The 69,221-nt window shown below is 47.2% G+C and overlaps 4 protein-coding genes across 7 annotated transcripts in view; all 4 read right to left on the reverse strand.

Moving 5' to 3' along the window:
- MCM5 (minichromosome maintenance complex component 5) overlaps positions 1 to 3,931 on the reverse strand; it is a 9,558-nt gene extending 5,627 nt beyond the window's left edge. Inside the window, exons 1-6 of one of the 2 annotated variants that reach the window (XM_050324123.1) lie at positions 3,737 to 3,931; positions 2,712 to 2,838; positions 2,481 to 2,609; positions 1,882 to 2,054; positions 536 to 691; positions 273 to 439 (exon numbers count right to left, since the gene is read on the reverse strand). In XM_050324123.1, coding sequence (XP_050180080.1) covers positions 273 to 439; positions 536 to 691; positions 1,882 to 2,054; positions 2,481 to 2,609; positions 2,712 to 2,838; positions 3,737 to 3,903 — 919 coding nt within the window. In that variant the 5' untranslated portion in view covers positions 3,904 to 3,931. The remainder of the gene's footprint in view (positions 1 to 272; positions 440 to 535; positions 692 to 1,881; positions 2,055 to 2,480; positions 2,610 to 2,711; positions 2,839 to 3,736) is intronic. The other variant, XM_050324122.1, reaches the window with a different exon arrangement.
- A 2,052-nt stretch (positions 3,932 to 5,983) lies between these two features.
- On the reverse strand, positions 5,984 to 12,051 carry HMOX1 (heme oxygenase 1). Its single transcript, XM_050324924.1, has 5 exons — positions 11,935 to 12,051; positions 11,490 to 11,610; positions 8,641 to 9,132; positions 7,922 to 8,033; positions 5,984 to 6,716 (listed from the first exon to the last, which is right to left on the reverse strand). Exons 1-5 carry the CDS (start codon positions 11,964 to 11,966, stop codon positions 6,580 to 6,582), a joined length of 894 nt encoding a protein of 297 aa, XP_050180881.1. The 5' UTR covers positions 11,967 to 12,051; the 3' UTR covers positions 5,984 to 6,579.
- Positions 12,052 to 23,191: 11,140 nt separating this feature from the next.
- Positions 23,192 to 44,026, reverse strand: TOM1 (target of myb1 membrane trafficking protein). 2 transcript variants are annotated; one of them, XM_050324767.1, is made up of 16 exons: positions 43,920 to 44,026; positions 36,456 to 36,540; positions 34,638 to 34,716; positions 34,329 to 34,478; positions 34,082 to 34,216; positions 33,711 to 33,857; positions 32,573 to 32,689; positions 31,997 to 32,130; positions 31,524 to 31,557; positions 30,846 to 30,954; positions 29,713 to 29,833; positions 27,274 to 27,349; positions 26,783 to 26,845; positions 25,051 to 25,110; positions 24,698 to 24,734; positions 23,192 to 24,601 (listed from the first exon to the last, which is right to left on the reverse strand). In XM_050324767.1, exons 1-16 carry the CDS (start codon positions 43,969 to 43,971, stop codon positions 24,453 to 24,455), a joined length of 1,548 nt encoding a protein of 515 aa, XP_050180724.1. In that variant the 5' UTR covers positions 43,972 to 44,026; the 3' UTR covers positions 23,192 to 24,452. The 2 variants fall into 2 exon arrangements, with proteins under 2 accessions (XP_050180724.1, XP_050180725.1); XM_050324768.1 differs by lacking the exon at positions 26,783 to 26,845.
- Positions 44,027 to 45,031: 1,005 nt separating this feature from the next.
- On the reverse strand, positions 45,032 to 58,987 carry HMGXB4 (HMG-box containing 4). 2 transcript variants are annotated; one of them, XM_050324752.1, is made up of 11 exons: positions 58,822 to 58,987; positions 56,722 to 56,827; positions 56,000 to 56,115; positions 55,254 to 55,329; positions 53,152 to 54,347; positions 51,568 to 51,649; positions 51,237 to 51,301; positions 50,835 to 50,940; positions 50,123 to 50,292; positions 49,058 to 49,180; positions 45,032 to 47,327 (listed from the first exon to the last, which is right to left on the reverse strand). In XM_050324752.1, exons 2-11 carry the CDS (start codon positions 56,750 to 56,752, stop codon positions 47,283 to 47,285), a joined length of 2,010 nt encoding a protein of 669 aa, XP_050180709.1. In that variant the 5' UTR covers positions 56,753 to 56,827; positions 58,822 to 58,987; the 3' UTR covers positions 45,032 to 47,282. The 2 variants fall into 2 exon arrangements, with proteins under 2 accessions (XP_050180709.1, XP_050180708.1); XM_050324751.1 differs by lacking the exon at positions 58,822 to 58,987 and adding an exon at positions 58,355 to 58,686.
- Positions 58,988 to 69,221: the final 10,234 nt, after the last annotated feature.

Raw genomic sequence — 69,221 nt, forward strand, 5'->3', positions numbered from 1 at the left:
GACAAAAGCACTTAAATACCCTGGAGGACTCAGGCTGAAACCTCCTCAGTTAATATTACTGAGAGAAAGTCCTACAGGACACAACTAAAACATCCAGGGCAAGTCAGAGCCCTGCAATGGCCTGAACATTCTGCTATATAAGCAGTAGAGAAGGACCAAGGCTGTGATTTCATACAGTCCTTGCAGAGGGATCACCTTATTCAGGAAGGGGGCGTGTCTCCCAATACCAGGCTACCCAAACAGAAAAAACGTGCACCAAAAGCAGCCCTCACCTGATCCCTCTACGTCCACCTGGATGCCCACCACACGGATGTAAGCGCTTCGAATGCCCACCCCAACGTTGTCACGTCTCTTATCCTTGCTCTGGGCAGATTTCTTGATGGAGTAGATCCCCATGATAGTGACTCTGTTCCCTGGGACAACTTTGTCACATAGGTACCTAAGAGGAGAAAGGAGAAAGCAGAGGATGGTAGCAGGGGAAAGGATGGCACCAGCAACATCCAGCAGGATCAGGGTGGGGAGGCTGTGCCAGTACCTGTCACAGTACAGCTGCAAGTGCCGGGGCATCTCCCCGTGCGGCACAGCGTCCGGGGACTCCTGTAGCTTCAGGACCTGGAAGTCCACACACTTGCACTTATCTGGCATGATGAAATAGGGGTCCAGCGGACACCTTGGGCGGCCAGCTTGTTCCCTGTGCAGAGAGATCAATCAGGGAAGGCTGTTAGCACTCAAGAGCCACCCCTTAGAGCCCATCTGTGGAGGGGACAGCAGTGACAGTGCCCCATCAACAGGTAAGGGCAGACACACAGGGTCAGACCAAAGGCTCACCAAGCCCTCTGCCTTGTCTTTAACAGCTGCCAAAAGTGTGCATGAGAACAAGCCAGAGGCAGAGTGATACTTGTTTGAGCACTCTCCCTGCCTCCCTCCTCTCCCTTGCCAGATTAGAAGCAGGGAGGAAGGTAATTCATTAATTACACAGAAGGTAACAGTACAGGCTCAGTGACATGGCAGGGCATTTCTCTTTATAACCTCATACATGAAGCAAATGTTAAGTGGTTTCTGGTGAGAAAGCAATTAGCAACGTGACAAGGCTGACATCCACCTCCCAGTCTCTCGAGACATATCTGCCTTGCTAGACTACAAGCTCTCCAAGACACAGAGCACCTCCACATCCTGCTGCCGTCTCAGAACGGCACTACAGATGCCTGACTCCGTGCAGGGCTTCTGGGAAGGGTAACATGAGGGTGAGATGCACTCATGCAGTCAGGGATCAGGAGTGAGGTGCTGCACAGATTACATGCAGGAGCAATCCCAAACACCTCTCAAGCTGCAGTAGAGTTAAGATGCAGAAAATAAATACTGGCAGGTATGAGCCTGAAGACCCAACCCACCAGGACTGGTTGGCTCAAGAGCTGCAGCACAGTGGCAGCCTAATGCTCGTGGTTTGCACAGGCACCAAGAGCTGTAAAGCAGGATAAAAAGGTTAGCAGCAAAGGACCCTTAAGGAGGTAAGACAAAACAGGCCCCTCAGGAGGGGGAATATGGAAGCGAGAAGTTTGTTCGGGAAAGAACTTAATAGGAGATCAGGACAGCAGCTTCACACAGCATCATGGCACAGCTGGAGACAGGAACGAATCTTTAGGTACAAAAGCAAAACACCCTAGGGATAAAAAGAACTCCCTGGATACGGTCACTCAACACTACATGCAGACACAGGGGGAGCACGAAGGGTGGATGCAGAGAGCAGTGAAGATGCTTCTGCCTTGTGCAACAGAGAGCTGACTCTGCAGCATGTGAGATGGAGGGCGATTAGGAGGAGGGAACGCAGCCCTTCTACCCCCACCAGCCTGCCAAATGCACCACCCCTTTGTCAGTCCTTACGTGTTGCACTTCCTGGGGAGAGCATAGCCCTCCAGGCCCGGGCGCACCGCAATGTTGGTGATGGTGTTGCGGCAGCTGCGGCACTGGATGGTGATCCTGGTAGCTTTGGCCCTCACGGGGGTTGCTGCAATTACAATCCCAGGGATCTTCACGAGGTGGGACATCTGGTCAGACTGAAAGGGAAAAGGTGAAGGGAAGGTTAGAAAGCCATTGATGGAGGACGGATGAGAAACTAAAGTAAAGAAACACAGTTCTTTCTTAGCTTCACTTCTCACTTTCACAGGACTAAGGAACCACAATAAAAAAGCCTGCACAACGTCACTCCTTCACTCTTCCATAGTAACGTAACATGACTTAAGCCATGCTGATTTAAAAGCATGAGAGGAGAGGACAGAACACTCCATGCAGAACATCACTAACAGCAATAATGCCCCAGCAGCAGAAACCAGCAATAACAGTCCTTTGCAATCAGATTTCAGTTGCAGAGTACTGCTGCTTTAAATTAGTAAATTAATGTGCAATCCATGTCCTGAGCTGTGTGATGAAGTACCAAAGGCTCCCCTACAATCACCCACACAAATGCAAATCCTGCCACTCACCTTCAGGCTGCGGATGGTGGCTGCATTGGCATCCGATCTCAGCATCACCTGGATGTCTTGCAGAGCTTCCTCCCCTGAAGGACGAGGGCGAGTGACCTCATCTGCGACTTCTTTTGCTGCTTCTTCCAACTAGAAAGGTAACAACGAGGTTATTAATGGGTACATTACAGGATCATGTCAGGGCTGCTCTCAAGGTGTGGCGGTGTCAGTGCCGACCTCCTCCATCCTTACCAGCTGCAGGTGCTCCGCTGGTTGCTTGTACAGATAGTCAGCGAGATCTTCATCAAAGCTGGCCAAGTCTTCCATCTCCACCTCCACCCAGTACTGACTCAGGTTATAGTGCCGCTTGAGCTCATCCCTGGAAGGCAGGAAGTGGTAAAGCTTTGCAGGGCAGAAAGCACCAGTCTCCCACAGTAACCTTATAAAAAGCAGGGATCAGAGAAGGCAGGTTCTGCAGGGGGTCCTTGGTTTGGAAAGCAAACAGGAAAAATTAGGAGTGCCAAAAGAGAAGAGCAGAGGGACCTGAGCAAATCTTGCACCCAAATCCACTTTGAAATGTGACATAAGGCCAGGTGACACCAGTGCTTGCAGTGACAATGCACTTATGAGTTACATAACCAGATAAGCAATTAGAAAACTTCTACATAGGATAATAACTATTTTACCTAAGATGTGGTTTAAAACAAAGGAAGTAATAGCAGAGCAAGCACCGTTCTTATTAAAAAAGACAGTGTCTGTGAAATTTAGAGGTAAGAGACAGTTCTAGTCCTTGATTATGATACATTTCCATGTTCTCTCACAGTTGTGTCTCCAAGCTGTATAGGAAAAAGGATGTCCAAGAGAACTTCATAGACTTGGAAGGCACATGTGAACAGTGCTGTACTGATTTTAGTGGGTGCAGACAAAACTCCAGACCAGAAAGTGTCAGAACTCGAAGACAGATCTTGAATTCCAGAAGTGCAAGCCAGGCAGTGCAGATCCCTCTATTGCTACCTCTGCCACGGGGTGGCTGCCTAAAACTTTGTGAGAACATCAGACCTACATTTTTCTATCAGGTTCTGTAGGAACAACAACATCTCTTACACTGACAATGAGCAGGGTTTATGGCTTGGCTTTCTGGCCTACCAGAAGAGAGAAGCTGGGACGTGCTACCATGTATCTGGGGTGTGCACTGCAGGAGGGAGATTAAGAGCAGACTAGACATGCAAAGAGCGGTGGGTAAAGCTCAGAAGGAGAAAAAGGGGCCACAGCAGCACCTGTATTTGAAGGTGAAGCCCGTCCGGTCCGTGCCCACCCGGTACTGCCGCAGGAACTCCTTGAACCGCTTCTGCAGCTGCGACTTCCGAACCTGCCCCTCGTCCACGGACGCATCTCCCCCAAAGCTGTCGCTGTAGTAAATGCCGGGGTCGTCGAAGCCGGACATCGCGACGGCTGGTGCGCTGCGGGGGCGAGAGCACTCGGTCAGCCCCGACCGCCCTCCGCGCCTCCCGCGCCAAGGGGCCCGCGGGATTTCCCCTCCCGGGCTGCAACACACGCACGCAGTACCCCGTTCCTGTTCCCCACCGTTCGTTCCCGTTCCCCCCCGTTCCGTTCCCGTTCCCCACCCTGTTCCCGTCCCTGTTCCTCCACCCCGTTCCCGTTCCTGTCCCCGTTCCGTTCCCCACTCCCACGTTCCTGTTCCCCCCCGTTCCCGTTCCGTTCCCCACCCCGTTCCGTCCCGTTCCGTTCCGTTCCCGTCCCGCACCTCGCCGCCCTCACGAACCCGACAACAACTTTTTCGCGGCAAAACCGGCGCGCGGCGGAAACCGAACGGCTGCAAGGCGCGCGCCGCCGCCGCGCGCTCCGATTGGCCCGCCCGCCGCGCGCCGCCGCCGATTGGCCCCGGCCTCCCTCCCGCCCCGCCCCACGAGGGGGCGCGCGGCCCCGCCGCCGCCGCTGATTGGCTGGGACGCTCCGCCCCGAGCGGTTTGGCGCGAAATCGGTGAGCGAGGGGCGGGGAGAGGTGAAATGGCGGGGGGGCGGGACTATTGTGGCGGAGGGGGAGCAGGCGAAACCATTGCGGGCGAGAGGAGCGCGCCGGGGGCCCCGGGAATAAAGTGAATTAATTGTGGCTGTAGGCTCCTGGGGCAGCTCGGGCCTGTCCCTGCAGGGCACCTCCGGAGTGCCTTTCTCCTGACTAGTAGTGAGTTTGTGGAGAAGGCCGGCAGGGCAGTGGTGCGCATTTTGGCCCTTCAAACACCTGGTGGTGCACATCCTAAATGATGAGGAAGCTGAGAATCGTGGGGCATTGCAAGGGAGGTTTCAAATAAAGACCGTCTCGTTGTTACAGGGAAACCAGATGTATTCATAAAGATCATAGACGAGTACAAGAAAAGCTTCATTCTTCACCTCTGAGGGTCTTAGGCTCAGTCTGGAGTCCTTCAATGTGTGATCATACAGTGGCTGTGAGATACCCAAAGGACCGTCTTTTCTCCTGCCATGAGCAGGCAGGGGATAGCGTCAGTAGGAATCCATATTTCCTAACTTTGGGGTCACAGTCACGACCTCTGGGCAGCGGAGAAGGGCTGAGTGTGGTTTAGTGTGTCTCTGAGCTCATGGGCATTTGTTTGCCTGTTTGGGATCTTAGTTACCTCAGCATGGTTGAGTGAACATAATGATCTGGGCTGGCTGTTTGGGGTGGCTTACAGGGACTGAATAGGCAGCATCGTGGAGACATGCTGATCACAGAGGCTTTCTGGTGGAAAGAGAGGAAGGGACTCTGAGGTGGTACTCAGGTGGTACTGTTGTTCAGTACCTGGCCACCACTGAACTGCAGCCTCTCCTGCGTAGGAAGGCCTTCCAAAGCAGATAGGGCCTACGGCTGGCAACAAAGCTGTCCCTTCAGATCTGCCTCGGCAACAGGCAGGGAAAGCAAGGTGTGTGCATAGTCTGCTCTGGCAGTGCTGTGGTTTGGAGTGTCTTTAGCAATGTTCTATGTGTGCCATGTCCTGAGAGTAAGCTGGATTGGTTTGTTACTCAGGTGAGGGTATCCTCATGTCTCCCATTTAGCTGCCTTAATGAAAACCTAGGATGCATCTAGTTTTTGGGTGGTGAAAATGTACTTGCTGTTCTGATTCATGCTGAAGCTCTCATAAAGGCAGTCTGGTAACGGAGCTGTCCTGGTTTTGACCAGCTGAGGGTCCCATCACCTTTTGTTTGTAATAGAATAGCAGCTCTTATGTACTGCTTCCACCCCTTAAAAATACTTTGTAGACTCCCAGAATTTTGTGCCATTTCTAGAAATAGAGAGCAGTCTGTAGGAGCTGAAGAAACCTGCCCCAGCTTATAACAGGTTATTGTTAGCACTGAGTGGGAGCAGAGTCTGGCTCTGATGATAGCTCCCACTTCCGTCTATTGTCATGTCTGTGGAGACAGCAGCTCCAAAAGACAGAAAACCGGGTGGAAGAAAGACACCTCCTTTCTCCCTGGGTAAGGCTTTAATAAAAGGAAACACCAGGCCTGAAGACTTTACTTTGAAGTTTATTGTGTGTATAAATTATATAACCAGACAACAATGACACTGTATCTTCAACAACCATCTTCTGCTTTTCAAAAACCAAGAATGATTGGAAAAAGAATTAACAAAGACCTACTAGTGTCATATAAAACAGTCTGTAACCCACGGGAGACATGTGGCTCCACAGAAAGTGATCACAGTATTACCTACTAGTATAAAAAGACTGAGCAAACAGAGCTCCAAGGACCTTTGTATTTCTGAGGAAAGACGGATGTCGAAGCTGTGTTTCTGATCCTGTAGGATTTTTGTAGGCGCTCCATAAAGCAATGACAATTCTTGGCTGTCATTTTTAGCCTTTTCTACTCTAGTTTTTGGTGATAAAGTTAGTCTCTGAGAAGAGCTCACACCAAGCACAGGAGAGACTTTGCCTGAACCCCCTTAACAGCACTCTCTTTTATTTCTGGGGAGAAAAGTCTCCTAGTATTAGTGGCAGAGCCAAGATCACAGTACCCAGTCAGGGGGAATTTCTCGAAAAAGGACTGGGGAAGGTGGATTAGTTCAGGGCGAGGGAAGGCACAGAGACAAGGCGAAGATCCCGCTCTTTCACATCGCAAATAAGCCCACGGCCACTGTCATGGCTAGGAAGCTGAGCGCCAGGACCCACCGCACCAGGGAAGTGGTGGGCGTCACGTTTGTGTTTTTCCTGTTTGTCCTCTCACTTTCTTTCCCGTGTGCTGGACCTAGATCAAATAGAGATAAAAAGAAAATAAAGGCAAGTGAGAAGAGGTTGAGGCAAGAAGTTGTGCTGGCATGGCACACTTGCTCTCCACTGTGCCAGAGCAGACCTTGCTGGGATCATCAAGTCACTTGACAAGGGCTCACAACCTCTCTGCCTGAATGTGAGTACCAGCCTCTTCCTTTGACTCCTTACAGGCTTATAAATGCACTGCCCAGATCCATTAAACTCCTGATGTGTGCAGAAAACAGCCAAATACTTGAGCCAAAATTTTAAAAGGCATTTTGTCTCCTACTTCTCATTAATTAATTAGGTGTCTAATAACCTTAAATAGTCCTCAGCACTCCAGACAATTTTCCCAGTACAATTTCAAGATGAGATTCCTCATTCAATACCAAACTTTTCTTGAAATTCTACTTTTATGACTGTGCTGGGAAAAGAACAGAGAACTTTCAGTGCCATTCTCAAAAAAGTTGCTCTAAGGTTCATTATCTGGAGATGCACAAGATGAGGTTTGCTTTTCATTCTTTGCCATGGGAAAACTGTGGTTCAATCCAGTGTGCACTGAAAAAATCTCCCTCTTAGTTTCAGAATGGGTAGATAATAAGGGTTTTTTTATTTGACTCATATGTCATCAGGGAAACCACTCTGCTCTGTAAACACCTGAGCTCGCTCCTCACTCAGTTATAAGCCTCACAAGCTGATTACATTTCACCATCCAGAACAATGCTCACTAGAAACCCAGCGCACTCTCTGGAGTGTTTTCAGCAAATACTTCTGGAAGGCAGGAAAATTACCAGATGGAGATTTAATCCAAAGGGACAGGCCGTTGGATAGGACTGTGTGTCTGGAAGAACCTTCTGTGAGCATCACAGAACCACAGCTGATCTGCTGGGCCTTTGCTTCTGTGAACTTAAGGACAGCTTTCCCTGTGGTGAATGAACCTTACATTCATTCAAGTCTAAGAGGCGGAGAGGGGAGTCTCTTTTTCTCTTTCTGGAGAGCCCACACGTGCCACCCTCTGTTATGTCTAGAAGAAGCTTTGCACACACCAGTGCCTCTCCTTCCACTACCTGCTGATGGCTGGAGAAGGCATGGGACAAGCACCTCATGCTCATTTCTCAGTGGCTTTTACAAACAAGAACAGAGGAAGGGAGCTGAAGGAAATGAAGGAGCAATGTTAAGCACCTGCCCTTAGAAGTGTCTTACCGTGCTCATGTGATTTGTTGACATTCCTTGTGCGAAGCAGTTCTGCCTTTGGCTGCACAGGATGACCATTCTCCTGGCCCCTAGACACCAGCTCCTGCAGTGCCTCAAACACCTGAGAAGAAACACTGTCTCATTATGTGGCCTCCTCTTCTTCTTTCATTGGACCCCTTGCCCCTTCCCCAGGCATTTTATGAACTAGAGGAAGACACAAGCCTTCGGTCCCAGTCTCCTGACACATTTTGCATAGAAAATAAACTGTTTGTGGGGTCAAATCATGTCTTTCAAGCTCCTTGTTTGCTTTACAGGTTCTCTCTGAAGCTTTCAGCTAAGGATAAGGTGATTGCCTATCTTCTGATGGGAAGGAAAGCAAGGTACCTGTATGCCTGGTCAGTGTCCACAAAGGACCTGTGTAACTTCACTACATTGGTGGGACAGATAGGTGGTGATCCCTACTCCCAGTATCAGCCCTAATTCATATCTGGATACTGGCACATGGAAGAGGCTGGATTCAAACACTAAGGGAGGGAGAAGAGCTTTTCAGAGACCATACTTTTACTCAGCTCCCAGTAAAGCATGGCCATCGAGCTCTGATTAGCTTGCCCTAATTTACAACTTCTCATAAGCTCCCAGAAGAAATACTGGCTATGCATTTCCCCTCTAGCTATTTTATTGTTTGAGAGAGGGTGTGGGCTGGCAGGGCTGGATGGTTGTGTACTCACCTGTATATTTAGCAGGAATGCTTTCTTGGCCTCCTCCAGGACTCTTTTCTTAGTGGCAAAGTCCATCTCGAGAGCATTCATGCGGGAGCGATAGAGCTGCTTGAACTTGGTGGCATTGGAGACTCCATCAAAGGTGAAAAAAGCCAGCCCTTCTCCGGTGCTGGGCAGCTGGAGGGCCTTTTGGGCAATTTTTTTCAGCACCTGCCCCCCAGAGAGGTCTCCCAAATACCGGGTGTAGGCATGGGCCACCAGGAGCTCTGGGTGGTTCTTGCCTACGTAGTGGAGCCTCTCAACGTATTTCCGAGTAGCCTCGGGACATGGGATCTCTTCCCTCCAGTTGCTGCCATAGAAGTACTTCAGGTCTTCCTCCAGGGCAGCTTTCCGGTGCAGCTCCGCCGGAAAATACACAGGGGCATAAACTGGATTGTTCTTGTTACGTTCAATCTCTTCCTCCAGAGCAGAGTAGATGAAGTACAAGGATGCTGTAACCAGCTGAAAGAGAAGAAAGAGGATTAGCTCCAAGTGCATCTGTCTGTCTCCTTCAAGTTTGTGGGACAAATCCGACTAACAAAAAAGGTACTCATGGGCACACCCAATGTGAGTCATGCACATATGTGGTGCTGCAGATTTCCCATTTGGAAAACAGAGTTGCAAGGTGCAGGGGGCCACTGTTTAGCTCTTTCCCTTCTGCTTGAGGCAGCAACCAGGTAAGCCCTTTCTAGCAGATATTGGTCTTACTTGCTCTCAAAGTCACTGCCTTTGCCTTCACGTTAAAGACCTTGCAGCTTGATGTAATGTAAACTGAGCCCTGTTTAATCATTCCTGGTCTACTCTCATTCCCTTAGTCAATAGAGAGAGTATTCCCAAAGGTACATTTTCTGGTGCATTGTTCAAATTTGAATGCTTCAAAATGTGGCTTCCCTTCATGGGGCCTTGTGAGATGATGACACACACTGTTTATTTTTCACCATATTCATCCTGTTGGCATCCCACCATCCTGGGAAGAACCAAGGCACCACCACTCTGCTCATTCAGGCATGCAAGTGGGGTTGCCTCCTGGGTTGTCCCAGGGAGACAAGATAAAAGGGAGCTGGAAACACAGCCTGCCTCTGAAAGATGCCTTTGTGAAGGAGCGCTGTGAGCCTGTGTTCTCCCCTCTATTTTGAAACCATTGTTATTGTTGTTTTTCCCAGCTTATGTGATACTTTCTTCTATCTGCCAGCTTTTCCACGTGGTCTAAGACAATCTAGCTGTGTTCTTTCCTTCCCCAGGCATTCTGTTTTCAGAGGCTGTTACACCTACACCACCCCTTCCTTACACTGGGATCCCTTGCCAGCAGCAAAGGGTAAAAGATGAAGGTATTGCAGTACAAGTGAGTCAGGTTTGGGTAGGGGGGATTACGCTGCTCACAGGAGGGAAAGCAGTTTATTCTCTCAGAAAGCGGTCAGCTCTGCAGGGATAGAGTTGCCATTTCAACTTTTCCCCACTGTGCCAGCAAATAGGACCTTGATAAGCACATGGGCAGTGACTTAGTTGTGGAAACAAATATTCGCCATCTGGAGAGTCAGGTAGCAGGGCAGACATAGAGGTTTGCCAAGAGAGTAAACAAAAATAGAGGTTTTTAAACAATAACCTGCTACCCAGCTTACTGGAAAAGAAACAAAATATGGGAACGTTGCCTAACAAAGTAGGCAAAAATATAGGTCAACTGGTTGTTTTCAGAGGCAGGTAGTGGTTTAATGAAAAACGTGGCTTTTGAAAACAGTCGTTAATTTTTAAAACCCATGTTCTATCTCACTTCCCCAACAACATATAAAACTGTTCTGAGAAACTAAGCTGTATTCCTGAAGGCCTGACTTTTTACACTGTTGCCAGCCTGTCTCAAAGTTCACTGCCTAACCAGTGCCATATTTCTAACAGCAGGGAGTCAGCACCTGAGATTAAATTTATGCTTGACTAAGTATTCTGAATGTCAGCTGTCAGAAATAAGTAGTCTTTTTCCTACTCTTGTGGATTTATTTGCCAAGAAACAATTCAACAACAACGTAATTAAGCCGAGGTTGGATCACTAGCTGTTATTTGCAAGCCCATGCGTCACATCCTATAGCCTCTCAGGAATTTCTTGCCCAGGTGTTTGCTTTGGTTTTGCTCATAGCTTTGTTACATGGCTCAGATCCCAGGAATCGTATCTAGCCAGGTTAGGCTAATATGTGGAAATGTTTCTCTTTTATCTTGAAAGAAGCAACAGGCTCCTGCCTGTTAGCAGACTTGGATTGCTCAAACTCAGTCTGCTTTTGAGTTATTGTTCATGATTTCAGCGCTGGTATAACTCAAATCACAATGCAAAGTTCAGTGCCAGAGCTGATCCCACATCTTCACTTTCTCACCATTCCCTCATTATTTCTAGCTCTGCCTACAGTGTTGCAAATATAATATTCTCTCTCTTTTTGTCATTTTGTCATTTTGGCTGCTCAGGTATCTGCACAGTTATATCTCTATTAAACACCATTGCCAATAATTAACATGCAGGCATTTATGAAGAAAGAGAAAAGCAGTTGCACTAATCCCATCAACCTCTTTGTCTTTTTTCTCCTGTTTCAGTTTGGCTGCCCATCCTGATATGCACAGTCCTGCCCTGCCTTCTGTAAGAAGAGCCAGTAAGATCTTAGGGTGCTGGAGTTTGATGAAAAGCATGTTTTGCACAGGAGATGCTGATACCAAACAGTCTGTACTGTTCCTGTTCTCCTTAGCTGTACTGTTTCCATCCTCCCCCCTTTAGTCCCCATTCAGCCTGTCTGATCTAACTGGTGAGGAAATCCCATCCCCAGGCAAATGCTTCTGTGAAGTACCTTAAACTCATGGAGTGACACCTGCCCCTTCTGGAAATTCTTCATGAATGGTGTGTTCTCTGCCTGCTCATGCACCTCCTTGGTAGCTTCCTTCAACAGTTCTGACAGGTCCTTGGCCATGCTGGGAAAGAACACCAAAACAGATATTAATGCTGTCTCTCTCCTCTGGCAAAATGGATCTCAGCTCGCTAGGAAAAAAGGGGGAGCCTGGGATGACAAAAAACGGAGCAGAGCATTCCTGAGAGCTGCGTATGGGAACCAGGGAGCACCAGCTTCCCAAACGCTGTCCCGGTCGAGGAAGACTAACAAACTCCATCCAGAGGTGAAAGCAGCAGCATGCCATTCCCTGCAGAGCAGGAACAGGAACAGCATGCCTAAAAGCAACGGGAGAAACACAATATTCTTCTGGCAAAACATTTGTCTCTCGTTCCCGTCCCGCTCTCACCTTTCGGAGCCGTGCGTCTGGGAAGTTTCCATGTTTCTCCACGTCGTTTCACTCCTCCCCTTCCCTGCTGTTGCTCGTGCTTCCCTCCTTCCCTTCTGCTCCCGGGACACTGAAGCTCTGAGCTGGGCAGCCCGGCTCCCGCATCCAGCTTTATACTGCCTGGCCACGTGAGCAGCTGAACGCTGACCTCAGTGTGAGTACAAACGTCTTGCAACACAACAGCACTTCCCTTCCCAGCCGGGCTGTCACCCTCTCCTGGCCTGCAGCCCCCAAGGGACCAGGAGGAAGTCACCTGATGCATCTTGATAACTAAGCACAAAACAAGAGGATGTCCAGCAACTTCTCCTTCAAGGGTGCCTGGCTCTGTAACCCTTTCAGTGCGCTGCCCATGGCAGGCAGAGCCCGGGTGCCTGGGGCAGTGGGGTTGGACAAGGAGGGTGGATTTACAAGGCTGGGGCTGGGAGGGCAGCCTCCTCACCCTACACCCCAGTCTATGTGCTGGCTGCACCCTGCCTGGAGAGCTAATCCAGCACCCACCCTCATTTGCTCTAGCATAACTCAGGTATAAGCATCTTATTTCCTGTGGCTATGCCAATCTTCAGAGAGTCTTTCAGGTAGCACTGGTTGTGGGCCATGGGATGGGGAGCTCAGCACTAGGGGTTGGGGAGCACAGCAGGGACCCTGGGTGATGTACCAGGCATGGACACCTGGGGTAGTCTGGGTGCTGTGGCACCAGCTCAGGTCTGCAGGTGCCAGAAGTGCCCTTGTGCAGTGCTGGGCACTAAGGAATAAACCCTGTCACTTTGCATGGGGCCAGCACAGGTGTGCCAGCACTGATGCACAGCAAAATTGGTTCCATGCTCTCTTGCTCATGGAAACAATACCATCTGTTTTGTTTGACAACTGGGTCCTGTTGTCACCACAGCAGTGTGCAGGGCAATTTAGGAAAACAGCACTCCATCTCCTAGATACCCAGAAGGCTGAGGTAGCTGGTGGGCTGAAAAGATATCATACAAGGCTTGGGGGAAACTGAGGAAGTCTGGTCTGCAGAGACTTTCAAAGGCAAATAATTTTCTCTGATCTGAAAAAAGAGAGATGGACAAGGTGCTTCTGCCAGTAGCTGTCTGCTCTGATGTTTTTTGCTGATGGTCAGTGGAGCAGCCAACAGACAAAGCTGGGCTCTTCTTTTCCACCTGTAGCTATGCTGGAAACAGGGCTAGGTGGGACAGGGTTAGCTATACTTTGGAAAAGCACACATTTTGTGCTCAACCCAAAGAGCGAGGCACTTAGAGCCACCATTCCCCTGCTGCTGTGGGTGTGAGACAGTCCTTGCTACAGTTGTGCAGGAGGTGGTGGGGAGGCAGAGCCTGGACTGGAGGGAGAAGGACTGTGACATCTGCTGTCCATCTGCCCTCTCCAGCCAGTCCTCTCTGTGGCTTTGCTGGTGGATGCTGCTGTTCAAGCCACTCACCTCACTTGTCTCCCTGTCACTGCACCTACACCAGGTCACAGCAGGATTGGGTGCTGCAGGTTAGAAAGCTGTCCTGGGGAAAATATGCTTCCATGCTTTTTTTTTTTGACTCTGGCAGACATCTGGCATGCAGTATTCAGGAAGGCATTACTCAGCGTTTCCATCCTGACTCAGCCAGACTTTTCCTGTCTTGCTTTTGTCTTTTAAAGGAACAGTGCATACTAGCAAATGCTGTCCTGTCACGTTCCACTCTCACCCCTATGCCGTTGCAAACAACTTGCTGCTGGCTTGCTTCTTTCCTCTAAGGTAAAATAAATGTATCAGGATGTCTAAATCTTTGAAGCAATAGTGACAAAGCTCCAGAGAGAGGGCTCTTTTGTGGAGTCGATGTGCAGAGCATAGAGCGGCATGGCCAGTCCCTCCTGAAAATGTTGATGCCATTTTGCCACAGGGACGGCCCCAAAATGAATTTTCCCCTCTGGCATAACTTCTTAAAGCCACATTTTCTGTCCTTTTCAGTTAGTCCTATTCTGACATGGGAAGCAGAAGCACAAATTCAACCTGTAATTCTAGTGCAGGAAAGTAGGAAATACATGAGAATTATATGTGAATAAGAATTATATTATGAGAATATATTACTCATGTTATGAAATATATGAAAAAAAATCCAACCCTCAAGCCCTGCCCCTCCTTTCACCTCTGTTCTGCAGCTCTGGCAATGCACCTAGTTCTTTCCCAAGAACTTTCTGGGTGCTTTCAGGCCAGTGTTTTTGTCCCCTGCCTGCCTTCTTCCAAGAGGCTGCATGCTTGGAGGCCTTATGAAGGGTGTAGCCAAAAAGTCCTTCTCCCTTTCATCCAGGATTGGGGTAGATGTGAATGAGAGTGGGGGGAAGAAAGAGAGGGTGTCTAATCATGTTGTTACCACTCCAGGTACGTTTCCTTTCTTGTAACCATACTGCCCCAGGACATGGAGGCAGTGTACCTCCTCTGGATCTTGGGGCTTTACCTTTCCCTGGGCTGGTCACAAGAGATGCAGCTCACCTCTGCCATAAGCTTTTGCAAAGGTGCAGGCAAGGAAGCCATGCTACATAACTGATTTATGCTGTCTGATCTCTCACTGATCTGGGTTTCTTGGGATGGAGCAGTTGTGAGACTGGGCCTAGCGCTCTGGAAAGGCCCAAATATCCTGCAGTAAGATGGAAGGAGAACTGAAAGTGGGGTGTCATCATCTTTGCAAGTTGCTGCCCTGAGGCATTTCTGGCCCCATCCAGTGCTCTGTGGCGAGGACTTGTGTTGCTTCTGCTCTGCTGTTGTTTTGTGCTGGGGGAAAGGTCAGTGACATGGAGTGGGCCAGTGCACTGGCAGGGATTTGTGAGGGACTGTCTCTTTCTCAAAGAGAACTTTGGAAGTCAACACAGAAGCGATGAACGGGGAAGGAGGTGCATGCTTTTAGTGGAAGGAGCAGACTGGCTCCCAGGTCACAGTGTGCACTGGGAAAGCAGAGGCCAGTCCACCTCCAGATCACGAGGAGATTTTGCTTGAATATCACTGAAGTGTCAGGGCTGTGGTCTCCATCATGCCTGGCATTAGTCCTGTCATCTATTCTTCCAGTGAGCTGTGGCTGGGTGGTGCCAGGGCTACTCCTTTTGAGGGCACTACTGAAACAGCTTAGGAGACTTCCAACAAAGATGAATAAAGTAGCCTCAGGCAAAATATTTGTAATAGTTCCTACTGGGCTAAAAAGCCTCTGTCTTCACATCCCAGGCCCTGAGGAAATGCTTAATCAAGAGATGGTAGCTGAATGGTTAACAGCAGCAGGAAGTTGTTGAGGGATCAGTGTTTCCATCTGGGGTAGGGAACTGGGGAATTTTCTCTTCTTTGTATATTAACAGCCTGTTCTGCCTGTAGAGTTATGGTCAGAAATGCCTAGTTACACAGGCAGTCACGAGGTACAAAGTCATCCCTCCTCAGTCCCTTGTGGGTAGCCAACTTGGAAGGGCTAATGGGCTTTTTCAAACCATGACACAGCAAAATGCAGCTGCCTCGCTTGCACTTGGAAAGCTGACTCAGTCACCAGGATTTGCTGTGTCATGGCAGGAAAAAAAAAGTTGCGATGACCGCTGAAAATGACTTGTTGGAGAAGGGAGTCAGTGCTGGAGTATTCAGGCATAATCTGCGGGTTAATTTGTGTTTACCAAAAGGAGATTGCCTTTCCCAACCCTGCCCTGGCAGAACTGACTGTGCTTGCTGCTGTCGGCATCTGAAAGTCCCACCTAGATCAAAGATACAGGTGGAAAAAAGGAGGTCAGGAGTCCAACGCACTGGAAATGCCCATGGAGAGCTCAGGTACTGCATCTGTCCATGGGGCTGGCACTGCTAGTACCTTTGGAGGGTCCTATAGACAGGCATGGCTGTGCTGAGCAAAACCCATGCACTGGAACCCCGGAGACCAACGTGGTGGGAGATGGAGGTGCAGGCAGATTTTTTGGGATAAATGAACCAGTATGATAAAAATAGGAAATATTAGATTACAGTACATATTTTTATAGACTTATGGATATATGTGTGCTGCATCACATGGGTGTCTCCAGCACATGGCTTTGAACAAGGAGAGAGCTCTAGGCTGTCAGGAAACAGAGTGGGCAGGAGGAGGGAGAAAAGAGCAAGTCCTCTGCAAGGCATGTCCCTGACCAGAGTCAGGCAGTGCCTTAAAGCGTGCAGCCGCTCTCCAGGTTATGGGTACACTGGGCTAAAATTCTGGGGGAGGGTGCATCGAGACCACCATGCTTCTTAAAGTATTGTGCCCTTCTTCACTGACCCTGTGCCCTGCTGAATGTGTGCTTTGGGAGCCAAAAGGAGGTGTGGAAGGGAGCGGGGCAGAGTTAGCAAATAAAAATCCCATTTGTGCAAATGTTTCAGTCACTTGCTGCCTCCTTTGTTTCAGTGCTACAACCGTGTAAAACAAAGTGTGCCCTGACTGTGAGATGGAATGAACTGTGAAACTTTGGATTTGAAAAATCACACGTAGGCAACAAGGAGGACCTTGTACCGCACTGCTCACACCCCTTTCTCAGGAGAGGGAGGAACTAGAGCTGGGAGCCAAGTTTTGCACAGAAAGTGAGACCCAAATACCTCCCCCCCTTTAAGATTTCCAAACCACCCCTCTGTGGTTCCCTGCCCCTGAATAAAGGAGACATGTTGGGCCACAGAAAGCTGAGGCTGTTTCTGGAGAATTCTCCACTTGTCCCGAGAAGCAGGCTCAAAGCCAAGAGCAGCAGCTGCAATCTCAGGGCGGCGCACAGGAACCGCCTGTAATAAACAGCCTCACGTGGACCTTGTTCCACTGTGACTCAGCAAAAGAGAGCCCCTCCGCCACAGCCCAAAACCTTTACTCAGCAGTATGTGGTGTCCCAGCCTGACCTTGACTCAGCAGGATGCCCACACTGGGGAAAGGGCAAGTCAGCATTAGCAGGAGAAAGGCTGCAGATTTTGGGGCTCACGCAAGAGTGAGGAGTCCTGACGGAACGTGGGGTGTCACTGGCAGCTGCAAAATGTTTCCCCTTCAGCTGTGCTTCCCAGAGCTGCTCCGGGTGGGCTGGGAAAGGTTGGAAAAGCAGATGTCCCAGACTGGGAAAGCTGCACACCTCTCTGACCTGTGGACATGGAGGATGTTGTGGCCATCTGCTCTGGGAACGGGACAGTTCCTGCTCTATACAGGTGGGAATCAAGGCACAGGAACACTGTTCTCTGGGGTGCTGGATGGGCACCCAGCTTTCACCTGTGCTGGTGGAAAACAGCAAACCCAGGAACAGTGTGTGGGAATGAGTTTATTTTAGAGGCTGGCATGTGGGATGTGCCAAATTTAAGGGACATATTCAAGGCCACATAGGGTGTCTGTGGCATAGCCTGTGTCCCCTCCTTCCCCCTTCCTTTACCTTCACTCATTACCCAAGATCGCTCCAGGGCAGGCAGGCAAGACTGTATTTACCCCACTGAGCTGCTGTCTGTTTTGGGAGGGTTACAGCTACATGCTGACAAAGAAAAACAAACAAAAGAAGGATTAGAAAGGGGAGATATTTCTTCAAAGCTCTTGGTTTAGGGGAAGAGTGGGCTCAGCATTGGAGAGTGCTGTGCACCACGGACTGCAGCTGCTACTGCAAAAGAGCAAGAACATCCCCCTTTTTTGGGAAGGCCTTCCCTAGCATCCCAGGCACCAAGGAGTCAGGGCTTTGGCTCTGTTAGGCAGAGATCCCCTTCTCCTGAGCAGTGTTTGGCAAAGCAGGACCTCAGGGCCATGGATGCAGCTCTTTAGCTAAATAAACATTAACAAGAGCACCGAGGCAATGTAGAGTTTGAATTCAAATGTTCAGCTGCCGAGTGCGATCTGGCAGAGGCTGGCAGGGACCAAAGGTGCTTGGCACTGAGTGAGGCCGAAGGTGTTTGGCAAGTGGTGAGATTGAAGGTGCCTGTGGTGAGGTGAGCCACCCCCTTATCTCACTGCTGGAGCTGGTGTTTGGTGGTGTGCATTGCTGCACAAAACATGTCCCTGCCCAGAGATGGCAGAGATGGGCGGAGGGGCACTACTGGCAGAAGGTCACTCACACTCTGGCTATTTTTTTTTTTTTTTTTTTTTTTTTTTTTCCCTGTTTGGATTAAAGCTCTGCAAAAGAGCTCAGAGAAATTGGCACCTATCTCCCACTAAGACTGATCTGGTATTTAAGCTCTTTTTTTTTTTTGGTCAAGGAGCTAAAAATACCACTGAAGTACTCACAGCAATTTTCTAAACACAGATTTTCCTACCACTCTGTACTGGTGAAGGAGACTCCCCTAAAACCACAGGAAAGCCATGTCCTTGCCTCACCCCACCGTCAAATTTGCTTTGTGCCTGATCTGCAACTTTCTGCTGAGATTGGCTAGGAAAACACAGTGCCTGGATACCAGCACATGCAGCTTTTCTGTGCTGGGAGGGAATGACTGATCCCCCTGAGAAAATCTCTGCTCTCTGGGGGTTTCCTTGCCAGGGCTGAGCTCCCAGCCTCATCATTGCAAAGTGAAACAACCCCTGCACACCCTGACCAGGGGCTCTTGGAAAGGACCAAGGTCCAGCCCCACAGAAAGGCTGGTGGAGACAGCAATGCAGCAAAACTGTGCTCATGGGGAGTGATCCTGCCCACCCTCACCTGCCTCCAACCCTCAGATTGCTGGCAACCCAGCTGGGAAGGGTATGAAAGTCTGCCCCCTTATGCAGTCCCAAGCCCACTGTGTGCATCACCACACAAGATTTTGCAACGATGGTGGTGGATAAAGAAGAGGAAGCTCTTGCTTGGGAGCCTGTGCCACAGAGTCCCCGTTCCCTTGCTCAGGTTTCGCTGGTCACTGACACAAAGCAACAAGGACACTTGCTCACACAACGTGTGTCAGAGCTCTGGGCACCAGGCAAGATGCTCTGGGTACCCTAAAAGCCAGGGGAGGGCAGGTGAGTCAATGAGAAATGTCCTCAGGGCTACAAAACACCCTGATATCACCTTGGTTCAAGAGGTTACCTCTGTCTGCATGGTTTTTGAAGTATCTTCAGGAGAAACAGAAAAAAACCCTAGACTGGCTGCAGTACAACTCCTTGTGTTGCACTGGTGATCACTGGTCAGTGATGACCTCCATTCCCTTGCTCCTGAGCACCAGAGCACCTATTTTCCTCCTATATGTTTGCAGTTTTTCCTATCCTTCTCCCCACCCCCCACTCCTTTTTTTTCATCTCTTATGTCTCTTCTTGTGCTTTCATTTGCTTATGTCCCCTACACAGGTAAAAATGAGTTACCTACAGAAATGTTTTCCTTCCTCACAACCCTCCTCTCTGATGCCCACTGGGCTCCCACCACAAGTCCCTTCCCAACATCTTCATCTGCCCTAAGCAGCACCACTAACAGTAATCTGAAGGGAAGGGGAAGTGGCTCTATTCTCATTTTGTGAAGGAAGGGGGAATTTTGTTATCCAAAATAAACTTTGAGGAAGTTTTGACGTGGCAGAGCAACATGAAATTCAGTGGAATGGAGAACAGCTTTCCCAGTGTACTAGCTCGGGACACTTCTGTGGTGAAATGTGAGACAATGCTGTGGGAAAACAGGATATACTTTTGTTAACTGCCCTTTAAAAAGAATCAAATATTATTTGGGGGTTAGTAGTTGGTAAAAGAGAAGCATGCAAGTTTTTGTCTCTATGAATTAATGCAGTGCTGGTATGGCAGATATCACAGTACCCAAACATCATGGAAATTCTCATTGACATTGAGCATGTATTTAATTTTCAGAGATGTGGAGCGACTCTGGCCCAGTACAAGGAAGTTACGGCTTTCTTATTCTTGCATAGCAACAATTCTTCTGGGTCATGCAAAATATCTGTCCAGGTCAAGATCCTGTTCCCAGTGTGGTTATTAATGGATGCTTAGACAGAGCACAAAGCACTCCTTCCTGTCCCCTGTGCAGTTGCAACACGTGAATGCCTGTTCTGGAGCAGTTGCTCTGTGAGTCTTCACTGGGCTGACAGTTGCAGCATAACACTTACAGTGAGGAAAAACTTTTGTTTTGTTTTTGTTCCCAGGGGTGGTAGAGCCTGCTGAGCAGGTCACTGAGAAGGGAGAGGTTATCCTCTGCGTTTGGGAAGCCCGGGCTGAGTGTGTGAGGGACCACAGCCATCTGGTGGTCAGAATGAGCAGGCAGCACTGTTCTTTTTAAAATAGCAACATGAGAAAACTCCTTTAAAAAGGGAAAATCATTAAAAGGAATTATTTATAGTGCTGTCATTAGATTTTTTCAATCATAAAGCAGTTTTTTGACAATGCAAAATGTCCAGCCTCTACTTAAAATGATCCCTTGCAGAACTAGCAGGTTTTTTCCCCCAGGTTCCTCCTCAAAAGAAACCTTACAAAATAATTCAAGCTGTTACTGGTATAATCTATAAGAAGTGTGACAGTACTAGTTTGGAATCTTTCCATGCCCTCATTCCCGTTCTTCATATTTTCAGTTACTTAAAAAAGAGATGCATCATCCCTGTCAGATAAATCTCCATGCTGGATGAGCAGCACTGCAGTGGAAAGCGCCATGGCTGTGGCTGGCTGCATGGTGGGAAGAGGACAGGCTCGCCCAGAGGGCCACAAGCAGCCATCTAAATTTTCACCTGTTGATCATTGATTCAAACTGACTCCACTTGACAGCCACCAAAAACCCTTCCCACCTGTTTGCCTTGTGACAAAAATAGCAGTGAGCCTATTTTCCTGCATTCAAGTCTTCCTCAGGGATCATTACTTCTTGACTTTGCCAGGTCCCATGTCCACTTTCTGGGGAGCTAAAAACAAGGTCACGGTGGAAGAAGGAGTCTTTATCCTGAGGTGGGCTCAGGATATCCCAGAGGCAGTTTGGAGGAGCTTGAACTCCCCATACTCGGGGTGTACATTTAGGGATGTCTTCTCTTTTCAGGGAAGCTGCAGGCAATGCCCCCTACACAGAGGGAGCTGGAGGCACTGAGGGCTTTAAGCACTAGTTGAGGCATTAACTGGTATTCAAAACAACACTGGTGTGAACAGGCTGCTATCCTGCACAAATGCTGACTGGCCACCAGAAGCCCCTTCTTCCCAGAAGAGCCAGGCAGCCTGAGTCCAGGCACTGGCAAGAGGGTTTGGACATCAGGCCGTTTGCTTCCTCTGGAGGCCTTTCTGGCCCCACAGTTACAAAACTCACCAGCCTGGGCTCCATCATGCCCCTGCTCTTGCTCTCTTTCCTGCAGGTGCTCCAGTGGGAGAAGCTCAGTAATTTGCTCTTTTGCTGTTCTTCCTAGTTTGGGTTTCCATTGACATGGTAGGGGAAGCTGCAGGGTGTCTCAGACCCTCACATCCCAGCTCAGCCCTGTCTTGCAGGAGGGACCTGCCCTCACAAGTCTCCAGCACCATGGGAATGCTGCACTGACCTGTAGCTCTTGGGCTCTCACAGAATCATAGAATGGTTTGTGTTAGAAGAGACCTTAAAGATCATCTCATTCCAAGCCCCCTGCCATGCACAGGGACACCTTCCACAAAACAAGTTTGCTCAGAGCTCCATCCAACCTGGCCTTGAACACTTCACAGGGATGGGGCATCCATAGCTTCTCTGCGCAACCCGTTCCAGTGCCTCACCACACTCAGAGTAAAGAAGTTCTTCCTAATATCCAGTTGTAACCTACTCTCTTTCAATTTAAAGCCATTCCCCTTTGTCCTATCACTCATGGTCCCTTGACTTCTAGTGTCCTCCTGAGGGCCACCCTGCCAGCACAAAGCCTTCAGTACAAGCTCTGTGTGCACTGACTGGGGTGGGAGTTGCTTTCCAAGGATCTGGATTCAGCAGGGGTGACAGCAGAGGCCAGAGTCAGTGCTGCATGGGTAAATCCAGTCTCTCCACACATGTGTCACTACAAACATTTGCTGTGACAAGGATGATTTGGAGATTTAAAAAAAAAAAAAAAAAGATACCTCAGGAAGCCGTGAGTGTGGTAGAAATGAACTAAAAATGCTAGAGGACTGCAGCTGTGCCAATCCCCAGTGTTTACCCTTGTCTGCCATGTGAAACCCTCATGTAGTTGGTAAGGCAGAAGCCTGTGGCTCTTCAGCTGTGCTCTTCAGAGACAAAGCACTTTGTACACTTCGTTCTACTCAAGCCCTTCTTAGGTGCAGAGTGTGGGGTCCTGGGCACAGTGGAGTCCTGCTACAGAACTGGCTGCGGGAGGGAGAGTAGCTCAGAAGTGAAGCCACAACCATTCAGCTTCAGGCAGCCCCCAGCAGAGCCACTCATGGACTCAGCAGCAAGACGGGGCAGGACGGGCAGCTTTCAGGCTCAGTAGGCTGGGCTTTCCCCTCCCCGCTACCCAGAAGATAGCATGCACACCCTGCTTTGAGGGCTGCTGCTAAAAGAGAGTTATATTAAATACATAGTAACACCTGGTTCAAAAAGGAGGAAGAGGTCTCCTGGGTCCTGCCAGAGGCATTGGGAATGCAATGGAATTGAAAATGGTGATCCATTTTTCCAAGGGACAAACTATCCAAAGATAGTATGTGCTGCCTGTCTTGGAAAGCTGAAAGAAGACACAAAGCCTCCTCCTGTCCCACAACTGCTTACAGAGGAGGAAACCCAGCACCCTGATTATTCCAGCTCTGCTGCCACCAGCTGCAGCCCAGCTTCCTTGCAGCTCTTATCCTCCAGGCTCTGCCTGAGCTTGGTACAGCTGAGACTGCAAGCAGGCATGGGGAGAGGAAGGTGCTGAGGCATGAAAAACTTCAGCTAATTTAACTCCTTCCCACAAGTCTAGGGCTCAGATGACACTTTCAACCCATTACACCTCCTTTTAAGAATCCTTCCCTCAGCTCCCACTCAGCTGCATGCTGGGGGATGGCATGGGGACAACTGAGAATGCCCTGTGGATACCAGAGGGCCCTTTCGTAGCAACTGTTTCTTGCATGTCTTTTTAAGTGACTTATGGGCTGCAAGGTGGGTATTCAGATCTGGTCACAAGGCAGAGAGGGAAAGGAGAGGAGGTAGCTCACCCTCTGGCTATTTTGAGATGGGCTGTAGTCACTGACCCAGGAGGCTGGTAAAAAGCAGTGAGCACCTGCCTTGGCTCCCATCACTCTTGGCCCCCATGCCGTGCCTCCTCGCAGCATGACAGTGTCCTTGCCTTTTCATGGAAAGAAAATGTGGCTGCATGGTTTCACTCCTCCCCACAGGATCCTCCCCTCCCCACGCCAGCACTGACAGCACACACCATATCTTCAAGGGAGGCTCAAGTCTTTGCTCCTTTAATGTGCAGTAAAAAAAGGCAACTCTCCCACACTCAGCAAGAAATCCCACAAGCAGGAGCCCTGGGCTTGGCACCCTCCTCCCTGGTTTTCCTTTACAATCAGGCAGCATGTGAAGTTTGCTCCAAAGGGTTTTGCTCCTCATGTGCAAAGGAGCTTCTGGCTGCTGTAGGGCTGCTTGGCTGGCATGAGATGATGGATGTCTCGCTTCGCCCCTGTGCTCACCAGTTGAACTGCAGCAACAGCGTGTTCCCCCCAGTGGTGTAACAGTGCCAATGTAAGGGCCTCCTGCTTTAGGGAACACAGCTCTGCGACCCCAGAACACACAGGTACCCTGAGGGAGTCTGTATGGAGAAACTCCCCACACCACGGCACGATGTGGTGGAAGGCATCAGTGGAAGTGAGAGAGGGGGGTAGGATCACATCAGGAGAAAAGTATAATAATGGGAGAATTAAATTAACTGCAGATAGTTTGCTGAAGGCACATCCTACCCCATAGGAGACAGCCCCTTCAGCCTGGGGTACCGCTTGCAGCTCAAGCCCTGTGTGCTGCCAAGGGCCTGGGTAACTGGCTGTCTTGCAATGAAAACATCTGGGCTGTGGGTAGGATTCTGGATAAACTGATGGGGAAGGGGAGGAAGGGAAGAGGAAGAGAAGGGGTTATGAGTGGGAAGGTGTTGCATACCACAAGCACTTGTGCAAGAGAGATTAGAGCAACAGGGTCCCTCTACCATTAGTGTTCCTCCTTGGCCACCAGTAATGCTTCACATCCCTGTGCTTTCCAGTCTAATACTGGCAGGCAGAGGGCTGAAGATCCATTCTAGGGAAGGGGTGAGGGAAGAGGCAGGCAGGAATGATTTCAGCAGCAGACTGCAGCCTCTCCTGTTTCTTGGGAGAGATCTCTAACTACGTCACCGGAGAGTAGGATGGGGAGCTTCTTCCGGAGCTTCTTCTGCTTTGCCCACACTGTACCAAAAAGAGAAAAGCCCACTGAACTCCCACATTCTTCTAGCAGCTTTGAAACTCCCCTTCACAAGTCTATCGTGTGATATCCCTAAACACAACAAAGATTATCTGAAGTCTGAAAGCAGCTTAATAATAAAAACAACTCAAAGGTAAAAGAGGAAGAGAATGGAGGAAGGGGACAGAGTCCTTCCTCTGCTGGCCCCTGGTTGGAGGCAAGCAAAACAGCACACACAGCCTCTTGCTCCACAGCACACTGGTCCATAGCATTCACAAAGCAAACATAGCATCATCTTCCTTTGCTTGCTTCCGATGATGGCTGGCAGTTGGAGGGGAGACAGACCTCCCTGCTGAGGAGCTGGACAAAGTGGGTAGGCGGTCTGCAACTTTCGCTCGCTCTTCCAGAAATTTGTCAAACTCTAGGGAAAGAAAAGAGCAGAGCATCAGCAAAGAATGGAAGAGCCAACGTGCTGCCAGGAACAGTTAGAGAAAAGGGGATAGCTGGCATGTCTTACCTTCACTGGTGACACCTTTTGCATCCTCTGATTCTCCCTAGAGAAGAAGAAGGGCATGGTTAGAAGGAAGATAGATAAAGGCGTCTCACAGATGTGATTCTTTGCACAGAGAGAGACAAGATAGTTCTCCCCCCACTTCTGCAGTACAGACATGTGGCCCTGATCATCAGTTCATTTGCTATGCCTCCCAGAAGGCTAATTATACTGTTGCCCTGTGTCCTTGGCTTTTCCTTCCCTGCTCCCTCTGAGCAGCCTGTGCCACACATTCAGCAATCTTGCCCACCACCTGAAGTCCAGCCATGCAGAGAACTCTGGCAGGACAGGTGGCTCCAGGAAAGCAGCCCCTCACTTACCACATCAGTGGAGAGCCACTTTTCTATGTCTTCCATGAAATTGGCTTGAGGAACTGGCACCTAGGACAGAAGGAAAAAAGGATGATGAGGCCAAGACAAGAGAGGACGTTCCAGTAAATCCACTACACAAAAAGAAAGCCCAACCCAGAAGCTCACCCTCTTGCTCCACTGTTCAGTCAGCTCAGGCCCTTCCAAATCCAGCCAGTGCCATTGCAAAGCTCTCCCAGGTACCAATGCCACCGCTCACCTGCTTCCTCTCCCCGACCCATGCCCAGACATGCACAGTTTCCAGGGTATGTGCCATTGAGAGCCTCTGTGGTTTGGCAGTTGACTTTGGGGTATTACAACTAGACCAGACTTTCCATTTTGGTGAGGTGTCACTGGGTGGGAGTTGGCTGCTTGTGTTATGCAGCCAGAGGACAAGAGGTGTGCATTTCTCCACACCTCTTCCCTTCTAAAAACCAGTGACAGTCTGATGTCAAAGTCTGCAATGCTGAAGATATCGGATATACCAGGTTTGGCACCAAAATAAGGAGGAAAGACACCTGCCAAGAACCCTGGTAGGATCATGAAGCATAGCAGGATTTGACATCACACAAAACTACTGAAACAGATTAATTGAAGAGAATGTCATCTACAATTAAAGTAAATTTTACTTTCAGTAGGGATGAGGTTATCTCAGAATAATTCATGTCCCTGGTCAATTTAAGCATTGAAGACACATATTACTAGTGGACAGAGATAACCTTTAAGAAAACCAAGTCTGGTCCTTTTCTCTATGCAGGAGCTCCTGAACAAAGCTGAGAAAGAAGCAGCCCTTGCTAAAGACTCCACAAGCAGAAACATGAGAGTATTTGTGGTAACTTATTTATTAGTCTTCTAATATGTATAGCTCCCTTGCCCTCAGGAAAACACCAAGACCAAGAAAAAGAGCAGCACCTTCTTACCAAGCACAGGAAGATTTCCCCAAACCAGGGAGCAAGTGCAGATAGTTACCACAGCTGGTAGATGGATAAATGGGGATGGAAGAGGCTGTGTGAGATTAGGGAAGTTTCAAAGCGAACTGGAGAGCCTGCCCAGAGAGAAACTCTTTGGTGTAGAAGTGCATTCAAGCCAAGGGGACAGCATGTGGGGAAACTTCGTAAAGCAGACATCAGTCTGGGCAGTGCCAATTCCAGGAAGACAGGCTAACAAGCTTCAGACCTGGGAGCTGTCAAAGCCTCCATGTGCCTGAGGGAATGTAATTTTAGGAATTCCTGCTGCTAAAAGACCAAATTCAACAGCCTGAAAGCTCAAACACTCAAGCTACAGGAGGAGGCCTTGAACAGTAAAAGTCACAATGTGCTTTCCTCCAAATGGGGCAGCTTGTGCTAAGCAGGAGAGGCTGCAAGGGGGATGAATGGAAGCAGCTCATGATGCCACCAGCTAGTGCCTCTGTCCCAGATACCCACCCCAAAACAGGCCATCCTCTAGCTCAGAGTGCGTGTGCTCTCTTGGCCTCAGAGCTCCTAGGATTTTTCCCTACAGACATGTTTACTTGAGGCTGACACTCCGCCTGCTTCCTTCCCAACTCTGGTCTCCACCACTGGCAAAGACCAGGGTTGCTCCATTTCAGTTAGCAATCTCTGCTGATGTCTGCTGTGCATCCTCATGTGCTGTGCCACTGCCACTTCTACTTCAGCAGCCCCAGCCTCCTTCCTCCCTGCCGGCCCTCCACGATCTCAGATCTCACCATTCCTTGCCGCATCATCCATTTAGTCAGCTGGGCTCCATCATTAGAGGCACCAGACTCCCCCTGGATGAGAGAGAGCCTGCATTGCAGAGTGTGAGGGAGAGGGGAGGCAGTGGGTTTAGGGTGGGGGAAAGAACACCCTGTACTGGTGGCCTACTTCTCTGATTGCAGAGAGAAGGCAACTGGACTTGGAAACCTGCTTAAGATGAATAAAACATACATTTCCAGGTGGAAATTTCCCTGCAAATGTAGGGAGGATGTCCTGTGACTGACTGAGTCAACCCCAGGGTTTCCATAGTTCCGCACCTCAGGGGTTTAAAGAATGAGATATGTAGCCCAGGTAAGACATGCAGGTTGGTGGAGACTAGGAATTATCACTGGTAAGGTAAAGCACTCGATTTTTTGCAAACAGACAGCACATTTATTGCATTGGTGAGCAAGGAAGATACTCTTATTTCTGGTAATACACTAAAAGCTCTGTGGTCACTTACTGTTCCTGTGTTCTGCTGCCGGGCATCCAGGGCACCAGCGAGTCCTTTGGTGGCTTGGGGATCTTCGTACTTTACCCTGAAAGAATGAAATTAGATAATACACAGGCTGATGAGATGCCTGAGAGTGAAGAGCAGAAACTCCTAAACATATATTCAGTTATTCTGACTGCATGACTTTTCATCTCTTGCCATTCTGCTCCCAAGAGCTTCTAGAAAGGTGAGCAAAACCCCTATTAAAGGTATAGCTCACAACAAAACAGACTAATCTACTCACTGCAACATTATTATGGGATGCGACAGGACAGCTGTGGCACATGACAGGAGGATAACAAGGTATCATATGAAACTAGACACAGACTTACAGAGCTAGGTACATCAACCACACCACTTACCTTCTTCGGGGTTGACTAGAGAGAAAACTAACTCAGACTGACCAGGATATTACAGCTATTTTAGAAAGGATTTGAGTAACAAGCCCCTACATACTCACCTCACAAACACAGCTCAAAAATATCTCTTTAACTGATACAACAGAACTGATGGTGGCAGAGGCTCACTGGCCCAAGATACATATGTGAGACCAGAAGAGCCTAGTGTTGTTTCATGGTCTCCTAATGCACCATTACAGCAACTTCTTTCCACACACAGATACATCTCACCCATAATCTCCCTTATCCCATTTCTCTAGGCTGCTATCCCACATGATAATGCCACACATCACCATTTGATCCATGCAGAGTGGGGAAAACACTCCATCCATGCTAGGAGAATGAAGCCTTTCACAGAAACTCTCCACAAGTCTCCTCTCCAGCTGCTCCTGGGCCCCTTTCTGCAGATCCAGCAGACCATCAAGTGGAGCTGTTTTTGTTGGGGGCCAGGGGCTTGGGCCACCGCTGCTCAAATTTCTCAAAGAAGTGCTCATCTGTGAAGGGGCCGCTGTGGACAATGGCATCCAGGATGAAGTACAGCGCTGCTATCATGCCACTGATGAGGAAGAACGGCAGGAAAGGCTTGAAGTGTTTCAAGCACTGCTTCGCTGAGGCACACATGAAGCATGGGGGGGTCAGGAAACCCCAGCAGCCCTGCTTGTGTCTCCTGCCAGCACGTCCTGTTCGGGAGCTGTAGGGCAGTGGGTCTGTTCAGGTGAAGGGAGACACTAAGAGCAGATGCTGATGAGTGAAATGTGAAGCCTGAGCCTGTAGAGATTACCTGGCAGGAGCGCAAGTGCAGGCAGATGAAGGGCAGTGAGGAATAAATAGAAGATGTCTTGTTACTTGTGCCTCAGCCTGTTAAGGATTGCACCACAGCAAAGAGGATACAATTCCACCCCTGTCCAGAACTCCCCCAGCCTCCAGCACTGAGCGCATACCAGTGGCTCAGATTTCAGCCCCAGATCAGATGCTGTTGGCACGATTGCTTTTGTGCTGCACTGCCTCTGCCCTCAGGCAGCACACCTCACCATAAAAGTGGTGGGAAAACCCATGGACAAAACACATGAAGTCATGTGTAGGCCACAGATTTCCCCATCATGTTTACCAGAGGCAGTCTGAGGCAGAGGAATGGAAGGAGATGTCCTTAAGAGACCTTAACTTGACACGTATAAGAGACCTTAACTTGCTACTACCCAGCTGCAGGACAAGGCACCCCAGTGGATGCAGGAGCACAGGTCTTGGAGGGCTGGAGACAGCCATGCGCCCGTGGGCTCTACTGCTTGGTAGCTGAAGGAGAGCAGGGAATGACTCTGACAGGAAAGCAGTGTGAGATCAGCCACAGTCTCTCAAACCCAACAGATCTGGTCAGCACAGCCATTGTTAGCTACTCCAGAACAAGGATTTAGGAATCCATCCTGCAGTAGAGAAGACCACTTCAGCCAGTACTATGGAGATCCAGCTCTTAGTGCTTTACACCAGAAGGTCTCAAACACACTGTAGGGGAAGAAACATCAGTCCCACTTGCCAACAGGGAAACTGAGGCACAGAGCAGTGCCCTGCCCTGCCACAACTGACTGCATTCTTCCTGCACTCCAGTTCAATACTCTGTTTGTTAGGCTGCATCAGTATTCAACAGTTCCTGAACTCAACATCACCCCACTCAGGGCACATGAGACAGACAAGAAAACTCAGCCAGTCCCACTCCACACCTTCATCTCCAGACACTGAGTCTCCCGAGAACATGTGGCACCACAGTGCTCATATACAGGAACTGCTTCCTTCTCTCCATACCCAGGAGGATACTATGAAGGGGAGATGATGGTAGCAGAAAAAAGGACTGGGAGCACAGAGTTCATCCTACAAACACTATGCATCCAAAGAGCGCATTTCTGTTGCATCCTACTGTATCCCAGGAACTGCTGTTGGTTGGGATCATGGCCCCAGTTGCCCTGAGCACTCCTTCCTTAACAAGAAGGCAGGACAGGACAGAGTGGGCTGCTGCACTCACCCTCGGCGCTGCTCAGCCAGCGAGCTGCCACGGGTCAGGGCAAACATGTCAAAGTCTTCTTCCAGCTTGCCAGAGGTGTCGAGGGAGTGCAGCCCCGCGCTTACGCTGCTTGAGCCCAGGTCTGTGGGAGAAAGAAGGGTGAACAGGCAGCTCAGAGCAGTAAATGAAGGGCTGTGGGCTAGGAGAGTGCTAGATGGAAAGCTATCATCACAACAGGCTAAAGTGTTCTAGGCCCACTCCTACAGGCTATGAGTGTGCAGTGTCGAGAGTGAAGTAACAGAAGCAGTTTCTTTGCCTGCTCAGTAGAGATTTTTGGCTCAGTCTTAGGCAGAAGCATCATCATCAATTTACTGATCTGATGCCGAAGGCTAGATGTTCCTGACCATTTTAGACAGCTCGGGAGGGAATTGCTCCATAACCTGTGGAAGACCTGTGCTTCTGGGCAAGCACCTCTGAGACAGATGAGTGGCTTTTCATGACTCAGACATCATCTGAAAAAAACCTGACTTGAAAAATATCTCAGCTGGCTTGTCTGTAAAAACAGTCTTGCCAGTTTTCGGTAGTTGCATCCCAGCTGTACTGAATGTGCTCCCAGGCAGTGAGAGCTTCAGGCAGTGTTATGTAGGCTGCTGGTATATCTTGAAGAACCCTTAGGACCTCTCAGGCTTTTTGAGTAAACAACCTGTCAGATCCTGAGTCCTGAGCCCAAGATGCTCAAAGCTTCACCTTTGCAGCATAGTTTCAGCTGATTTTCTTCTTCTAGACCTTAGAGGTCAGCCTGACGCCACACAGCAAGAGAGGCAACTAGGCAATGCTGCCAGGCATGCAGAGGGGGCAATTTCATCCCCTACCTGCTGAAAGGCCTAATCCCTAGCCACAGACTAATGCTGAGGTCCTTCTTAAGGCATGTCCACCTCCTGCACAACAGGAGGTGTGGATGCCAAGATATACACTTGAGTGCCTTGGGGCATATACAAGTTTCTTCATGAGTTTATTAGTTGAAAACACACACCATTTCTCTAGGTTACTCTGTGAACATGACTATATTATTCTGAGAGATGATTCAAGGGCAAGAAGGCATTCCCGATGCAGCACAGGAGAAAGACTGAGAGGAAAACTGCATGGAAACATACTCATTCCAGCCAGCTGAGAGGAAAGGTTGTTGGTGACTTCAGGCTGTTTTAATGCAGAAGGAGTACTTGGTCCCAGATCAATCAAGCTGTTCTCTGCCTCATTTGGTGCCTTTGAAGGAAGAAAAAAGAAGATGGTGGAGAGTTTCTGAAGCTTGGACACCCTGGCCCTACAATCCTAGCTCATTAATACTGGAGAGGAAAGCCCTTCTACACCCATTGAAAGAGGCCAGTTGTGAAGCCTTTCCTTGTGAGAAGGGAGACAGTGATCAGAGAACTTGCTGGGAACAGTGTCCCAGGGCTGGGCTCAGTAGCCAGCCTCCCAGCTCTGCTAGATGTCAGTAAGTAGGGTAGATGCCGGTTCAGAGGACAGGGCAGTGCTCAGAGAAGGCTCATATGGGAATTGATCCTCCCAATATTCAGTACTGGAAAACCATAACGGCTGCTGCTGCTCTGCTCTTGCTCTCTGGGTGAGGGGAAGGCTCCCACAGGCAGGGAGGGCAAGGCTGGCAGTGGGAACTGGAGTGTCCTGCACACCAGGTGGGTCTGGTGCACCTTGCTGGGAGAGCAAAGCCTACCACTTCTAAGGGGGCAGACTGAACCTCTCTCCAATTCAGCAGGCCTAGCTGGACCTGTGGGATGCAGTCCAAGCTGCACAGAGGTGAAGTTGTTCTGAGTTACCTTGACAGGCTGTCCTGTCCGGAGGCGCTCAAACCTGCAAGAAAAATGACAGGACGCATTTCAATAGCATGTGCTTATTCACCCACAGATTTCTTATAAGGCATGGCACAGCCTGTCCCTTCCTACATAATAGGAAAGGGGGAACATGGCTCAAGGCCTAATTTCCTCTCAAGACTGAAGGCACCACAACAAGACCCACAGAGTTGATGTCTCCTGAGAGAGAAAGCTCCTTGTGATTCTCCAGAGCTATTCCCGACCAAAATGGTTTAAACATAGCTCTCCATATAGTCTTGAAGGGACAGGAATTAGTCAGCAAAAACTGAGAACTGTCTTTGTTCTCAAAGAGGGATGATACAGACTGATGCATCTTGAGTATTATACTTATGGACAGATCAAAAGGGTGGTATAGGTGGCCTTCAAGGGGCAGTAAACTCTTGTGGGAGAGCAGGGCAGAGAAGGGAGGAGAGAGGTACCTTTCATGGCGCAGAAACACGTTATTGAGGTTGTCATTGATGAGAAGCAGCTCCTCGGTGAGTTGCTCATGGAGGACACGGGGAATCAGCTCCAGTACACGCTGCTGCATGGCTCTGCATGTCCGATTCAGCTCCTGTTCAAAGCAAGGGGAAGTTACCACACAGCTCACGCTAAGGCTGAGCACTCACGGATTTGGGAGTCTACTTGGAATAGACATAGACTCCAGAGGCTACTGGGATCTATCAGGACTTTGTTGATGAGCAATAAATATTGGTGTGAGAGTTAAATTGAGTCTGGACTCTACATGGAATAATTGTATGTTTTTTGTGTAACACATTGCCCAGAAAGAAAGGCCCTTAGGGACAAATCCCCATGTGAGATGATTCCAGCCTCAGTAGTGCAATTTCCCTCCACCTACCCTGTGTCTCCCTTATCCCATTACTCCCTAATAAGCCCCACACTAAATTGTCCAGTTGTTACCCATGTCTGGCATGCATGCATCATGCTTCAGTCCATCAAGTCATTGCTAAATTTTGCTGCATGTGCCAGCCCTCCACCCTGCCAGTGTTCCTTACTTGCAGCAGCTCCAAGTCAGAAGGCTCAGCCTGGGATGGCACCAGCTCTGTCAACATCTCCGACATGACCTTTGTGTTCCCATTCACCACTTCCAGCTCACTGCGCAGCTTCCCAATCTGCAAAAGGGAAGTGACAGCTCCACCTGGGAAGACTGGGGAGGTAGCTGAGGTAGCTCTGTACAGCAGTAAATAGCACCATGTTTATATGTGTGTTCGCAGAGCTGCAGGGAACAGCCACTGGGGAATTAATTCGTCACCACTGTCGCCACTCAGTTAAGCTCTCAGGAGCCCCCAGCAGAAAGAATCTCCATTACTTACCACTGAGTTAATTTGCTGGTAACAGATGCCAGACCCTCACCTGGGACCTTTGGCTACTAGCCTAGCCTTGATTTTTAATAGCCAGCACAGGCTGCTGTTATGATTCAAATCTCTCCCCAGCTAGCAACTCCTGTGTGGCAGCCACTTAAATGGTTTAATTTCCAAAGCAGACGAAAAAAATTAATTCCCACTCAACAGGAGAGCCTCAGGTAAGTGTGCAGTTGAAGCTTTATCCCTCTGGTTTCACAAGCTGCTAATGAGCCTCTTTAGAACAGTTTGTACCCTCTGTTCTGCAAGGGAATGCAACATACTGACAGCTGGAGGTTTGGTGCTGAATATGGTGTCATATGAAGACAGGGTGAGGAAGGAGAAAAGAGGATGGGGAAACAAGTGAGGAAGCCCCAGCCTTCGGAAACCACGAGCCAGACAGGGTTGATTTGTATAAAGTAAGCAGTGAGGCAAGATAAACAAAGATGATAAGGAGGTATCTACTGAGTAAGCTTTTGCTGAACTGCATTACAAAGACCTCACTCTAAACCTTGATGCCTCTGGTCCCCACTTCTCTATAACCAGAAATTCCCTCTACCTGCAAGCAGCCCTGTCTTTGGAAAACATAACTACTCCATGATTGTGGTATCCCAGCTCATCAATGGGACCACAGTGGAGCTCTGGGGAGCTCTCGAGGGACTGTGCTTTAGAGGAATGGCTATTGAAGACAGAGGCTGGGTAAGGACCAGGACAGCAGTCCCAGAACAGTGTTTGTGAAACAGCCCCCAAACACAGAGAGTAAGGAACATCACAGGGCTTGTGTCCAACTCACCTGCTCTGGTGTGGGTGTGATGGGTGCGTTGCTGGATGAGCCCCTCCCAGTGGGTAAGGTGACAGGATGGAGGATGGACTCTATCTGCTGAGGGGAGTTGATTGCAGGTGAGTTCTGTCCGGATTGGGAGTCAGAGCTATACACAGTCTATAGACAGAGGTGGGAAAAGTGACAGAGATTTAGATGTTAGACACTCACACCTGACATTAGAGGAGAAATGTTGATGGCACCTGCTTTCAACAGTTCTTGCCTGTCCTGGAGATTCTCACTCCCCAAAAGCCCTCTAAATGCAAGACAGAGTCCCTAAAGTCCCCTCATAGCTCCAGAGTGGCAGCTGCCCAACATTCTTCTCTTCAGCAATGCTCCCATACCCTCTGTGGTGTGTGGATGGGTGACAGCATGTCCAGATCAGTCATGGGGAACTCTAGGCCCTTCCGTCTCAGGTCTTCATAGACAGCAACGACACCAGTCAAATCCGGTGAGCTACGGAAGGCATCTGCCCAGGACTGGGGAGAAGGAGACAGCACAGCCCATCATCATTTATGATACTCTACTGTACAAAAACCTAAAGACAAACACTCTCTGAACAGGTGCAGATGCTCACAGTTCTCGGCTCACCTGTATGAGGGTCAGCACCTTGTCGTGCACTATGGCAGGTGGGTTGTTCTTCGGCAGGATTGTTCTCACTAGGACACCTTCTACAAAGTCCTGGCTGGACACCAGGACATGGAAGCGGTGGCCGCAGTTTTTGACGCATGTCTCCAGGACCTTCAAAGGCAATGAAGCATTTGCTATAGACTTCTCTGCCTACACGTGTTTATTTGCCTTGTTGGCTTTAGATACATGTGTCTTTTCGGCACGTGAGCTAAAGCTCATGTTGAGCACTCAGCTTTACAGTAAAGCTGAGAAAGAGCCCTGACCACTCACCGTCAAAGCCAGCATAACTTCATGGAAGTTCTTGTTCCCTACAATTCTCTTCTTAATGGCTCGGAAAGCATCTTTGGGCCTGAGGGAGAAATGCAATGAAGAAAGATCATCAAAAAGTTGAGCCCCACCTACAGCGAGGCAAAGCAAAACAGCCACTGGCTCTGGATGCCTCATACTCTGCAGGTGTCCTTCCCCACCATGTGTTGGCTTAAAGCAATGACTGGTAAAGCAGCTTCTGCCTGTGGTTCTGCAAGAGGAGTGGGGCCCAGCTAATCACAGAATCATTTAGGTTGGAAAAGACCTTTTAAGATCATCAAGTCCAACAGCAAACCTAACACTGCCAAGTCCACCACTAAACCATCTCCTTCAGTGCTGTTCCTGAAATTGGGGGCCTCTGTGCTGATGTCTGCAACAACTCGAGGTGCTCAGGACACAAGAGAGAACAGAGTAAAAGCAATGTTAGAAACACACAGCTCGAGGAGAGGGCAAAATCCCATGGCAGAGAGACTGAAAAGGAGGACATCACAGAAAAGCTTGGCATGGGTTAGAAACAGGAAGAAGAAAGCAAGCTACAACGATTCCTGTGTTGCTCAGAGAGAAGCTGTTAAACAACATTTCCCTGGAGAAAAGGAGACTAAAAAGCTGCAGGGGAGATTCAGTGGCAAAATCTTGCCTATATTGCGGGCCTCCTTAACCATTCTCAGAGGGGAGAAACACTGTGGTCTCAGACCTCGAGAGGGCACAAATGGATCTCTAGTAGAGCACAGGAAGTGAGGCTGAGCTGGAAGAGCAGCACTGCCAGGGGAAAAGAGTCAGGGGGAGACACTGAGCCAGTGAGGAGGGAAGGACTGTATTGGTCCTTGGGGTAGCATGGTGTCAATGGATGGGCATTAGCAGGGCAATAGGAGAGCCTGTCATCCCAGAAGGGTGCAGCTGTGTTATCAGGTGTCCAGACCTCAAACAAGTGGCCACAGATCAGGGCTGAGAACTGTGGACAGAGACAGGTGTATCTGCACCATGGGAATAGCATGAAAAAGAAGTGGTGACAGATCTGTGAGTAAAGATGTTTGACTTTGTTTTCATACAACTGTGAAGCTGAAAACTGGGCTTGCTAATCCTCTGTCAACATCACTGTGGGGTAGGACAGCAGGAGTGAAACCTACATGTTTTATTCCATGTAGCACCTTCTTTTTTACATGCTGCTCTTGACATCTCCACTGTGTGAAGGAGCAGCCTCCCTTGAATTCATTGGCAAATCCCCAGGTCCAGAGTTAACAAGTCTGGCAAATTTAAGAACATCTCCCTGCAGGGAGAGGGAGACAAGGGCTCCCCCACCCACTTTGCATGAGTCTGAGTGACTGTACATGACAATACCTGAGCAGCAAACCCCAGTAGGACTTGCACAGTGAGAGGACTCAATAGCAGCTTTCTCCTTAGTCACCAGCCTGCAGATTTTTACATTCCCAGGGGAAAGAAAGAGAGGGGTATGAAGAAGGAATAAACCAAAGTGGAAGAATTGCAAATATGCCTTTGGGACATGGGAGGCAGCCTGGATTGAATCAAGGGTTCTCTGGGGACCCTGAAGGCCTGTTTGAATGGCTCCCAGCACTCACAGAGATTATACAGATGCATCTAACAAATGCTGTGGTAGATTGGCTGTGTCTCTAGGTCTCCTAGCAGAGTCTTGTCTAAGGGACTGTTGGGAAGCCTAGCTTATTACCTCTACCAGTGTATGCTACCACTGCAGCCTAGGGATGTAGTGTTACAGGGTGTGCTGGGACCCACTGCTGGATATGGACCCTTGCCAGCTCTCCTTACCCTTCTTCGGTCTCGTTAATGATGTCACAGATCTCCATGTTGAGAGCCCAGTCCTCGCTCCGTAGGGACCCATCGGTAGCTCTCTCTGGAAAACAGAAACCAAAACAGGGTAGGGCTAAGAGCAGCCCTGGCACTCTCATGGGCTGCTGTTAAGCTCTCATAACACCCCAGATCCCAGCCTCTTTCCCCCTGGCTCCCACTACAATATGCAAGGAGGCAAATCCAGCCACAAATCCCGGGTCACCAAGTGCTCCCCACTAGGTGTCAGCACCACAGAGCACATGCCTGGCTGGTGCTGGGATGGGTGGATGCTCGACTTCACCCGTGCCACCCATGCTACCGACACACACACACTGTGTGATCACTGGTGGGAAGGGAAGGGGCTCAGCATGACTTCAGCTCCACAGCTGAGGAAAGGGGGGCTTATTTGCTTTGTTACTGCAAGGCCAGAAACTGTGAGTTTGGTCTGTTTGCACTGTCAGAGCTCTAAAGTCACTCTTGGTTTGTACCACTTAAGGAGACAAAAGAATCAACCCCCCTGTTTTTTTGGTACACCAGCCCTATAAAAATAGACAAGCAAACATAAACAACCAAAGCAGGCTCTCTCTTGTTTGACATTTACACCTCTCCCCTGAACTTCTGGCCTCTGGGGAGTGTGGGCAGAAGCAAACTGCAGGCTGAAGTCGAAGCAATATTGTTTCAGCTTTGATTGTGTTCCCTTTAATTAGGAATTCCTTAGTCAGCCTTGATGTTATTTATTCAAGGCAGAGATTTGGGAAATGAGCAGCTATTACTGAGAGCACCAATGTCTCCACCCTGTAATCAGCCACGTCTCCATCCTGGCCACACCACTGACTGATGCCTTCAGGGACACCACCAGCGGCTGGGGGAAACAGAACTGCCAGCAGGGCTGGCAGAAAACCACGGGGAAACACGGAGATGCAACAAATGGCAAGCAGAGGGCAAGAATCATCCTTCCCAGCTCTCCCATCCTACAAAACACTTAACTTAGAGAACTAAAACTGGCCAGACTGGTTTGGCACTTACCAGATGCTCTTCAGGAGAGCTCAGACCCAACAGAAGTGCCTGCATTTTCAAAACTGCTGTCCCTGCAAAATCTGGGGCTGTCCCTTGCTGCTGTGGGTCCTCTACCCCTTTTCTCTGCAGAGCTGCCTTTTCCTCCTTTTGACCCAGCAGCTAATGATCCCTGTGTGGGAATGAAATTAAATGCCCATTCACGCAGTAATGGGATAAGGCCATCGCACAGGAAGAAGATGATTTTTTAATTCCTGCCTGGGTAAGCACATCCATCATGTTTTGCGATGTTCTGTTACTTAAGGGTCAGGCACAGAGCTATTCACAGCACTGTGCAAGGCAGCCTCTTATACACGTGTCCCTCCCACAGATTGCACACCACAGTGTGAAGTTATTTGCACGTTATCGCAATCCAGCCACCACCTTTTCTGTTGGCTGCAGAATGTATTGATTACACTGTGATTATGCTGATTACACTGTGGCCACAGTCAGATGGAAGAGGGCAGACAAGGGAAGGAGAGTGGTAGAATGTTCTTGATGCTCTTCCACCTTTCTGAAGGTCTGGCTACTACTGTAATATCCACAAGGTTCCTTGATTCAGGTGAACTTTTATCACTTTGAGTACTAATTTTACATAGGAATCCTGATCTCTGCCAGATCCAAGCTTCCTCAGTGAGGCACAGGAGTTAGCATCACACTGGCTGATGTGGTAGAGAATACATCCAGGGCAATGGGCATGTCTGGTGCACCAGGGCATACACCAATCAATAGGTGAAGCTGTGGTAACACATGGGGAAAATGTTTTCCATTGGGGCATCTTTGGGATCAGGACTCAGTAATATCAGAGTTCCAGATTTCCTCCTGCCGTGGGACACCACATAGTCAGCCTTGCCAGCAGGCTCAGGTCAGTCTGAAGGATTTGGCACACACGGTCACAAAGCCACCCTTCATTTGTGTTCTCCTCTGGGATTCCCTGCTCATGACACACCGTGGTTTGAAGAAGTGAGAATTTTCTCTGCACTGTTTGCTGCTGCTGGAAATGAATCACACAAATCCATTTCATTGCTCTGCTGAAAGGGAAGTCTACATCCTCTCTTCTCACAGTCTTCTCACTGCACATGGAAGGAAAAACCCACAACTCAGGGACTTGGGCTGAGCCTGCTTGGAAGCTCTGAGCTACAGAACAAACCAAGGACAAAATAAAAACTGCCTTTAACCATCAAGTCCTTGCTGTTCAAATCTCCCCAGCTCTCCTCATTCTCACTGGCATTGTACACAAGCATGAACTGAATCTGTAAACACCCTTCCCTTGCTTCCCAATGGTTGGTGGCACTCCGTAACCTGATCCCCACCACTCCTTTTCCTCCAAACACACCAATCTTGCCAAGGTCGAGCAGTAGGTTTGCTTTTCGGACAGGAATGCAAATAAACCATGCATGCTCTGGCCACTTATTTCAAAACTTGGCTTCCTCAGAAGTGACACACACTGCCTTGCTGTTGGTTCACAATGCTGTGGTCATCCTGCTACCACCACCCCTGTTCAGGTAAGGAGTAAAGGAGTAAACTTGTCATAAATGCAATGTAGGCTTATAAAATAAAAAGCTGGAAGAGCAGTATTAGGGTATATGGAAAACAGGAATGTGACCCTGAGGCAATTCCAAGCACAAAGTACTTGAATTCACCCAGTACAGATTAAGGCCTGGCCTATCTGGCCTTGGGAGAGTTGGAGCTAATGCCTTTTTAATCCTCCTTTCTCTCTTCCAAGCTCTAAGGGACTGTCCGAGCCTAATAAGATATGTTGGAGTTTTCTCTGAAATCCCGAACTTTACCCTTTTTCTAAAGCCTGCAGAAGGGAAGGAAACAAAGTCTAATTCATTAGTCACATGAAGGATCAGAGTGGCTGGCCCCATTTCATGAGCTGTAATTAGCACATGAGCTGTCTGCCCCTCATGAAATCTGAGCCCTGGATGGCTGAGGGCGGCGACAAGTCCCTAAAAACAGCGAGCACAGGAGGCAGGGCACAACTGCATGCCCAGCACTCTGCCTGGTGGGACTCATCAGGCAGCATCTCCTTCTGCATGCTAACAGCTGAGCCTGACCCGCAGCGGAGAATTCCCTCTGGCAGAGACTATCTATGAATGCCGTCTCCCTCCAAGCCCCAAACTTACTGGCTGTTGAATGTACAGGAGGCCCCTTCACGGGGTTGCTTCAAAGCCACATTGTTTTTGCAGCAAGTCCAGTTCCCCGGGTGTGACAGCATTGGGGTTTGTCTGATTCCAGTCTGCTGCCTCACAAATTGCTCAGATCGACCCAGCATCACTGAGACTGTGGTACGGGTTCAACCAGAGCATCGACTCTTTTCCTGCCTGGCATTTGATGTGCTCCTGCTGATTGCAACTAGGTTATAAAAGTTATTTGGAGTCATCAGATAACAAAGAACTCTGAGCTTAGTACAACTGACACAAGGGAGCTGTACCTTGCTTTGTGCCATGAGTGAATTTCACAACTTTGCTTCTTTTCAAGTTTATTGTCTCTGCCCTCATGCGTGGCAGGGTAGAGCCCATTGTTAAGTCTGGCAATCCAGCCCAACCATCCCCACAGCAGCACACCATCACTGCAGTCCATAATGTGGGGAAGTAAGGATCCAGGGACAGAAGATTCTGCATGGGCTCCTGTCCCCTTTGCTCCCCATCCCAAATCTGAAGCACCCATAACCAGACAGGTGCTGTTCAGAAACCCTTTCCCTGTGATATGCTTTGCCATAACAGGTCAGAAACTGTGTGCCCCTCCTCCAAATCAAGCCATTAAATAGTGCTCCCTGCAGTGATCAGTCTTGCTAGCTTTTAAGTTCCTCAGCAAAGCATCAAGTACATTCTCACCCATTCCAACAGGCATTTGAGTGCACCAGCATTCCATTGCACAAGACTAAACAGGTTCAACATAAAGCAACACAACAGTCCTTTCTCCCATCCTCCCTTCAGTTCATAAAGCCCCTGGCCCAAATCAGCACCCTGTACAAACTCTCCTTGCTAAGCCTCATGCTTTTGCTTCCCTTGAAGGAACTTCAGCTCTGTCAGGACTCTACCATTTAGCTGTATCACCTCTCCAAAGACTGAGGGGACAAAATGCTTTCTAGAGATAACAGAGATATAGCTCCAAAGCTAACGTAAGGACGGTGATGGACACAGACTATGCTGACATAGTGCTATGTGTTTTTGGGTCTCTAAACTCCTGCTTCTTTCCTGTGACTCAGCTCAAACTCTCAGGGATCAAGTGACTCTTCAACTTCTGCCTTTTCCCTTTCTCCTCCACACAGAGTGGGCACAGAAGACAAGACAACACCTCTTGGAGAAGTACAGCCTTGCAGGGACCCACCTGGCTCCAACAGGAGAGTGTTACTGACAACTGCTCCCAAGGTCCCAACTCATGGAGGGGCACAGTGATACCTGCAAGGTGGGATCCAAATGGCTGTGGAGATTTTTCTAGCATATTGTGTTATATCTGCCCCTCTTCCTCACCCATGCGCCTCTCTTACTTGCTCCCTCTTTACATTCTCAACTTGTACTGGTTCTTGTGCTTAAAACAACTCCCAACCATAAAAAATCCTCATCTCTGTGCTACACCGTTATTCCTCTGCCTTGCCCGCCCTCACACGCTGAAATAAACCTACCTCTGTCCCTTTCGGTATTGCTATAATTAACAGTTTATTTCAGACTTCCAGGGTAAGGAGAGAGCATTGGTGGTTTCCTCTCCGTTCTCTCACTCAGAGGGAATTCACCTTCTTGAAATTAGATTTTCCATTTTGAAAGTGGAAAAAAGCTTCTCTTAGCTCTGAGATGGAGGTGCTGTGGATTTCCCTTTTGAGGGGGGAATCCAAACTACAATGCTTCATCACTCTGGAAAATTTCCCACTGGTAAGAAGTACTGTGTTTAAAAAAACCCTCACACACAAAAAATAAATACTGAAAAAACAAACAAGCAAGTCTGTATTTCTCTTACTTGGGAAGAGACATCACAAACAAAAACAGGACAGAGGCAACTTTTGTGACTAAATCTCAGAACTGTGAGTAAGAAACTAGAAAACCTACTCCTCTGCAACTGACTCATTCTGTGACAGATCACTGAGATTATCTCAGCATTGGATTCCTAGTCAGCAAAATAAATGGGTCTTACTAGATTAACATTACTGAAGGAATTTGAGAACATCACTGCAGTGTGCCACAGAGGATTTTTTTAATATTCCTTAGCCTTCATCTAAAGCTATTTTAGACCTCATAAACTATATCAAGCATACATGACTTTGCCTAAGTAATTTACAAGGACGCAGCATTAGCTTTTTGCAGACAGCCCAAAGCAGCAGCACTATGCAGGTTTGGTGATCAGGCTCATGGGTTAGACACAAAGCTGCCACTGACCTACCAAACAAGTTTGGGTAAGTTATGTTCGCGTCTCAAATTAAACAGGGAAGATAGCATTTATCCATGTCCCCAGGATGTTGATAGACAATGTTCAAAAGGAGAAAACATTAATATTTTCAACCACCACCCCTTTCAAGTCCTCCACACTGAGTTCCTTTCTCATCTTCTGTAATTCCTCCACCCCTTTGAAATCAGATAACCCCATATAACCCCAGTCACTAAGACCTCCCTACTATTATACCTCTATTACTAAGGATTCTCAACTCTTCTTTGACAACACTCTTGCAATACCTTTTTTCCCTCTTCTTTGCTGTTGGTTTGTTGCTTGGGAATCCCTTCTTTAATTGAAGCAAAGCCCAGAGGGACCCCACTTACAATCTGGTTACTATACTGACCAGAAGATCTGGAGGGCAAGAAGGGATCTGTGACATCTTCAGATTGCCTCTACCCAAGCACAAGGACATATCTGATACAGTCACTGAGAGAACAAAGAGCATTCATTTGGGAAAGGGCAGGAGACAGCTTTTCCTGGAACGTGTGATGAAACATGTGACGTTCTTCTGGGGAGATGCTGAAGATCATCTGGAGGTTTTTGATAACAGAATGCTCTCTGATGATTCATCCCCCACCTTGCTGTAGTGCATCTGACTTATGTGGCCCAACACCAGAGTGGCACATCGCAGTGCCACTGACCCACTTCTGGACAGTGCTTAGGGCAGCTTCTAAAATAAGCAGTGCCTACAAAAGCATTACTCAGAGCAGCTGCTTGCTCCCTTCCCGCTCCAGCCACAGCAGCCCATTCACCCACGCGAACGCATCAAAAATTACTGAATCCAGGACCAGATGTGCACAGCGAAGAGCTAAGGTCTGACAAGTGACCAACAGGAAGAATGGAAGGGCACAAACTCACAGATGGAGAGTTTAAATGGGCATCAACCTTCAAGTGCAATTGGAAGGCCCTTAGGCAATTCAACATGGGAAGTACAGGTCTTCATTCTAATTATTTCAAGAACTGCTCAAAGAACTGATTTTAAGAATCTCTGTTCCGACACCAGTGCAGCTGCTGATGGTCTTGTTCTAACTCTGGTCTCGCTGCTCCACTTTCTCAGACCACATCTTTCTCCCACGTTCCCCAAGCTGCCCTGAGCACAGGGATTGCGGGAGACCAGCCAGGTCACAGCGCGGGCGCAGTGTTAATTGCCAGAGCTGGTGCTCAGTGCCCTGAGCCTGCCCGGGCCGCAGGGAGCTGCTCTCCACAGCCCTGACGCTCGTCCCACAGCTCAGCGCAGGGAGGGTCGGGGCAGCCGCCCTGGGTGCCCAGAGCGCACGACCTTCGGCTGCAGGATGCTGGTCCGACTGGGTGAGCCGCACGCCACAGGGACAGGCCAGCCCGGAGCTGCTGTTCCTGCAGCCCCCTGTCCGCACTGCCCCCGCTGTTCCCTCTGTCCCCGCTGTCCCCCTGTCCCCGCTGTTCCCTCTGCCCCCTCTGTCCCCTCTGTCCCCGCTGTCCCCACTGTCCCCTCGCTCCCCTCAGCCTCCGAGGGTGCCCCTCGTGCCACCGCTGCTCACGCGCCCCTACCCCCCCGTGCCCAGCCAATCAGCGTCTCCCACCGTGCCCCCGGCGCGGCCCCGCCCCCGCCGCGAAGCCCCCGAAGAGGCGCTGGCGGGAATGGCCCCGAGCCAATCACGGGCCTTGGCAGCCTCGGGGGGCGTGGCCCGGGCCCCCGGCCCGCGGCCCCTTTAAGCGAGCAAACTTCACCCCGAGACCCCCTCGAGCCCGGATTGGCTGGAGGGGCCCCCGGCGGAGCCGCCTCGGGCAGTGCGCCCGCTATTGGTCGGCAGTGCCCGTCACTCAGAGAGGAGCTCTGCTCTGATTGGTCAGCGCCGGCTCGGTCCCACCGCGGGGGCGGGGCCCGGCGCTTCCCCGAGGAAGGGTCTGTCGGGCGCCCCCGGGGCGACGGGGGCGAGGGGGGTGCGGGTCCGCGCGGGGGCCCGGGGGCGCGGGTCTCACCGATGCGCTGCCCCACGGGGGAGCTGAAAGGGTTCCCGAGCAGAAAGTCCATCGCCGCCGCCGCCGCGCCGCGATCAGCTGACGCCGCCGCCGCCGCCGCTCACGTGACCCGCGCGCCGGCCGGGGCGGGCCCGCCGAGCCCCGCTGTGACGCCACCGCCGCCGCCGCCGCCCGGGAGGGGCCCCGGGCCGGCCCCACCGAGCCGCGGAGCCGCCGTGCCGAGGGGCGGCGACTGCCGGGACAGGTGTCCTGCCGGCCCGTAGCCTCGGCCCGCGGGAACCGCTTTCTGCAGTCGCTTTCTGCAGCCACACCGAGCTCGTGCAGAACACCCAGAGCGGTGCCCGAGTCGTGGAAAGCCTGTAGCGATGGGGTTTTAGTTTTCCAGGGCCTGGTGTGGGAGCATACTTGTAGAAATTGGGAAGAAACTCTTTACTGTGAGGGTGGTGAGGCACTGGAACAGGTTGCCCAGAAAAGTGGTGGATACCCCATCCCTGGAACTGTTCAAGGCCAGGCTGGATGGGGCTCTGAGCAGCCTGGTCTAGTGAAAGGTGTCCCTGTCCATGGCAGGTGCTGCAATGATGAGCTTTAAGGTCCCTTCCAACTCAAACCATCCCGTGACCCCGTACAGGTTGGTTGGTAAGGCACAGTGTTCCGTGACCTGCTCCTGGCCTAATCCCCCGCCCTGCCCAAGCTGCAGCTGCAATCAACCAACACCCATACCCGGAAAATGGGGACATGTTAACAGCCAGCACAAATCCTGCTCTGACGCTGCCACGCCTGACATCCCATGGAACACACTCAAGTCCCAGGTATTGGTCTCACCTGATACTATGAACCCGAACTGAGGTGAGGCAGCAGGGAAGAGGAATCCCCAGTGCTATCCATGGTACTCGATGGTTTGTCTCCCTTCAGAAAGAAGGGCCAAATGGCCAGGGGTCTTCCATCGATGATTAGGGTGACCTGTGCTGCTGCAAAGCGTACAGCTTGCCTGCAAACTGAGTGAGCTTAGTGGGGATAGGGTTGGACGTGCTTTGCTGAGAAACACTAGATATGAGTAGTAACAACAGCTGCAGAAAACAGGGCATGCCAGCAATGAACGACAATACTCCAAATGTTAAAAAAAAATTATATTGTAAGTACAGTACAAAAAAGTGTCCATGTATAATTGTAATGTAATCTGGACCAAACAGCAAAGAAATAACAAAAATATAAAAACGGCTAAGTCTTGCCAAAGTTTTCCCTATAGTACCAAATACCACAAGATACAGATTATACAAAGTGTACAAATTTTAATAAAAATACAATACACCGGGGTTGTGTGTGTTTTTCACTCTTCAAGAGTTTTTCGTTGTACAGACAACAGAGCTAAAGCTGATCCCCTTCTGTTTCTTTGAGAGCAGATCTGTCCCTTCACCACAGTGCTCTCAACTGTAAAGGGCTGGTAAAAAACCAGTTATTTTGTGCCGCTCCCAGCAGCAGATGGTTCAGTATGGGCTAGGATTCCTCCTGGGACCTTTCTAATCCTGGGCTCACTGGGATTTGTCATACGTTGTTAAAACGTGTTCTGGTCCAGTGGTCTGAGAACCTTTTGCCTCTTCCACTAACTGACTGAGAAAACCTCTCACTGCACTGAGAAAAACTCTGTAAGAGACAAGACTACTTTGTACACAGGCACATCTGGGGAATACATGGTGAAGAGGCATGGGGACAAAAACCCTCCTGCACACCCAAGGATTTAATTTACTCCTCATTTGGGGCTTAGCCAGAATGAGGGATAGTTCACTTTTAACTATCCTGAAAAACAGAAGCTAGTTTTACTTGGATGTAAAAAAAGACTCTTCTGTAATTTTAGCACTTTCCTGTTACAGAGCTGGAAAGGTTTGAGTCAAACTATATTTCAGTTGTTCTACTTACTTTCAGAAGATAGCCTGTTTTTACAAACACTTAGAATCTCCCTGGTGTTTTCCCACATATAGCTGATTCCTGCAGGAACTGAGGTGAGGCAAAGTTGATTCCTATTTTCCACACACTGTTGGCTGAGGGAAGGATTTTTGCTTTTAAATTATGTATATACACACACACACACACACACACACAGAGAAATATACAGGATAAATTAAAATCTGTTACAGATATTGGTAAAAGTTAAATACACGTGATATGAACACCACATACACATACAAGACAGACGTAAGTCTAAACAGGAATTAAGTCTTCTGCATCTCCTCTTCCAGAGGAGCAGAAAACCCAACTCCAAGTATGTGCTGGAAGGAAGAAGAACCGGTCCAATCAACCCACATGTGCCTTACTCAGCCATAGCTGCTTCAAACTAGTCAGCAGTCACTGCCTCACAGCAGCACCAGGCTCTTTCAATAGTGCTGGTGAAAGGGATGGGGAGTGAGGAACTTCACAAAACAGGCGCAAGATGGGCAGAAGCAATCCAAGTTTTTCCCATCTGCTTCTGCACTCCATCAAAGCAGACTGACCATGCCCTGGAAAAAGTCAGCAGGAGGTTCATTCTCTCAAGCCAATCAGTTGGTTGATACATTGTGCTAATGATGATTTGGGTATGAGTCCACAAGAAAAAATTAAACTTGTTGACATCTTCTATTTCACTTTCAAATGCCAGCTACCAGACCAGCCAGCTGACACTGACAACTTTCAGTTACTACTGACTGAGGAGCGAGGGTTGGACAAAGTGACCAAGAGGCAAAGACCTCTGTATCTTTAATCAGCTATCCAGCTTTCCCCTCAAGCAGTGGATTTTAAACTGAAAATGAGTTACAAATAGGGCTGGTGAAGAATTCAGTTCTATTCCTTGGTCCAAAATATATTATTATCTCTATCTGCCCATAGAATATCAGAATACTTTAAGTTGGCAGGGGTATCAGGAGGTCATCTGGTCCATCTCTCTGCTTAAGTAAAGTCCAAGTAGAGCAGGCTGCTCATTTAATTTTTGAAACCATCAAGAATGGAGAGTCAAGAACCCCTCTGGGCCACCTGTTTCAATGACCTTTCTCATGGTGACAGCTTTCTTCTTTACATCAAGAAGTCCATTCTCTGTCTGCTTCCCCCACTAAAGGATCTGAATTTAAGGCAAGTATCTCAAAAGTGTTCTGAATTCTTCATACAAAGTACTTTCAGATTGCAGGACATTTCACCCACCGACACAAAAGGGTTTTCTCAGCTTAACTTCACAACTTTTCATAAAATAGAAGTCAAATAGTTACAATCCTATGTATATACTATACACATATAAAACTTTAAAAGCCTCCACATGGAGCCCTTCAGGAGCTCCAGCGTAGTGCATATGTACACAAGTCAGTTACGCAGAGGTTGAGTACATCCCAGAATCCTTTCCCATCAAAGTCCAGGCATGATGTAGGCAATGTTGTCTAGTGTGTTTGACTGGGAAAAGAAATTCAGTATTTTTTAGTGTCAGGCAATAACTCAAAATTCTTAAAAATTACACAGAAGAGGATACTAACCATATTCACTTGTCTTACAAGCTATCATATGATGAGACAACCAAATCTGCCTATGGATCACTGGTCTTATTTTCGCATTTTTGGAAATGAAGGTTAACTAAACATAAAGGTAGCCTTGGTATTTGTAAGCACTGGAAACACTGAAAATGCTTGAGGCTTTCCCCAAGTGACTTCCTCCTTATGAACTCTATACTCTTATCCCTGCGAGCCAGTGACCATATCACATCACAGAAAAACCAGTGATGAAGGTTTTGAGCAAGGTGATCCAAGTTGTAGCATATAGAAAAAAATTATTTGACTTCACACTCACAAGTTCTCATCGAAATTCTGTAGTGTAAAAGTAAAGAGAAAAAGCCTTAAACACACCCTGAAAAGGGTGTCAGATGGGAAAAAAAAGTGCTCTTCAGTTTTTCCTGCAAAACTTAACACAATTCTCAGAGAAAGAATCCTTCCACACACCTCAGAAAAAAAGTCCCCAGCTCTGTGTTTCTTCAAGTGCAGTATTTCAGTAAGCTCAAGCCTGTGGCTGGATAGCCAAAAGCCTCAGAACACCAGCTTTTAATTGGAGGAGCTAGACCTGTACCATTTGTGATTCCAGAAGTTAACAATGCCACCTACTGCCTGAAATATAAACTGCATTCTACATGCAACACAATTGCTGAATTTCATCCATTTTCGTTATGTATCTGACAGTAAAAATCAGAATTATTTATTTAGTATCAACTCTTGAACACCAGTTTTCAGAATTAAAAGGTAGGTGCTTTAATTCACCTAAAGCTCCACTGCTGCTTATAACAATAAGTTAACCAAACTTCCAATAGACCCACCATTAGTCATGTGGTGTCTTTGCACTTGGCAAGCAAGAAGGAAAAAAGCATATGATTTTTCCATGGCTTAGGATGGGAACACCCCACTGACTCAGCTTTTGTGCAGAGAGCCAGTTTGTGGGAGCTCACAGCCTAAGCTGTCGACTTTGTTCCTGTTGTTAACAGTCTGTTCTCAGAATGAATCAATGTTTGGGCTGCCCTATTATGACATGCCAATTCCTATCCCATTTTTGTTGTTCTCTCTGCCAGATTCGTCTCTCAACTTTTGCAGATTGTGTATTTTTGATCTTTGCTTCTATCCTTTGTGGCTTTACTCATGTCTCCTGTTGGGGATATGACTCCCAATTCCTTTTATGCTGCTGCCATCTTAATCTGTCACATCAGGCTACACAGATGCCAAAGCTGTTGCTAAATCAGGGCTCAATACTCAGTGTAATTTAAAGTGGAAAAGAACTTGTTTTTATGCAGTTCCTCAGAACAGAGACTATTTTTCTTTCCTCAGAGAAGGTTTCAGCCATATGTAAAAGGCTCTACACCATCACATGAGGAATCCTGAGATCACAAACTATTTTTCATGCTTCTAAAGGAAAAATAGCTTGTGTGATACAGAGCAGCTAGAAGGGGGGGGTATCTTTACAGAAAATCAAACTTTCAAAAATACTGGTACTTGTACTGGCACTTTGATTCAGATGGATTAACTCATCACTAAAACAGGACCTACCCACACTGCAATTAATGCTACAAATATTTGTTCAGTTGCCAATGGGAGATAAAAAGTTACACAATATCATATAATGGTAACATACAACCACAGGGAACTCACCAAAACATGCTTTGGGCAGCCATTCAGCTCAGGCAGTTGTGTGGTCAGACATGCCAATGGGCCCAAAGCACAGATGATTGAATCTAGAAGTACTGACAAACTTCCTGAAACAGCCACCATTCCCTGGCAGTAAAGAAAAAAAATTGGATGCAGATGAGTAGTGGAACCGATGGTTCTTTCTCAACTGTATCAATCCTCATGCAGATACAGTATCTTCAGCTCCTCTACTCCACTTTCATTGTTTACACAGTAACAAGTACTGTGCCTAGAGTGCTTCCCAGAGAGACTGCTGGGTCAAAAAATTTAAGAATTCAGTAGGCAACATACTGGTGCAAGAAAAAGGTAGGGAACAACAGAAAAGGTCAGAAGGCTGTGAGTTGCATAAAACACTGAATTCCCCAAATTTCTGTAATGAACTTGCTTTGCCATTTCATACCATCTATTTTGTTAACTACCTGAGTCCTAATGACAGTAAGTTTTGATTTATGAAGTTTAAAGAAATGCTATGTCTGTAACAAATACTTTAGTCATTGATATACATTCAGGGAAAGGGAATTTTGTGCCCTTCTGTACTCTGGTTCTTCCTCTGAAAATTACCTCAGCAATCCCAAAACCAAAAAGTTTGCTTTATCAGCAGTGAAATACATGTTCTTGCAAGCACAGTGTGATGAGATGATCATGCTACCCATAAAATTCCATGGTATTGTTAGAGACAAATATATGTTCTGCTTAGAGTCTGGGCTGAGTTCTGAAAGTACACGTATGTGTGTGTATTCATAGAATCACTATCATTTAACAGTAGTAAACTATTAAAATATGACATCTTCTATGTTACTAGGTAAGTTGAAACAACAGTAGCCCCTATCAAAGCACTGGCAATATGATACTGCCAGAAAACTACCATAAAGAGCAATGCCTAAAAAAACACGGCACATCACCTCTAGTTTCTCTTCCTAAATCAAAAACCATTGGTTAAAACTTTTGAGTTAAATAAAATAATAACCCCCCACAATCCAATGTGCAGATCACAGGATATCACGGTGACATTGCTGGTTACAGACTCACCTCTGTTTCCTGCAGTCTGTGTCCAATGAGGCTCAGGGATTCACCCAGCAGCTGTAAGTGTGCAGCTACATCAATAGGATCTGTCTCGGGGGCTTTGGCAGGCGAGGAAGGCACCACCACAGTGCTTGTGGGGGATTTCTTATGAGGGGAAATCACTCCTGTTGGAGAAGCTGGAAACATGCAAATTAAAATTCCATATTTGTTTCTTTCACTCTTTTACTTACAAGCCTGTTTACTAAGTAAAGTTCAAATCTCAAAGGCATGAGATGCTTAAAGAGTTCTGGGGACCCAATCCTGTGGTCTTTGGAGTCAAAGCTTTTTTTTCACATGTACAAAAGCATCTACCTCAGCTGAATACAATTGGGGAGATTTGGTATCAGGGATGCCAAACCAAGAACAACCAATTTTCCAGCAAAATGAATCCCACTACAACTTCCTTTCTGCTTCTTCTTATTTTGCATTTCAATCCCTGAAGTGCTAAAAACAATATTACTCTGTGAATTAGACAAGGAAATCCATACGAAAAATGCTTACATCATTCTGGCTCTCCAAGAAAAATTAATTTGGCTAGTATGGTGATTTAAATGTCAACTCTTGTGAGAAAGCTGGTAGGGATGTGAAGCAGGTAAGGACGTTTGCTTCTTATTCCACTGGCAACACTATCTTCCTTGCCCAAGAAAAAAGATGAGGGCAAATAAAGTGCAACAATTACCTTTCATTTTTGGTACACCATCTGAAGACGATGCCTTTCTCTTCACAGTGGTGGCCTCTGCTTTATTCTGCTTGTGTTGGAGATATTGAGCTTTCTGTTTCCAGATCTGCAGTTACCATGGTAAGAAAAGAGAGATTCATAACATTAGGTAATTCTGCTACCTGATGCCAGGACGTGGAGGCAGAATGATGTTATGTAGCTAATGGGTGAAGCAATATCACGAGAAGGAAATGAAAGCTTTTATGTTTGCAAGGGCAAGGCTTCCATACTTTCCATCTTTACATACTTTGGGGACATAGGTAGCATATTTCAAGGTATGGTGGCAATGCTCCTAGCACATTCTGATCTAAGCACCTAATTTACAGAAATCATTTTACAAAAACATCTCACACACACACTCACCAGTTTATCCTTCTCAGGTAGCTGCTTCCACACTTCTGCCAGTTTTTTACTTAGTTCTCCAAAATCTGGCAGAAACAAAGAAGAAAAATGTTTAAAACAAATTAGATCATAAAATCAAAGAGAGAACAGAGGAAACTTACAGGCCCATCCATACACATTCAGGAAGCAGGGCACTGCACAACTGGAACTCTCCACCTCTTAACTCTAAGTTGGCAGATTCTTTGCATTCTGTCAAAAGTAAGGGGTTGGTCTGAAACAGAGATTATATGTTCTCCTAATTAATGTGACTGGTGTATAAGCAAAAGAAAAGAAGGCTCAATTATTCTCTTACCTATTCCGGGGTGCTCAGACACAATAGTTGTGCGATATTCCTTACAGAACACTTGATAGGCAGACATGTTTTTCTTCTTTGGCTAGTCAGAAGAAGAAAGGAAACAAAGATTTTTAATCCTAATGAGACCTTCTCCAATTTAGTAAGAATTTGGTATTTATTGAAGACTTAGAGAAAAGTACGGCACTTAAATCAGGAACCTTAAAAAGCAATGTTTTACATGTTTGGTTGCATTTAATGTTTATGAAAGCACAGAAACCAGCCCGAACCAGTGTTAGTACATGGCTTATCTTACAAAGCTCAACAGCAACCTGCTATTCTAATTTCAGGATCAACATACCTCTCTGTTTTAAAACCTCTCAGTTTTAAAACTTGAAATAAAAACCAGTATCTGTTACACTATCCCCAGTACCTATTATAGATCTGTCAAAACAATTCAGTCCTCATGATAATATTTTGTTCTACCTCTTGCACCCTTACAAAGTATTTCAAATTGGCAAGAAAACAGATTGTCTAAGTACATGGACAGCAGAGATACTGCAGTTGCCAAGCTATGATCAGGGAAAACTTCCCAAATAGAATAGGATAATGGTTGAACAGATCTGGGCTCTGTCTGCCCATTTCCTCACACAAAGCAGCATTTCTCTATCTGAGCATGTAGAAACTGCTTTTCCCCATTTGTAAACTTACACAGCTACAGTTACATAATTTGCAAACTTGTTCATGTGCTAGTTACCATTTCTGCTACTCAATTCTTTATACAGTAACCACGGAAAACTGAATTTATAAGTACAGGACAAAACTGGGAACATAGTAGTCTATAAGAATTATAATTTCACTTGAATACAGGAGTAAATGGGTAGATATCTTCACTTTTCAGGTAAGAGCTTGATTCCTTTTTACTGTGATGATGGACTAGATCACTAGTTCAAAAGTCTGCCTGGTAATAGCTTGAACCAGTTATGTTAGAAAATGATGCAGCTGTGCTTGATACCTGACCTGTACAAAGCAAAATTGGAGCCCCTGGTGGTCTAGTGGTAAGGGTGTGGCGCTGTCACCGCTGAGACCCGGGTTCGATTCCCGGTCAGGGCCACTCCCGGGCAGGTGGGGCTCGTTAGCCCTTAAAGGCAACCCACCTACGTCCTGAGGACCTCGCTGCCACCGTCCAAGCTCGCTTGGCCCCGGCAGATGAACCTTAGGATTAAAGGGTGGGCTCAGTTCCGCGCACACTGTGTCTCACCTAAAAAATCCAATGCGCAGGCTGGAAGGTGTAAAGACCTTCCCCGGATCTTCGCTCGCGAAGACTGACCATTATTATTATTATTACAAAGCAAAATTAAGTATAACCTTTCCAGAGAACCTCTGTCGGCTAAAGACTACCTGTGCCACAAACCCAAACAAACATATGTTCCTTTTGCTACAAATCACAGTGGCTGACAAAGTTTTCCAAACATGCTTCAGTGAAACCATTGAGAGTGGTATCAGTTATCCTTCTGTTTCAGTTTAACATGTCTTTGTAATGGAATGCCTAATCCACCATTACCCACCACCCAATTTTCTATTTTCCTTCCAATTTTTCCTTACTTTTTCTCTTTCTCTTTCCTTTTCTCTTTCCTTGTCTTTTTCTCTTTCTTTTTCTCTTTCTCTTTCCTTTTCCTTCTCTCTTTCCTTTTCTTTTTCTCTTTCTCTTTCCTTTTCCTTCTCTCTTTCCTTTTCTTTTTCTCTTTCCTTTTCTTTTTCCTTTTCCTTGTCTCTTTCCTTTTCCTTGTCTCTTTCCTTTTCTTTGTCTCTTTCCTTCTCTTTGTCTCTTTCCTTTTCTTTGTCTCTTTCCTTCTCCTTTTCCCATTTTTCAGCTTTGTCTTTCTCCTTGTCTTCCTTTTTCCTCCTTTTCTCACCTTGACCATCTGAGTGAGAACCAGCAGGAGGAGGTGGAGGGACAACATAGGGGGTACTGGGAGGTGGTGGTGACACTCTTACTTCTGCTACCGCCACAGGAGAATGCCCAGAACTCTTTTTAGACTTAGAGTGCTTCTTCTCTCTGTGTTTCTCCTTGTCCTTTTTTTTCTTACTTTTTTTGGACTTCTTCTTCTTCTTGATTTCCCGGTAGGAGTCATCTATCACTAGCTCTCCAGCCTCCAACTCGCCACCAGAAGAAGAACCAGATTCTGGCGGCGCTTCCATACCTGGAATCTCGTGCTCGCTTCCATGGCCCTCTGAATGAAGGGAGGTGTCAGCACCAAAACTTTCAGAAGGCGGATGTGAGTCAGAAGGCGGTTTGTGCTTCTTTCGAGATGACTTCAGAAAGCCCTGCAGTTCATGACCCATCAGAAATGAGCCTTGCTCATCTCGAGCTGATTTCTTTGAAGATTTCTTTGCAGCTGCTGGTGTTGAAGAGTAGGATAAAGCATCATCATCTGCTGCACTACTTTTCTCTTTCGGTGAAAGGATGAGCTTCATCTTCAAGCCATCAGGTTCACGAAGAGTAAGTGTCTCTGTGTTCACATACAGAGGTTTCATTTTTTTAGATTTGTGGGAGCTGCCATCGTCCACTGAGTGCTCCGCACTGCTCCCACTCAGCTTTTTCTTGGTGTGCTCCTTTCTGCTTTCAGAATGGCCAGAGGAAGAATGAGATGACTTTTCAGAGGTCCTCTTTGAAGACTTTGAGCTTGTGGCCAAAGGTGAGGTGATAGTCTTGAGTAAATCCATGGTTGGATCAGCTGAGGATGGGCTAGAAGCTGCTTTTTTCTTCTTCTTTGATGGTAGATCCAGAGGCGAAACACCTGAAAAAGATGAAGAGACAGGTACATCAAGATGACTCCTTTAAAGACAGCAAAGAAAGGAAGTGGGAATCCTGCAAGACTTACAATTTGCAGGTAAGAGATTTACAGCCTGGCTTAAACAGAACATCTCTCAAGACTGTAGCCAGTTCAGCATGGTCTTACTGATACAATTCAGAGGCTGTAACACCCGAGCTGGTAAGACAGCAGAAAAGTTCCTGAAGTTTTGTCAAACTCTATTCTATTGTGAAGTAACATATTTTGATAGAAATATATCTTACTGAGCCTGAAATTACGCCTTGAGTGCAAGGTTTTCATGCCACTTTTAGCTAATGTGAGACCAATGAATTGAAAATATGAGCTTTTTCATTCTCTAGACAGATTTTGATGAAACTTCAGCTTGGCTTTCTCCTTCCATTGTGCCAAAAATAAAATTCTAAACATGTTAAGCTTTTATGAGTCGAATTTTCATTTTCTGGACAATTTACTGAGAGAATAAGTGAGCAGAAAAGCATTTATTTTTCAACCTCATACATTTTATTTTTATAAATACAGGAAAGGTAATATTACCTGCAAGTATAATTATAGTTTGTAATGCAGTAAGATAAAGAGAAATGCAAATGCCAAATGGGAAGACATAGGTTAGAAAACTACAGATTGTCAATGAAAAGGGGGTGGAAGATCTCTACCCCCAACAATGGCAACTTGTTAAGCTAGACTCTGAAAATATAATTCCCTAATCTTCTGCTGTCTGGTGCTGATCCGCATCAGGTTTCTGATTACTTGTTCTAGGCAGGTTGACTTCCCCTTAAAATGCTAACCACAAAGCTTCACGACACTGGTTTAAGAGCATCCTTTCCTCAAAGTCATGATCTGTTAGCCCCTTCCCCTGCTTGATTACTATCTTACCTCTGTAGCAGAACTCATCTGAGGAGTGCTTTTTCTTCTTTTTGTGAGGTTCTGTTCCTGGAAAATACTCACTGTCCTGGAATAAGAAGAAAAATGTTGCTGACAAAAAAGAGGGAAATAATATGAGATTCACATGAACTATTAACGTAGATAACAATTTGTAGGAGATATCAAGAGTTATTTGTACTACTGTAACATCAAGGAATGAGCCAGGATCATCATTCTGGGTGCTGAAAGGAAACATGCTTTGTCCCCAAGAGCACACAGTTTAAAGTAAGACAAAACACAAATTATAGAAAAGTGGAAGAATACAAAAAATGGTATTAGTCAGGATTGGTTTCAGCACATCAGCCACCAGATCAGAATCGAGCTTTCCATAAGCACTGCAGCACAACAGGGCTACAAGCAAATTGAAAGACAGATCTCTAGAGGGAGGTCCCCCCAAAGTGAGAGGAGCAATACACAAGAAAACTTGAAAAAGCACATTTGAAAGGGTTAAGAAATGGGCAGTGAAAGATAGCTCTTGGAGATCAGCTGATGAGATGATAAAAACCAGACATCTACCTCTTAATAAAGCTAAGAAATAAATAAGCATGCATACACTGTCAAGCCATGAAAATGATTAGGTGCTCTTACAGCCTTCTACATGCATTTCTAAATTTAAAAAAAGAGAACAAGAAACGCACTCCATCACTAGCTTTACACGCATCCTTCCACCTTCAACTTTTTCTCTGAGGGCTTCCTACCTGAGTTGCTACCTCGTCTTCCTCTTGCAGCAGATCCTTGTAAGAGCGCTTCTTCTCTCGCTGTATCCTGCTGGTTGCCAGCCCGTCATCAGCACCTCGGTGACTCTCTAGGAACTCTATGGTTTACATGAAATGGGAAAAAAAGAAAGAAATGAAATACCCCATTATGGAACGATAGACGTGTGGATCATGCACAAAATAAGCGAACAGCGGATGTTGGCAGAGTGATGCACAAAACCCAACAAGCACAGGGGCCTAAAAGGTAACAGCCTGTACTGTCTGACCATAGGGATGGGGCTCAGAGTTCTAACACACTAATACAATCACTCCAGATTTAATTTCTAACCCTTGTATATTCCTTCCTAAAGACAAGTGATCCTAGAAGTGTTACCATGACTAAACTTATCCTTACTGCTGGTCCCCAGTTCCACTGACCTGGCAGGGGAGAAGAAAGGCTGCAGTGGCAGAGTTTCCAATCAGGGTGTCTGCACAAGAAAATACCACCCATTTCTCTCAAGTTCTAATCCCAGTACTTTACACCTGAAAGTCAAGGGCTCGGGATCCTCCAGTAACTTGGCCAGGCTAAATTTAAGGGCTCCACAGCACACTAGCTTCCTTTTCCACTCTGACTGCATGGCCTGGGAAGGCTGCAGAGGTAGGGCACCCCTTCTTTTTTTTTTTTTTTTTTGGCAAATCCCTCTGAGATTATGAAGCAGTCATACCTTCTTTCCTCTTGGCGCCATCATAAGCCATGGTGGTCCTGCAGGAGCCTGTGAATGAGTTGCCACGTCTGGGCTCCTTCCCCCGTTCCCATCTATAGGAAAAGGTCTGAGAAACAGAGAATGAAAATAACTCTCCCATATAGAAGAACCACTGTGTAAATTGGGAAACTTTCTCTGAACAAAGTGAAGATTCTCTGGAAGACAGTGTGAAAGGAGTTTACCTTTGGATAAATTTTTGCTTATTATCCAGGCTTGACAGATTTTTTTTTTAAAGTAAAATGGATGTTGTATTGTTTTCGACATAGAAAACACTACGTCTTCCTTATAAAATATCTAAATCACTGAAGTAATTTCTTTACAAAAGTAGAAGAGAGTGAGAAGGCAATTGAGTTTGATTTTCATGACACACAAAACACACCCAAACTGTGCCAAAGCCATTTTTGTCAGGAGCCACTGCAGCAAAGATTAGGATGTTTAAAGAGAGATTTCAAACCCTTGAATGTCAGATGAAGTGAAGGAAAAGAATGGATCAGGCAGAAATCATTATATTACAAAACAATGATTTCAAATTGTTTTAACTAAAGGATCACACATTTTGTAGAGAAGGTGTGCACCCTTCTGATGTGTTTTCCAATGCTACCACTGCAGCCATTCTCAATGCCAGCCTGGGAGAGGGGATTGAAGAGAGCACTCCTTTTCACTAGGCCTTCTCCAGCACCCTGACCTCTGCCAGCCCACAGGTTTCAGACCTCCTCTAACTAAGTCACCCTGTTCCACAGTTATTGGCACATAAAATGACACTACCATTATGGAACAGCCACACTCTGGACTTCTCAGATCATACAGCTTTTGTTCTTCAGGCAGTGACCAGATTAGCAAGAAAAGATCAACCTTCTACTCATAGGTGATTAAACTAATCACACCCAACCGAACTCTGTGTGTTTGTGTGTATGTGCACACGTGTAAACGCTCCACCGTGCAGCTTGTTCATTCCAGCTGTCACGGTAACCTTGCCACACTGAAGTTATATTGGAATGCTTGGGGAGCAGGGAACTTGTGCTTGTACATCCCTACACACACCTCAGTTTTACAGACAACTGCCTGATGTACAATGTACAACATATCCATTCCTATAGTGGTTACTTAAACGATATAACAAAGTCACAACTGAATCAAGGATGAGGGTACACAGGAGATGTTTCTGCTTAAGTTCACAGGCATACACGTTATTTTTTCAGGTTTTGAGAAACCATTCATCACAAAATGTCAAGTCAGTATTGCAACCCCTATACATTGCTGGTAGCAAGCACAGCAGTTCTGCCAACACACAAGAGCACTGCACATGTATGTGCACTAGAGCACTGCACTTTGCAATAAAAAAAGGCATCTTGCCACTTATGGGCTCACGATCTTGAACCAGATGTTGTCAACATCTCGTGATGTTCATCTGTCAAACAGACTTCTGTGGGAAGACACATGATATTAAAGCATTGTGCTCAAGAGGGAAAGGGCCTAATACAGATACTGCTCAGCAAAACAAAGCTGGAGACAGTCATTCATGAATGGATGACTTGGAGAAACTGGGATTTCTTTGCAGTTACGTGCATACCTTTTACTCTATATTCAATCTTACCTGCTTGGCAGGTACTAAGGTTGGTAGATACGGTTCAGAGGGGCTCACAACCCAGACATCCCAACCAGCAAACACAAAACGTATACTTAATAGTCTCATCCTATAAATCCTAATCAGGTTCCCCTGCTTCGAATTCCTCGGTGTCAGCAGTGACCGCACAGGCTCGGTGGGGAAGCTCTCCCTCCACGTTCCGTAACGCACACGCCCGGGGGATGGAGACCCAGCCTTGCTCTCCTGCAGCCCTGGGGCCCCACACTTCGCTCCCGCCGCCGGCAGCCCGCGGGAAGCAGCTGCCTCGCCTCATTTCCCGCCGGCATTCCCAGCTCCCAGCCGGGGCCGAGGGACAGGCGGCACCGACCCCTCGGCGGGCACCTGCCGGCCGCGCATGCGCCCCAGCGCCCCCCGGGACGGTCCCCGCCGCCGCCGCCTCCGTTCAAAGCGGGCTCGGCCGCCCCGCGCCCCCTCACCCGAGCGCGCTCCAGCCTCACGCCCGCTCGCGGCTCCGCTCCTGCGCAAGGCTCGGGTGTGCCCCGGCCGCGGGGCGGCCTCACCGGCGGCGACACGTCCCGGCGGCGCCGTGCCGCGGGAGCAGGGTGGGCACGGTCCGCGGCCGCCTCACTCGGCCCCGCCGCTTCCCGCCGCGCCGCCGCCCGCCGCCGCCATCTTGCGCTGCGAGACAAGGGGCCGCCGCCAGGGCCAGCCGGCCGAGCGCAGAGCGCCTCCAACGCGGCGCCCGCGGGGCGGGGGAGAGGGCGGGGCGTGGGCTCGCCGAGCGCATCGATGGCCGGGCTGGAGCCGCGTTCTCCTGGGAAGCTGGGACACTCGGCTGGGGGACACGCGGGACACTCGGCTGGGGGACACGCGGGACACACGCGGGTGGGAGACACGCGGGACACCTCGGCCCCGTCCTGGCTCTCGGCCCGACCAGCACCTGTGGAGCTCGCACCCGCCTTCCCCCTGGCTTTGGCGCAGCCTTCTCCTCGCGTGTGCGTGTCCCGGCGCAGCTTCCCCGCCCTCGCTGTCCCTGTCTGTAGGCGACTGACCTGGCCAGGCTTGCAGCCTGGCTTCGTTGTTGGCTGCTCGTGCCTGCAGCGGTGGGTCAATGGGAAAGGGTGAAATCCTGTTACTAAACGCTTACTGAGCCAGCGCCTCCGTGAGATTAGTCACGCACTCACATGAACGGGTACATCTCCCGCAAGGCCGTCTGATGGCCCGAGGAGCTGAGTGGATGCACGGCACAGGTGGAGAGTCAGGACCAGGTGGGGCAGAGAGAAGCACGTCTGAACAGCACGGTCGGGGCTGCTGCCGTGAAGGCATCACACAACCCACACATCCATTCTGATCAACTACAAAGGTAGCAGGCAAGAGAAAGGCAAATTACCCTCAACATCTTCTAAAGGGCTTGTTAATTACTGCAAAGGATTCAAGACAGAGGTAAAAAACCTCGAGAAACAGCCAGGTCAGAATAGACAAGCCTTTTCCCCACTAGGTTAGCCTTTGTCCACTCTGACCTCTCGGGAGGTTCAACAAACCTCATTTCACTCTTATCATCTCCACTGATGCAGGAGTTTTTTTTTTTTATTTAGATATTTGCACGATTCTTTGTCAGAGGCTGTTCACAGTCACATGCTGTCTGCAGACTACAATTCCCAACCATGCCTGAGGTTAAACCTGACCCATCACGGACATGCAGTTCCCCAACCCTTATAAATCTGCCTTCTGGTCCTGCTGATGCTTGTGTGTCCTGACAAGTACATAACGATGACAGTAATTATTTGCAGTCCAGTAGGGCCTAGAGGAATTTGAAGAGAACAGAGGTCAGTGCCTGTTACGCTGTGTAAAAGTGTAGTTTGATCCAAAATGGGAGGTACAGCCTGTATAAACAGATCAACGTTTGCAAGTGCAGCAGCTGTAACACATCAGAGTAAAAACCCACCAGCCCTTAGGCTGAGCACAAAGCCCGTGCAGATGTTCTCACACATGTACACACGTGTGCCTGCTGCTGGTAAAGCTTACTTTAAAGTCCCTCTGCAAATTTATGACCAGGATCTTACCAGAGTTGAACCTGACATGACCTGTTCCTTATCTCTGATTATTGATGATAATTGTTTCTAGGGATCCCAGAGATGTATTCATACCCCATTTGACAATGCACAACACAACAAAAACAGTTCCCATGTTTTTATAGTCTTCAGCTTTCTTGCTTGTATTACACACTGTACAGAAACATCTATGGATGTAACAGAAACATCAGTTAACTCCTGGGAGCACTTGGCCTATGGGTCAGGTGAAGGCAGAATGGGAGCAAATCAGAAGAAGCTGGTAACATGGTTGGGCGAGGCCAGGTGCAGCCCAAAGGAATATGGATTCAGGTTGCTTTGAAAACTGAAAGCTTAAATTAGCCTGGTATTTGATGATAACCAGCATTTGGTAATGATAGCTAGTAAAATGCAGGGATGCTATGTTTAATATTCTGCACCCTAGAATGAGAAAGCGTTTGAGCTTCCCTGCAGTTTAATGTTTTTAGTGCTGGATGGCTCACAGGTATTAGATTGTGTCAGTGACTGTATGTGGAGAAGAGAGAATGAATTTGCAGGTGAATTTGCAAAAATGAGCATATAGCAGGATACTTGCACATAAAGCCACTGAAGCACCAATCATTCAGACTTCCCCTGGTGAGATCTTTTTATACTCCTTTCCTCCCACAGAACAAACATAGTAATAATAATAATAATAATAATAATAATAATAATTGTAATAGTGACAACAATAACATGTAGTCCCTCCTACTGCACTTTTCATCAGTGAAGAAATGCTCAGAAAAATTAATTTCAATCATATCCATTCTTTAGAGCAAATAAAGGGAACTGACCAGCACAAACCACTGGCATTTACTGGATGCTATCAGACAGCTTAGCCTTTCCCTTTTCTAGAAATCCAGGAATCCCTTTAGAGTATACACCTAGATTAAACAGGTCAGGTGGGGAAAATGTCAGAATGCTGATAGCAAACTTAAGAGAGTCACAACCCCTTCAAATCCTTAACACTTGACATAATTTTATCTTTGTAGTATGGAATATGAGAGGTCATAGCCAGTGAATCAGAAAATCAAACAGTCCCCATAGTTTTTAAGACCTGAAGCGTAACTTCAGTCAGTCTCAGACTGTTGTGTGAATATTGCTTATTCCTTTTGCTCAGAGTATCTTGCATTCTTTTGCCTGTATCCCAGAGAGAGAAACTGCACAATGGTACATGGTATGTTCCCTGAGGTGTCTTCTTGTCTGTGAGATACATATTGTATAAAGTACTCTTGCCAGTGCAGAACATTTTAGGTGTGTGTGTAGTTTCCTATGCTTAATGCAAGATTAGCTGTGTGCTAAGAGCTTACCACCCATGAAACCTCCCAGTATGGTCTTGCTTTCCCCACATTATATCCACCCCGTATCCTTCTCTGCTTATTTTCTCCTGACTGAACAACAGTCCAAGCCTCTACGTTTAGTAATTCTTTTTTGTTTCATTGGGTTCTAGTACTTAGTTCTGTGGTGTCTCAAGTACAATGAGTATAGGAGGACAACAAGCTTATGACCAAGTTATGTACTGAATTAAATGCAACACTCAGGGCTGTATGAACAGTTATCAATTTTCCCTGTCATAGTTTGCAACTCATAAATCTCTTTCCACTCCTGTCCCATTTTCCCATATTTTTTTTCCTAGATTCCAAGATGATTTGGCATTAACTGAAATGGGGGTTGGATTAAAACCTCTGATAGCCCCACCTATCCATGAAAAGCCTGCTTTGTTTTTCACAGACATAAGAAGATAAGAGTGTTACTCTTCTCTGCACACATTACAAGACTGGTATGTCACCAGCTACCAAGCTGCTCTTAAAAAGGGAGTACAGCTTGTTACAATTGATTAGGTTCTATGAAAATTAGATATATTTTAAAAGGCTTATGGCTATGAATGTGAAGGAAGTGACCATGATGTTGCAGAGGGCTTTAGGTGTAATGGCCCTTGCTTGCTTTCTTGCCAGTTGTCTCAGCCATATAGTTTTCCTTATTCTTATTTATAGAGAAGACTGGTGACTCCTGTTTGGATACAAGGGCTTGTTTCCTTAAAGAAGCAAAATTTCAAAAGATTTGTTACGTGCATTGTTTCAGTGTTGGGGCTTTACTTAAATTACTTCCCATTTGTCTTTGTTTTCTTGCAGGATGCATTCATTTTTGTGCCTCTTCATCTTTCAGTATAGTCATTAATGAAACCACAAGGGTGTGTGCATTCATTTGTAATGTGAATACAACAGCCTGAATGTTGCCCAGAGCCACAACATCTGTCACAGTGGGGACACACCTTCTCCCCCTGCTCCTAGGGCTTCACCCTCTGTATTCATATGCAAAGAGACTTAAGGTGAGATGGGAAGTCGATGTCCATCTGGGAGGGAAAAAATATGGTGAGCATCATGGTTTGCCCACCAGCCAGTCCCTGGGGCTCAGGATGGTTTTGTCCAGGTGGATTTCCAGAGAAAAAGCCAATCAAAGTTTCAATAATGCCTCTGCCAATGACATTTTTAAGAAAACGGAAGAGAAGGCTGTTGCGTAGTTGAAATTAGTAGCAGTTGAAATTGGTAGCCATGTAGGAGCGGCGGCAGGCCCCAGGTGGGGGCCAGGCCTCCCTCCTCCCCCGGCCCTGGGCCAGGGGCAGGTGTGGCACTGAAGCCCCCCTTCTCTCATGTAAGAGAGTAAAGGAAAATAAACTTTAGAGGACTGACTGCTTGGATGAAAACCACTGTAGAAGAATTCCGGCAGAGAGATAACGAAGTGTTCAAGGCCAAAGCTGCAGCAGAGGAGAGAAGAGAAGAGAAGTTTGAAGGGGGGGGAGCTGCTTCTTCCTCCTCTCTTACTCTCTCTTTCTCTCTCCTTTCAGCAGGGAAAAGACTGAAAATAAATACCTGCCACCTGTGGAAGATTGCTGGGGTGAGGAGACCCCCCTGCGGCTCATAAAGGAGCTTGTGGATGCACAAGGAAAACTGAGACCTGATGAGAAACCTGAAATGAAACAGAGTCCTGTTGGAGGCTTGTAGGCCATAGAGAGACTTACACTGGAGCGAGGACAGCTTGGGTAAGATATTGGGATCCAAGCGAGGGATCCATGCTACTGATGGGAGATTTGTGACCCTAGAAGAACCTACGCTGGAGCAAGAACAGCTCTGGTAAGATGTTGGGATCTGAGTGAGGGATCCATGTTAGACCCATGTTGGAGAGGTCTATCAAAGACTGTTCTCCTGTGGGGAGGGACCCCACAGGAAACAAGGGTGGACTCAAAAGCCATTATCCCCTGTGACCCTGTGGTGAAGATCCATGGTAGGCAAGTGTCCCCTTGCAGTCCATGGAATAGATCTTCAAGGCCTGGGTAAACCCCCAGCCTCCGGTCTTAGCCCCGGAGGGGTGTAGGCCCAGCCCTGGAGGCCGACATAGAAAAGAGAGAGAAAGAAAAAGAGTTCCAGCTATGAAGAATCAGAGTTATTGTCCTAGAGATAACAGAAGAGCTTTAGAGTGCTCAGAGTTATTGAAAAGATCTGGAGCTCCGAGAGTGGAGAAACTGCTTCTCCTCCTGGACTGATAAAAAGGGGGGAGAGGTATTTCTGTAGAATCATAGAATCATAGAATCATAGTAACTACATAGCACTTTTATTTTAGTGGAATTATTGTAGATATAGTGCTTTAGTTTTTTATCTTGCTAGTAATAAATGTTAATATTATTTCCCCAATCAGGTCTCTTTTGTCTACATAAACCTTCTCTCAACTTATAGTAATTGTGTGTGGGGGGGGAGGTGTGAGAAAAATTGACCCGGAGCAAAACCACGACAGTGAGTTACAGTAGGATTAGTGGGGTCCAGAGAGGATATGATTACGCCAAAGGAAAAGGACCATACCAGGGCAATATGCATAGAGGAGAAGGCTAAATGCAGGCAATCAGTCAGCAGTGAATTCGCCTCTTTTCACTGATTTTGATCTCTCCCTTCTTGCCACCTGCCAAGGACATAGAATGGTTTAATCTGAGTTTCACAGAGACATACAAGGCCTATTGCACTGCTTTCAGCACTGAGCTCTCCCTCCATGCCTGCTCCCTGGAGACCTTGCTGGTCTCTACTGACTGTAATTCCTCACAACCCTGGTCTCATAAAACATCAGGCATTCAGCTTTATCTATATCCTTGATTTGCATTTTCCTTTTTCCCTTGAATCTGTTGATTTATTTAATTTCCTCCTCTCATACCTTATTCTATGGCAGCCCTCTTCCGTACAGGCCAGACTGACACTGCTCTACAGTGTGGCGTGATCCTTCACTGTAGGAAAAAAGCCTGTTACTCTGTGGTGCTTCATTTTGTCAGTTTTCTGTTTATGACAGACCCACAGCATTGACATCTGTCCTGTACTGTGTAGCAGAAATTACTGTATTACAAAATTTCTCTTCAAATAATGTGGATGGGTTATATCTATTTCTGTGGACCAAGCGTGTATATTGCTTCTGCTTATGACTACAGATGCCATAGATGGAGATCAGAACAGAAGATTTCACTGTTTCCTGAACGGCTGGTAGGTGGCAGTGCAGTTTGCAGAGGCTGGCAATGGGACAGTTCTGCCTGCAAAACTCTTGAGATGCCAGCTGGCGTAATTCCAACCTTGTCAGCATGGTGTGCCATGGTCTATGGGGCTGCTGCAAAAATATAGGCAAGAAGTGACATGTGGAAAGGACTCCAGATGCACTAAGTTTGGAGGCGCAGCAAAGGCAATAAGAAGATGTACTGGTATGAAGACTGGGTGAGGAATAACAAAAAGTGCATTGTACATCCACCTGCATTGCAGAGTGGTGTGTGTTGGGAGAAATTGGTAGTGTTGCACTACATTTTATATGTTTTATGTGACAAGTACTTTGCAAAGCTTTCATGGTCACTGGACAGGACAACATGATCTGGGTCATCAAGTCTTGTTCCCTGCTATTGCAGGCCCACTGTTATTCAATCCCTATTGTAAACTGATCGATCTTTATCTCAAAAATAATCGAGTCTCATTCCCCCACAATGCTCACTGGGAGACTCTTCCAGAATCTCTTTTGTCTGATGGTTAGGAACCATCTCCTGATTACCAGCCTAAATGTATTCATAGTTAACTTGCATTCAGTTGTTCTTGTGCCAACATCTTATTTTAGCTAATATAATTATTGTCTCTTGTTGCTGTTTTTGCTCAGAAGTATTTATAGAGAGCCATCATACCTCTACTCACTTCTCATTTTGCTAGGCTAAACAAAGCATGCTTTCCTACCTCCCTTCTAACTGGGGGCCTCCTCCTCCCTCTCCCCGTGCTGGTAGCCTTGCTCTGTGCTTGCTTATGTTGAATTCTTCCCTGAAGCTGGATGAGTGGTAATGGACACAGCTTGAGCAGAAGTCTCATTAGAGTATTATACAACAACTCTAATACTTCCTTAATGCTTTCTTAAAGCCTTTGGATACAACTTTCTGATAAGATGTTAAAAAAACCAGCGCAAGTCTACCTGCATTATAATTTTCCATGTAGTCACAGAAGGATGTGCCAAACAAAGAACACATACAGCTTATTCCTGGCCTTTTGGGGACCAGAATAGGACCTGCTCAGCTCTAGGTTTACTCTATGTCTGCAGCACGTCATATGGAGGATGGACTGTTGTTGCCTGTAGGTAGCACTCTGTGATAGCACCTTGCAGGTTGGGCCACCACTATTATGCTGGAGGCATTTATATTTAGTTTGGTGCCAGTTCTGACTGTCTGAAAAATTAGCTGTTTGCTGTATTATGCCACTCAGATCATAGGACTTGTATTATTTGCAAGTAGAGTATGGAAAGAAATTGCAGAGGTAGAAACATGGGAGATTTTTATAACATTTATTAAAGAGAAGATATTTATCCTGGTCATTTGCTTATGTGTTCAAGGGCACACATCATTATGGAAAGTTGTTGAGTGTTGAGACTTTCTGGGAATCATCATTCAAGGCAAGGAGAAATTGTCCTGCATGGAGACATCAACCTCCCTTTCTCCAGCTATGTAAAAGCAACTAGTCCTTGGTATTTGGTAAAGTATAGCTAGCTGGTCCTGGACTGCTTTTTGGGGTTGCACTAGTGTTTGTTAGCAAACTTACTTGAAGAAGCCTCACCTCTCACTGTGCCACAATTTAAAATAAATATTAACTCAAGTTCACTTTTCTGGGTTACAGGAGAACTTGGAAATAAGGACCTGTGGCATTGCAACATGGTACAAGAGAACTACCTAGTTGGGAATTCTGCACTCTAGGCTATGACTGAGCTAATCCTGGGAAAGATATAGGAAAGGAAGGCCTCCATAAAATGAATTTGCACCAAGCAGACTGAGAAGTCCTAAAGCTGAGCTTAAATTTTTTGTGTGAAGACAGTATTGTTCTAAAGTGTAAGTAAAAACATGGGATAAACTTGCAATGAGAACATTTTCATTGCAATCCACATCAGAAACCTCCAGAAGAAGCTGAGGTGATTCAAGATGAACGGGAGTGGAAGCTCTTTCTCTTTTTTCAACGCACCGTACAACAATATTTTGAAATTTCTTCTTTTCTTTCATTAGTTGCTGTTCAGATGGAAGTTGAGGGTTTTCAACATTGTCTGGGGATGCTGAAGTTGTGACAGTCTGAAAAATAGTTTCAACCAGCCTCCCAGTGATTCTCAAATCCTTACTGTGTGTCTGGACTGTGCTCTGATCACTTGTACACTATACAAGGAGGATAAATCGTTCTCCCAAGAAAGGCTGGTTCCAGATGAGGCATGCAGGTCTGCGTGCCCCACATTTATTTTGATGGGAAACCTAGGGAAGAGTTTGATGGGTGTTAGTTATGATTTCAGACTGGAGGAGTGTAAAAAAAAAAGAAAAGAAGAAAGCCGTTGTTTATTTCTATGCAGCATACAACACTTAATGTACTTAAGTAGAGAGGAGTAGAGAGATTGTATCAGTGTATATCCCAGTCATAACTCATTTCTCTTTTTAACAGTACCAGCCTGGTGAGGCTATTGAGTACCTGTGCTGCACTTGGAGCACAGAAAGAATGGGAGGTTTTACAGTCCTAAATTCAATTCACGGTTAAATGTCTCAGGTAATGGAAGCTTTTACCACATCACTTGAGAGCATTGTATTGTCTGCTAGATTTCATAAGCAAGGAGTTTTCTTTTTTATTTAGTTGAGCTGCTTGCTTTTTCTGAAGAAATAAATGGCCAAATAAAAAACAAATCTGAAAACCTCCCCCACTGAGTCTATTTCAGTTGTTGCTGTTTTCTTCACATTTTCCTTCTTGAAATGCATTAGTTTCCAGTTGAAGGAACCTGAAGAAAAGATGATTATTACCAAGAAATCTACAAATTACCACAGCTCAAAACACCCCCACAGCAGTGTTCTAGTAAAATGAGTGAGGTTGGGCTAAAACCTCTATATATTTATTTGGATCATTCTATATTTGGATTTAGCAATCCTATTACTGAGCTGAAATTCAGGACTCTTTAGACACATTTGTCCTGGAAACAGCACTGGTAAATTACGGGCTCTGATAGGTGGGAAGATGAGGACAGTGCCTAAGATCTAACAAGGAGAAAAGCAACAGACATTCTTCTATTTCTATTAAGTGCGTTTGCATATTTTCAGCACATTCAGCAAATGAGTATTTTCTGTGGATGGACAAAATTAGTGGTTAAAGAGAAGCAAAATGTAGGGGATGTGGGATAATGCAGTGCTATTATGCAAATCGATGCTATGCCTTCAGCAGGAGTTTTCAGTTCAATTTAGAACTACTCCAAAGGAGGAGAAGAGGGTGTTTGAGTCAGACCACTGGGATGAAACTGTTCATGGGAAAACTCCTCTAAAAAGAAAGATTGAAACATTTTTGAAAAGATGGAGAAGGGATTGGAAATGTACACCATGTAAGGTAGAGTGCAGGAGAAGACATGACCACTAATCACTGGGGGTATTTTGTGAAACAACAAGAAAGGAGAGCTTAGTGGAGAGGAAAAAGACTGGTAAAAGGACTGCCTTCCATGACAAAAGGAGGCAGTGGAAATCCCTGCTTTCATCTTTTTTGGAGTACAGGAGCACAGTTTTAAACAAAGACATAAATTTTTGTGTTAATTCTAGTGTTAATTCTGTAGTTTCAAATGCATTTTTATTTAAACTCTTCCATTCTGGAAGGCAGAGCCCTGCCATGTTCCGGAACAGAAGTCGTATTTGGATTCTGAGAAGTTGTCAAGAAATGCTCCTGGGAGACAAATGATCACATAAATGTCAAATGCAGCATTTCTTAAATGTTCCTGCTCTGGTCATTGCTAGCAATAATGTCTCAGCAATGTCTTTTGGGCTGAACGTGGATCTACACAACATTATGTTCATTACGTGCTGAAGACATCCAGCACTGAATTTTTCACCATATTCCTCTCTTTACCACAGATAAGTTCACAGTCATGTATGTATTATCCTGCACTGCTAAGCTAGTGCTACCTGCCAAGATTCACAGCATCTTAAGATCAAATGGTTACAAAAATCACCAGATGGCAGCAGAGTCGTTTCTGGTCTCCTCTTGCCCTGAACTCCTGGTCACAGCTGCATGCTCTGGGGTGCTCCTTGTAGACAGAGTTCCCAGCTTTGCAGGGTGTTCAAAGACAGCTATACCTACTGAGAAAGCACTTGCCTCTTCCTGAGCAAGAGATTTATATTCTCCATTTTGTGCCTCTGCAAAGGCTGGATTTTAATGGATGATTCCTTATTTTTTCTCCAGATTCCTTGTTTCCGGTATGAAACTGGATAGTAGGAATTTGTTAATGACACTATT

This window comes from Myiozetetes cayanensis, unplaced genomic scaffold (genome assembly GCF_022539395.1).
Source record: "Myiozetetes cayanensis isolate MyiCay16 unplaced genomic scaffold, myiCay2020 scf3, whole genome shotgun sequence".
Lineage (NCBI taxonomy): Eukaryota > Metazoa > Chordata > Aves > Passeriformes > Tyrannidae > Myiozetetes > Myiozetetes cayanensis.

Bases quoted from the DNA above. Each gene is read 5' to 3' on its own strand.
- HMGXB4 (XM_050324751.1), bottom strand. From the start codon at position 58,453: ATGAGACTATTAAGTATACGTTTTGTGTTTGCTGGTTGGGATGTCTGG. The intron at 56,116-56,721 runs GTATGACTGCTT...TGTAAACCATAG, and splicing joins TGGCGCCAAGAGGAAAGAAG to AGTTCCTAGAGAGTCACCGA. The intron at 50,293-50,834 runs GTAATTGTTGCA...GCATGTTTCCAG, and splicing joins TGGTGTACCAAAAATGAAAG to CTTCTCCAACAGGAGTGATT.
- TOM1 (XM_050324767.1), bottom strand. From the start codon at position 43,971: ATGGACTTTCTGCTCGGGAACCCTTTCAGCTCCCCCGTGGGGCAGCGC. The intron at 32,690-33,710 runs GTGAGTTGGACA...TCCCTTTTGCAG, and splicing joins TCACACCCACACCAGAGCAG to ATTGGGAAGCTGCGCAGTGA. The intron at 32,131-32,572 runs GTAAGGAACACT...TGCTTTGAACAG, and splicing joins CTGACTTGGAGCTGCTGCAA to GAGCTGAATCGGACATGCAG.
- HMOX1 (XM_050324924.1), bottom strand. From the start codon at position 11,966: ATGGAAACTTCCCAGACGCACGGCTCCGAAAG. The intron at 8,034-8,640 runs GTGAGTACACAA...GTTTCTTCTCAG, and splicing joins CATTCCTGCTAAATATACAG to GTGTTTGAGGCACTGCAGGA. The intron at 6,717-7,921 runs GTAAGACACTTC...TATTTGATCTAG, and splicing joins CAACAAATCACATGAGCACG to GTCCAGCACACGGGAAAGAA.